Here is a 72,089-nt window from a genome sequence, read left to right on the forward strand (position 1 = left end):
AAACTCGATTAAGCACATTGTCAATACACAAACAAGAACGTTCCCTCAATTACAATTAGCAGTCAGAAGGAGAAGAAACAGAGTGGGGATTTCAGCGCTGTGATATGAAGCAGTTTGAGTAGGATTGACATATGAACCAGGCCGGAGCACATTAGCCCTGGTTTCGATGCTAATCTTCACCTTTTGGCTCAGTGATGGAATGGGCGAAGGGCAGGTTCAGAGTAAGTTCATCCACGGAGAAGATAATTAGACGAGACTAAAACCTGGCATGGTCTGCAAAAAATGTCAGCACCACTTATTCCTGACAGCTTTTGACAGCTCTTTGAACATAAACTATGAGTAGACCTATATAACATGGACCTCTAATGCATACCAGTGTCTGTCAGTGGGGGAGGTGGGAAGAGCTGAGTTTAACACCATGCTCACGTCATCCACTCACCGTACTGCTGAGGGATTGTTAATCACAGCACTGTAAAAGAAGTTTGGCATGAATCCCTTCATGAATCCCTAATCCCTACTAATCCCACGATAACTATGTACACTCATGGGTATGAATGGGTATATCATGGATGCATATGGTGTAGATATGGATGGCTATGGAGAGGGAGAAGTGGGATTTTGGATGGTATGTAAAGAGATGGGTATTCATGATATGGGTATAGATGTTTACAGATATGGATAGGTACTGATTGATATAAGTATGGATGTATATATATATGTATGAGTATGGATGGGTATGGGTGGGTACGAATGAAAATGGGTGAGTACGGATGGATGGATGAGGATGATAATTGTATAGAATGTATAGAATTAATTGATATGGGTATGGGTGTGTATGGTATGGATTGGGTTGGGTATGAATGGATATACATATATGGCTATATATGATTATTGCTGGGTGTGGATGAGAATAGGTGGGTATGGATAGATGTAGATATTAAAATGGGTATGGATGGATGGGGATGATAGATGTATATGAGTATAGATGGGTAAGTATGAGTATGGGTGGATGGTTATGACATATATTGATGTATATGTAAATAGATTATTTACTGTATTAACTGTACTGTATTCATTGATATGGGTATGGGTATGTATGGTATTGATTGGGACAGGTATGAATGTATATATATATATATATATATATATATACACATACATATATGTATATATGTATATGTATACATATATATATAAATATGGGTAAAATGGGTATGGATGCATGGGGATGTTGGATGTATATGAGTATAGATGGGTAAGAATGAGTATAGGTGGATGGCTATGACTACAGATGGGTATGGATGAATACAGATGTATATGTGAATGGACAGATATTAATTGATATGAGTATGGGTGTGTATGGTACGGATTGGGATGGGTATGAATGGATATGGCTATATATATGCGTATTGGTGGGTATGGATGTGTATGGGATGAGGAGTGAGGAGTGGGCACGGATGAATAGGGATGATGGATGGATGGGTATGGGTGTGTATGGTATGGATAGGGATGAGTATGGATAGGGATGAGTATGGATAGGGATGAGGATGAATGGAAATGGCTATATATGAGTATCGATTTGTATGGAGGAGTGGGTACAGATGAATATGGATGCTGGATGGATGAGATACTAAAGCCTATTAGACTCGAATAAAGCGCTCTCATTTCCATAAACCAGTGAACCTTCATAAACAAGGACATTTTCACAGACCAGTAGACCTTGATAAACCAGTATACCTTTAAATGTATCTTCTTTACATGGAGCCTCCACCAAAGCCAAGGACAAAGCTGAGAAGCTTGACGGAAGGACTTGTCAGGGTGACATAAATGTTTTCTTCTAACAAAGACTGTGACAAGAAAGGTGTTGTTTGAGCTGATGACAATATGCAAACGAAAAGGAGAGAGGAACCCTGAGGGAAGTGTTCTGATGTGATGAGAAGAGAGACAGAGAAAGGCTCTGGTGTAAACTGCAGACTCTAACTTTATTTCATGTATCACTTTTTACAAAAGCAATAAACTATATTTAACACATTTTGTTTTGCAGTAGAGTGGAACACACTGTGGGATAACGTGATAGTAAAAGGTTTAACGTAAGAAAAATTACTTTATTGCCTTTTAAACTGTAGTACAGGTGCAGTGCATATACACAGTATTTTTCTCAGTTGGATAAATAGAAAGATATCAGTGAAATGCTACTACTAACAACAACAAAAACAAACAAAAATATAATAATAATAAAAATAATAATAATAATGATGAAATTGGTATTAAGGCACTTAATCAACATTAGGAAAAACAGAAGATGGGACTATGCATTAAAAAAAATAATAATAAATAAAATAAAAAGCCTCATATATATATGGCTAAAAGCTAAAAGCTAACCGGCTACAGTCTCTTCAGTTTGATAACAAAACTACAAAGTGCTCTCACATGGTAAGCAGAGCTGATGTAAGCATAGCTGATGAAATGGACAGTACATGTAAAAACAAGCAGGTGGTGTTAATGTAATGGCTGATCAGTGTATATACACTACACATTATTTATGTTCTTTTGATTTTTATACTCTATTATGGTTGCAGTTAAACAGTCCTGAAAGTTGGGGGTGCCACAGGACGACCCTCAGCAAACCCAAACTCCTGCATCCTTTGAGTGCCCTCACTTTAATCTGGCCATTTCTGCTCCACTGAAGTGTCAGGATTCTCTTCCCTTGAGTGAAGTGTGACCTGACAGAGGCATAGCAACCAGCAGAGCTGACCGTTAGCCTGACAGCACACACACACACACACACACACAAACACACATACAACGAGCTAATATGAACCGTCAGAGCGAGCCCAGCCACGGCCGGCTGGACATCCACAGAGGATGACAGTACAAGGAAACAGGGCTCTAGGAACCATAAGCTACACCTTACGCCCTGACCCAGGTCCTGCAGACTGAAGAACGGACAGCACTACCACTGTTCTAACATTATTTATGGATCTGTTTGTTTTAGAGCCATTGTTGTGTTATTTATTTATTTTTATTATTATTGTTTTAGCTTAAGTAATAGCTTAAGTAAAGTCTGTTAGATGATTTCTTGGAGGAATTAAGGATCGAGTCAACACAACTATACACTTCAGCAGCAGATCATACCCAGAAATGACTGCGATCTGATGTAAAACCTAAGACAAAAGTGGACAAAGCTGCTTACAAGCCAGTGAAACACTCAACCAATCACGGTTCTCTCTGGCATCAGCACTGCCACAGCCCTTCTGATGCAACTTGAGTCTTTTAACAGTAAGTACTGGCAGAGCTGACTAGCAAGTGGATCCACATGGATACCCAGATAACAGACAATTCAGTGATGAATACAGCCCAGTTGAAGCTAAAGATAAAAAAAAAAAGTCATCTGACATTAGAGAGGTGAAAGATGAGACCAAAATTGAGCTTTTTGGCCAGAATTCAAAATGTTGTGTGATCCAAACCCAAAACTACACATTCTTCAATAAACACCATGGAACCAGTGAAGCATGGTGGTGGAAACATCACGTACGATGTGAGCGCGCATGTTTTCGGTAAGAGTATGCTGGCGGAGCATGGTAGTATCCTGGAAATGGATGGTATGCTTCCTCCAGGTGGTGGTGGTTGGAGGGGGACGGGTGGGTGGGTGAATCAACCCCAAGTGGAGGAGCTGAAGAGGTGAAGAGAAAGCTGAGCCATAAAGCAGCTGCTCCTTTGCACCAGGGGGGAGCCAGCTGAGGAGGTTTGGGCATCTGGTCACTTTCCATTGGAGGTGTACTGGGCACAACCAACTGGGAGGAGACCCAGGGGAAGATCCAGAACCAGCTGGAGGGATTATAGTAGAGTGCTTGGGGATGCTCCAGCAGGACCTAGTAGAATGTTTTGGGGACAGGGACACCTGGGCTTCTATGCTTGCCCTATTGCACCACAATCCTGTGGAGCCTCCGGAGTGTTTCTGCATCATGACTACGATGCTTCTCAGGTGCATCATCAGTGACTTGTTTTCTGGGCTGGTGATGTTTTTACATTAGTGCATGGAGTGCGTCCACTTGCTGGGGAGCTGCATATGTGTGTGTGTGTGTGTGTGTGTGTGTTGAGGATGATCTGCTTGCATTATTACTAATGTAAAGCAACCTTGGGTTTGAGAAAGGCTGCAGGAAATTTGCACTAAAAGAGAAAGCTGTGTAACTTTAGACCCAGAACACAAACACAACACAAAAACAGACCCTGCGCGGAACCAAGAGAGAGCATGAACCATACATGAAGGCAAAAAACAGATGCAGGTCAAAGAACAGAGACAAACTGTGAGAAGTAGCAAACAAACCCAAAAAGGAAAGACCCAAGGTTGCGAAAACAACACAAATCAATACACAAAGGGCAAAGAGGAGAATTCCTGCAACACGCCAGTGAATAAGATCAGCAAATGTGGTGAAACTAAAACTGACATCAGGTTGTTGAAAGGGGTTGACATGGGCATCATGTGATCTCCCACAAAATCCTGGGAGATGGGGTTCATGGTTTCATTCTAGGTGGCAGGTGAGACAGGATGAGAAACGTCAGCAGTGGACGAGAATTGTGACAAAGGAGCTGGTATAAAGTACTATAATTAAGCTGTGGGGATGCTTGTCAGAATCGGTGGCACTGTTTGTAAGCTGTGGTCCACAATCGTCGTCCAAACAGAGGTGTGAAGTAATGAAGTACAAATACTTTGTTATCTTACTTAAGTAGAAATGTTGGTTATCTAAACTTCACATGAATAATTATTTATTTTTAAGGCGACTTTTTACTTCTACTTCTTACATTTTAAAAACAGCCTCGTTCTTCCTATTCCATTCCTCTTTGTCATTGTTTAAATAAGCGATAAATCTCTCCATCCGGAAAGTGTGAGTCTGATCGTGATTGGATGAGAAGTATAAACACACACTATTCTGACTCCCTATTGGTTTATAAGAGATCCATCACACCTGCACACGTCCCGTCACTCTCCAGTGAGCTCACAGCAGACGTCTGTAGTCTAGTATGAAGACTGTGTCCGTGGCAGAGACTCAAGAGACCTGCAGTGAAACGTCCCGACTGAGCCCCACATTTACATTCCAATAAAGCTTATTGATCACACGCCTCTGAAGTCTGACTTTCTGCAGCTTTACAAAACTTCTAGACAACGACTCCTCATATTTTCCTCCATGAAGCTCATGTTAATGCTCAGTAGAGCACAGAGACGCTCCTTTAATAGAGCTGATATTACTGAAATACCAATACTGAAAAGAAGAACCCCCCTTAGAGCTTGATGAAGAAGAGGAACACTGAGAGGAACCAATGCTGAAAAGGAGAACCTCCCTAAGAGCAAAATGAAGAACCACTGAGAGGAACCAATGCTGAAATAGAGAACCCCCCTAAGAGCATAATGAAGAGCCACTGAGAGGAACCAATGCTGAAATAGAGAACCCCCCTAAGAGCATGTATCCTTCCAAGTACTAGCCTCATAATTCAGAGCTATTATATCTATATAATAAAATGCAATATGACAAAGACCCATGGTTCCTCGTTTGAGCTTGGGGAACATCCTCTGAGGTCTATAGGAAGATGAGAGAAGATGTACTAGAACACAGGCCAGGCTGAGGAAATATGGAGGAATTAAGTGTGGGTCATGTGTGTATATACAAGGTTGTTCTTTCATGCAAGAAAGATTGGGTTAAGTCCTGCCATGCAGAAGAATTAGATTAAAGCCCAGGCTTAAAATCCAATTAGAGAAGCAAATAGCGGAATAGCCGTCTTAATTAAGCATGTTAATTGTGCGGCTGGATCCAGGATAAGGGTAGGAATGGAAGACGTAACGGGATTATGTTCAAAATATCAGAAGAAAAAGCAACTATAATCCACAGCAGTTACAGGGAAAAAAACAGTAATCAGATTACTGATACTTTGGAAAATAAGGTGATTACGTGCGGGATTACCTTTTAAAAAGCACTTGATATGAAGGTGCTTCACTTGAGCTCATGAGCACAAAGGGCACGGAAGATAAACAGACATCAAGAAGAAACTTTCACTAAATCAAAGCTCAGCAAACCCACTGGGGTTAAACAGCGGTGGCTCTCTGTTTGTGGCCAGCAGCTTTAGGCCTACTCACTTCTATGGTAAGCTCAAAAAAGGACTTTTAATATTAAACGTTTATATATAAATTAAACAAAAACATAAATGAACCTTTTACTTGATTCACATAATAAAATAATAGTTTAATGTTGAGAAACACTACCATGTTGAAAACACTACCAGCAGGTGAACTCTGAGAACATGAATAACCTCTCACAGGAACCTCAAAAGGAGAACCTTTCTTAGAGCATGAAGAACAACCACTAAATGGAACCAAGACTTAACAGGAGAACCTCCCTAACCTCCCATGATAAAGACCCACCAAGACTGAAACTTCCATAAGAGCATGAGCAAGAACCACTGAGAACCACTGGATCCAAGACTGACCTCCCTAGGAGCATTAGGAAGAACCACAGAGAGGATCCAAGACTCAAACGAAGAACCTTCCTAAGAATATGAGGGTGAAGAACTTAAAAGAACCCAAACTAAAGGAGAATCGCCCTAAGATTGTTAGTAGGAACCACTGAAAGGAACCAAGATGCAGAAGGAGAACCACCCTATGGGCATGAGGAACAACCATTGAAAGGAATCGAGACTCAAAAGGAGAACCTCTCTAAAAGCACGAGGTGGAACCACGGAAAGGAACCAAGATGCAGGAAAACCACCTTAAGAGTATGAAGAACAATCACTAAAAGGAACCGATACTCAAAAGGAGAACCTTTCTAAAAGCATGCTGGACCAAGACATAAAAAGAAAGCCTCCCTAAGAGTATGAGGATAAAGCACTGAAAGGAACCAGGACTAAAGGAGAATCTCCCTAAGATAATTAGTAGGAACCACTGAAAGGAACCAAGATGCAGAAGGAGAACCACCCTATGAGCATGAAGAACAACCACTGAAAGGAGCCAAGACTCAAAAGAAGAAACTCTCTAAAAGCATGCTGAACCAAGACCTTGAAGAAGACTCCCCCTATGAGCATTAAGGAGAACCATGGAGAGAAAGTAAGACTGTCCTCCTTAAGAGCATTAGGAAGAGACTCAAAAGGAGAACCTCCCTATAAGCATGATGTGGAACCACTGAAAGGAACCGAGATGCAGAAAAACCACCTTAAGGACATGAAGAACAACCAGTAAAAGGAGCCGAGACTCAAAAGGAGAACCTCTCCAAAAGCATGCTGAACCAAGACACAGAAAGAAAGCCTCCCTAGCAGCATGAGGAAGAACCACTAATAGGAACCACGACTGAAAAGATGAGGATCAATTAAAACCTGAGGAACCGAGACTCAAAATGAGAACCCATGCTCCTCTGGGTTGCACTGAATAGCACAGTTATGAGTGAAGACATTTACTTTTATGATATTTACAGTATCTTTGGGATGCGTTTGGAAGCTGTGTATAATAACCAGTATGAACTAGCTCACATGTCTCACTGCAGTCTTTACAGCATGCCACTGCTATCATTAGTGATTATGAGCATTTCCAGCTCATTGTTCATCTTCAAAGCATATTTCATTATGGGGTGTACCTGTATGTGTAAAAGCCTGTGTAATATGTGGAAGAACATTCAATGAGCAGCGTAATTATACCTGTTCTGCAGAATTGAGGGCTTTAATGGATCGCTTTTTTCCATCTTACATTAACGAAGCTCACAACATACACACACAGCATAAAATCACACACCTGTTTAATGGAGCTATAAGATAGAGCCTATAGTACGAGTGAGACTGGTTAAGGATGGTTGAAGAAGCGACTGCGTTTCAACATGAGGTCGTTCCACAGTTTGCTTGAAGACAGTTATAAAATCTGGGAGCGGAGATAATTACAAAAGGTGGAGAAAATCATTTGTGCGACAGGCAGACAAAAGCACGGTGGCCCAGATGTAACGGACGAGAGCGGCACATTTAATTCCTCATAACTGGTCCAGGTAATAGCAGCGTTGAGGAGCTGTTGTAATGTTCCAGAGGTCATTCTCGTTCTCTTGGTCTTCAGATTCCCAAACCTCCCCCTTCTTCATTATAAACACTTTCCATGTAATAATGACAAGCCCACCCTGATACAGACCTTTAAAGATGCTTAATAAACTTTACGATTGTCATGAATATTGATTGCATTTGCATAATAAATGGTTTACTGACTGTGGAGGAAATGCTTGCTTAGTGGACCATAAGGACACTCAAATCAACTCCTCTGGTCAATACAGCTTCCACAAATTACTCCCACATGAACTAACAGACCAAAGCAAGAGCTTTCCTGTGTGTTTTAAAGCTGAAGCAGATAAGGAGGAAGATAAGGAGATAAGTGAAGTGGTCACTTCCGGATGACAGGTCACACGCTCGTTGTTTGTTAGCGTTAGCTCGTGTTGTTGCTAATAACTGTTATTTGTGAGTTTTGTGTTTACGCCAAGGAACATGGCGACCATGGAAGAACGTGCTCTCTGGACGCTATGCAAGGAGCTCGTCCAGATGGATCGGCAGATCCGTCTTCTCCTGGAGAAGCAGTCGGAGCTCCGCTGGCAGAAGACAAGGTTGGAGGAAGTTATGTCAGGTTTGCACTCACAGTGTTTTAAAATTTTGGCCAGATTTGTCTCATCAGTGTTTTCGAGTGTATCTGTCCCTATATTTATGTCCTGTCCTTGTATAAATGTGTGTGTGTGCAGGAGTGAGTGAATCATAGCGCACAGCTGAGAGTAAATGCATGGTTTGGTAACTGGGTGCTAATGCTTTAGTGAGATGTGTATTTTTTTGAGTGTGATATTTGTCCTCTCTGAGTCATGAAGGGACGTCAATGAACAGATGGACGTGATCACAGCAGATTAATAATATAATGTTAGAACCACAAGCAGGAGCAAGGATGCTAATGCTTTACATGTCTAATAGACAAGCCAGGCTGGTGGGTGCTCAGACTTGACAAGATAACTGGACTTTCCCCTCATCTGTGACGCCACTGACTACAAAAATACACATATCATACAAATTCTAAAAATAATCTGTATGGCCCTGTGAAAGTGTCTACCTGTAATTAACTCTATATAACATTAGAATAAACCCAAATAAACATAAAGTCAGTGGTCAGTGAGAGCGTCTACCTGTAATTAACTCTAATGAATGTGCTGTTGGTCAGTAAAATTATTGACATGCTGGTTAGAAGATCACAGGTTTGAGGGCTGGTCTTCTTTGTGAACTCCAGACACTGTATGGATGTGTTCAGTTCCAGGAGCAGCAGCAGCAGCTCACCTGATCTATTCTGCAGGACTGATTAGATTATATAAACATTGAATGGGAACTGGGAATACTGGCCTTCTTCTAAAAAAAGAGCACTGGGAATGATTAAGCAAGCTAAGGAATAGCCTATGTGTCACCGCTTAAGACATCTTTAAAGCGTATTGTATTATGAAGAGTACCTGTTTGTATAAAAGCCTGTATTATACATGAAAGCACATCACATAATTCCACTTGTTCCACTAATTTCTACAGATTTGGGTGCTTAAATGAACTGTTATTCATACATCAATGAAGCTCAAAATACACACATAAAGAATTATGAGCTCAGGGGAGTTCAGCAAGCTAACCAAAGACCATGCTGAGAAGACCCAAAGAGAACAGCGGCACTATGTGGTAAGATTTAAGAATAATTACAAATAATATTCTTGTTTTTATTTGTTTAGACTAGGCTAGGCTAGGCTAAGCTAAGCTAAACTATGCTGCTACTGCAGGCTGCCTCAGTGGCATAAACCAGCCAAGAAAAGCAGAGTTAGTCTATAGCCCTCTGTAAAAAAAAATATTGATGTAATTCATTCTGAGGTAACATAACAGGGTGGTAAATAGGATTGCAAAGTCACATCTGACCATTTTTCACTCCAAAAATAGTATTTATACATAGCCCCGTGCTTCAGTTCTTCACTCTCATAACTAAAGTAGTGCCACAATTAAGATCAGCTATATAAACCCTATAACAGAACCCTGTGGGACACCACAAAATACGCCAAACTAAACACTTACCAAATAATTCCTAAAGGCTTCTGCATTAGAACTAATATCTGAATAATAAACATGGGGTTCAGTGTGTTACATTCTCAATGCATTGCCCCTTTAAAAGGCAGCAAATCTTGTATTATCCCATAATTTATAGACAGTCTAGCCTTTCTTAGACTGTTCATCTTTCATTCCTGCATATGACTTTCTAGGAAGTCACTCACCAGCCACAGCTGTCCAGACCTGATGAGTGGAGCACGGGTTTGCGGACCGATATGATGGAGCTGGAAGATAAAGCCTTATCTCCAAACTTCTGAGCAGTGGAGAGAAGCTCTTTAGTGTCTGAGGATAAACTGGGCTGGCATCTAACCGATTCCCTGCTTGGAGAAATGTCCGCTAATGCCTCTCTAATGCAGATAAATGACGAGGCTCAGGCTGAGGGCCGACGCCGTGCTTTTCTTTGCAAGCCTCGGCTCCTGGATTATTCCCACCGCTGCCACAGGCGCGGCACGGCATGCTGGAGATGACGGAAAAACAGATTAGGAGTGAGGTCTCATTACGGTATCAATATGCATGGCACGTTCGCTTTAACCAAACAACATGAAGGTTAACTCAATTCATCACTGGATTGGAGAGATCATTAATATGTATATTCTTATCCAGGGCACAATAGGCTTCAGATTGGACAAATCAATTATTTTCTATAGAGCAAAAAACAATGTGTATGCTTCCCAATTCATACTATGCATTTCACCAGAACATGCAAACGCACCTTCACAACTGTCATGGCGTGTAGGGCCAGACAAGAAGGGATGAACACTCGCAGAGATGGAATCAAAGCACTGTCTAGTTTATTAACTAAGACCAAATACAAACAAAGGGATATGAAAAGTGAAGGTCAGCAACAGAGGTCAAATCAGTGAGCAGAATCAAAGCGTGGTAAACAAGATGGCGAACAAAACAAACCTGGGACTGGGAGGAGCACAGAGCTGAACAAGAGAATAACGACGGGGTGAACAAAAGAGGGGACTGAACAGAAAGCCGCAAGCCTCTGGGCCTTGGGCAACAGGGCAATAACGAACTAAGGACAGAGCCATGCTCTGTATATAGACAGGGGTAGCTGGGGAACCAGCTGCTTGACTAGAAAACAAGGCCGACCTATCCGGAGTGTGCAGTGAACTGCCTAGAACTGGGGCGCCTTGGAACCTGAGCAGGAAGCAAACGTACCTCGCTTACCTCTAGAATCAAAACTGCGAATCCTCCAGACTCTGAACGGAACTCTCGCCGTCCTGAACATGCCAACATAGAGCGTCGAGGAGATTCCTGGAGATTCAATTCACCACAAGGAGTTGCTGTCTTGGAGCTCCTTAAATGCTCCCAGTCCCAGGTGCAACCCATGAACAATGAACGCAAATTAACTGGAAAGAACTCAAAGAACCAGGAAGTGAGGCTGAGACTTGTAAAACTGTCAGTCCAGCTCCTGAAGGCCTCACCAATGACCGAGCTTGCTTGGCTCTATCTGTCTGGACACCACAGAGAAAGCAATCCTGATTGGGCAATTTTCTATTGGGCATTTCAACATGTGTGAGGGGTAATGATGACCCCAACAATAACTTCACATTAACTCTGCTCCACTGCAGGGCTGCTGGCTCTGAATTGAAAGCTGCTGAAGTGTTAAATAGAACAGTATCACGCTGTTACGCTACATAATGGCATCACTGCCTAATCTCATCTGAGAGCTCCATAGAAAAAATTAGATCCAAGATGAAGGTAGCTGGCTAATGAACTGTGTGTGCACACCTTCACACACACACACACACTTCGAACGTCCACTCTCCCGCTGGATCCTTTTCCTCATCAGAGGAGGAAGTTTACAATAATAACTCAATTCACTGACCCAGATTCACCAACACTGCTGCACCTAACACAGACAGACAGACAGAAAGGTAGATAGGCAGACAGATAGACAGACAGACAGGCAGAAAGGTAGACAGGTAGAAAAGACAGATAAATAAAAAGACAGGCAGGCAGAAAGACAGATAGACAGACATACAAGTAATGCCCTCAGGGCATCCGGTCTCTGCTGGGACCCAGTGATGTTCAGTGATTTATATAATGGTAAATATAAATCCTTTGGCCACGCCCCCTTTAGTTCATATTGGATCCAGCACAAAACATAGAAATAATGGCACTGTGTTACACGCTCAGTCTGATGCAGTGTGTGTGTGTGTGTGTGTGTGTGTGTAAGTGGCGGTGATGACAGTGCTGGATGTTTTCCTCTAATCAGACTGACTGCATCACCAGGGGAGTCTGACCACGGCTATTTACAAACAACAAAGACATTCACACAGTCTGGCCCTGCACCCCCCCCCCTCCTCTGTCTCTCTCTCTCTCTCTCTCTCGCTCACTCGCTCGCTGTGCCGACTGGCTTTTATTTTTCTTAATTAAAAACACAGGATTGATTTTCTGCCCAGTTTGCTGTCAACGATGAATCAAGCACACACACATGTGTGTGTGTGTGTGTGTGTGTTTGGGACGTTAGATGGGGCAGATGAATGGAACGAGGAGAAGCCGTAATGAGGCAGCTGGGGGGATCCTTCCTCTCTCCTGCTTTCTTCTGCTTCAGCTGTCAGAGCTGCTAGATTATTAGAAGTGAGGCTAAAATAGCGTTCATGCCACAAACGCTGTAAATGCAGTTTGTTGGAGTTTACACACACACACACACACACACACACACACACAGACACACACTCTGTGCCCTTTTGACCTAAGGATTCTACATTTCAATAGGCCGCAGACAGCAGTGTTCAAGATCTCTTTCAGGTCCAAGATCTAAGTGCGCAAGCCAGTGGAAACAGTGGCAGGAAAAACTACATCATACACTAAATGGACAAAAGTATTGGGACACTTGCTCATTCACTGTTTCTTCAGAAATCAAGGCTATTAAAAAGTTGATCCTGCTTTTGTTGGAGTAACTGTCTCTACTGTCCAGAGAAGAAGACTTTCTACTAGATTTTGGAGGAACATTGCTGTGAGGATTTGATTGCATTCAACAACAAGAGCCAGTTAGAGTTGAATGTTGCATGTTGGATGATCAGCACCCCACCTCATCATCCCCAACTCATCCAAAAGTACTGGATGGAGCTCCACCACCATCATTCCAGAGAACACAGTTCTTCCACTGCTCCACAGCTCCTCAATGCTGGGGGGCTTTATACCCCTCTAGCCCACGCCTGACATTAGGCAGCATGGAGCCAATAGGGTCATGATGTTGATCTGCTCCAGAGAGTCCTATTCTATTGGCAGTACTTCTCTACAGGGACTAGACAAGCTGTGTGTGTGTGCATTTGCACATCTGTGTCAATAATGGGTGCAACTTTAAGTATCTGAATGCATTCATTAGAAGGAGTGTCCACAAACTTTTGAAAGAAACCTTGACAAACCGATTCTCCTCTCATCAATACCGGACAGTAAATACATGAAATACAGAAATGGACAAATGGATATACAGTAATGAACAACCAACAGAAGTGACTCTAAGTCTAAATAGACATACACTGGTACTCGAATTAACCACTTTACCACAAATTGAACTACTGAAAAACAGTGATCAATGTTGGATGCATTTCCGGACTCAACGGCTACTGTTAATGATAAGTGATGAGCCACTCCAGGTCATACATTACAGTGATTTAACCAAAGGTAAAGGGCCTCTATGATGGAAAATGTAAGTTTCCTCAGTTACCCTGGGCATTATGTAGCATTTCTACCTTTAGCTTTATAAGCATATTTATGCTCCACTGACTGTAACAGGGAGAATAGCATCTCTATCAAGGCTACACGCGGCTCAGCATGCTGCTTTCTGCACTATGGAACTTCAGAGTCATATTAGTGTAAAATCCTGTAATATTATTCTACCACCTCAGCCCACATGCTTCAGATCAAGCTTCTGGACCACTCAGCTTGTCCAGAAATGCATGTTTACACTGTGTTCTATAGTGGTGGCTTAAAGTGCAAATTACACTTCCTGACTACAGGGGGAGCCACAGAGCATGACATACCACATCTTGCATATTACTGCTTTAATTTGTTTCCCAATCCAGCCCATATATTTGATTACTGCACCACAAATAGAGGTACACACTACAATACTATGATATATCGATTTCTCCCTAATTTTAACAAATAATTGAACAATCGGAGTGTGATTTCTGTTCCACACATATCTGACGACCTTCCAGGTGGTTGAATACTTTAAGGGCACTTGTATTTCAGTGATACTTTACACTTCTAGATTAATTTAGGTCACTGAAATAGAATTCTCCCTAAACATACACACAGACTTTTCTTAAATTTCTCTGGATTATCTGTCAGTAATCTGATGAGGAAAGGTTTGTGTCTGAACTTGGTAACAGTGTTTTGCACTGCTACAAGCTTTTGAAGATTGAAGATGCTTTCAGGTTGTCAACACCAGTCAGCCTGGATCCCAGAATGCTGAGGGGGTGGAATTCCCAATATTATTACAGTCCTGCCAAAATCCATTGTTTTTCTAATACAGTTTTCTTTTTCTTTTTTTTTTTATTTAAACACAGTAAACAAGAGCTCATGTGGTACATATACACATACAGTGTCATGGTTTGTCACGAGACCGAGGTGGACGTACTCGCAGGGTAATATTTTAATATAAGACAAGAAAACAGAAACCAAACAAGCAAAGCTTACCAAAGAAACACCAAAATCCTATAAACAGGCCAAAACTACAAACCGTGAACTGACATGAACACAAATGCAGGACCAGGAACATTTGCGCACATACATGCACAACCACGCACAAGACCAGACAAGTGACGACTGAAACGAAGGGGTACTTATACAGACACTAACCAGAGACTCACGAGAAACACCTGGGACTAACAAGGGGGTGTGGCTACAGAGGAGACACTGGTGGAAACACTAATGGACAGGCGTGGCTAGGGCACAAACAGAGCCATGTGCTTGGGAGAACATGACAAAACCAAACAAAGGCAGACATGACAACAGGGGCAGGCATGACATACAGATACAAAATGTGCAATCACCAATCCTTCATTAATAATAAAGTAAAATAATAATGTATACAAACATCTCTTAGTTCTAGTCTAAGAATCATGCTGTTAGTTAGAAGTGAGAGGATCCATAAAATAATCCCAAATTCCCAAACACCTGATTCAGAAGAAATCGAGAGTATTTACAAAATCATTTATCCTGCTTTTGAGGTGGTAACTCTCTCTACTGTCCAGGGGAGACTGTCCACTAGATTTTGGAGGAGCATTGCTGTGAGGATTTGACTGCATTTGGCAACAAGAGCCTTAATGAGGTCAGGTCGTTGGCGGTTGTGTATTTGAACAGTGTTTTGCACTGCTACAAGCTTTTGAAGATAGAAAGCGTTTGCCAGGATCCCAGTAAGCTGAGAGGGTGGAATTTCCAATATTATTATAATCTTCATCTAAAATGTGTCTTGAATGGAGAATCTATTAGCAGGGCTTTGCAGTACAAGATTAAACGATATGTGTATGTAGTTCTTGGTTAGTTTGTAGCTAGATAAAGCTACAAATATATTCCAATATAAAATTTCAATATAATAAGCAAAGATAAACTAGAAAACAAGACGAGAAAAGTCTAGACTGTAACGAAAAGACACTGGATAACATCAACAATACAGCACATCTTAATACAGGGTGGTCCTGACCATCATTAACCATAATGTACATCCTTACCTCCAAAATGGAAAAATTCCCCTCGGGTTGATGTTTAATATTTAATTTAAAGCTCATATCCTGCATTTGTCTTGCATTTTATTCCCCCCTAAGGTTCCCATTTGCACATTGGCATAGTAATTATTTTTTACATGACCATTATTATTCAGAATGAATCCATCTATGTTCGACTCCTTCCTGGTCAGGGTCGCGATGCGTCTGGAGGCTACCCAGAATATCTGAGCCCAAGGCAGAAATACCCTCATTCTGATTCAAACAAATTCGACCCTTCCTCTCTAGAAAGGCCGCCCAGGTGCTTGTTCAGTCTCTTCACTTCCAGACTTGATTACTGCAACTCTCTTCTGGCTGGTCTTCCTCTGCGCACCATCAGGCCCCTGCAACTCATCCAGAATGCAGCGGCACGGGTCGTCTTCAATGTTCCTAAATTCAGCCATGTCACTCCACTGCTGCGTTCTCTCCACTGGCTTCCTGTAGCTGCTTCCCGCATCAGATTCCATACCCTGACGCTGGCCTACAAAGCCAAGAACGGACCAGCCCCTCCGTACTTGATGGCAATGGTCAAAAGCCGATCCGCACCAAGAGCCCTTCGAGCTTCAAGTATGGCTCAGCCGCGGAAGACAAGCATCCAGGCTTTTTTCTGTCCTTGGACGATTAGAGTACTATGGTCACCTTATTGTCTTGTGTTTAGTAATGTCTAAGCTTAGAATTTTTAGTCTATTCTAACTAGCTAAGGTTTTTCTTGGGTAAATAGCAAAGCACTTTGTAAGTCGCTCTGAAGAAGAGCGTCTGCTAAATGCCATAAATGTAAATGTAAATGCAGCAGTGTTCTGAATCAGTTGGAGAGGTATGATGATCTTTTTGGGAAGTCCAGTTCAGAAGTCATAACAGTAGTCAACCCTGCTGGAGATAAAGGCATGGAGGACCTTGTTTAGGGTTTGTTGGAACCCCAAGTCTTTGATTCCGGATGTGTTAAGGTGATAAAAAAAAGAGCTGCACTGGTGATTGCTTGGATTCAAGATGTAACTTTATGTCTTTTGTCAAACACAATCTCTGTTTTGTCCTTGTTTCATTAAAGCTCATTTTGTCCCCATATAGTAAGTTATAGATGTGTTCTACAGATGAGTCTACTGGGCTGTAATCATCACCTATATATCATCAGCATAACTATAACACTCAAAGTTGCTAATCTGAAGGGTTAGGACCAAACAAAGCATGTGGGCATGAAAACAAAAGGGGTCCGAGGACTGGTCCTTGGGGGACTCCGCGTCATATCCATTCTTACCAGATTCCTAACTGCTGATCGTAACAAAGTAACTCAGTCTTCAGCTAAAGACTGTTCCAGAATATATCAAGAACAAGAGATAGTACATGGTGGGTTCCTCACTGCTGAGGAAATAAGCACTATCCCCTCTGGAGCATTTTCAGAAAGAAGACACCGTGACGCTGCAGGCAAGAACCCCACAGTGGACGCTCTGTACGGGCATCCAAACAGTATCCGTCTCCACAGTAGACCATGAGACCTGACCTGACTATGTGTATCAGCTCCAGGGTCACTTCCATGTTATTTATAGCATGAATGCTAAAAGCTTTTCATTCTGTCTAGTTTGGACTCTACTCTACTTTTTAAGAAGTTCAGAAGCAAACCTACACAGAGACCAAAATCTAACCCAAGACCATCCTAACTGTCAGCCCCTCGGTATCGCGCCCTACCCCGGGGGCGATTCTGAGCTGCTGCCCACAGGCTCACATGAGGACTTTTGTCTTTCCGTTCATGTTTGATTCAATGATTCGGTTCAGTGTCGTGATTCATTTTATGTGTTTGATTCAAGCTCATCATGTCATGTTTAGTTAATGTGTTGCACTCGAGGCTGGGGGTACTACGTGGTTTAGTCACTTCAGTTGCTGCATTGCTTGCTTTCATTTACCCTCTGTGTTGCACCCCATTTCTGTTAATAAAGTACTTGCATAGGATCCATCTCTGCGAGTGTTCCTCCCTCTGTGTCTGGCCTAACCAGCCATGACAATAACAAACACCTTATTAATCACAATAACAACAATAATAACAATAAGAGTGATAATAGCAACAGAATTGTTTTTTTTTAATGGCTATGGTCCCTTAAAATAATGTATTATTGAATCCCCTATCATGTACCCCTGTGCACTTGGTCCCCGGCATGCTCTTTAAACATATCAGTGAACATACATACTAGTCAGTGATTTATAGATTAGTAGAAGCTCTTTAAATTCTATTCTATAACCAACCGGGAACCAGTGTAGTGGTTATAGATCTGGAGTAACATACTTTGTTGAATAATGAATAATGAATAATGAATATTCATTATTCAGATGATTAATGATCTTTTTTGGAAATGCAGTTGATAGACCAGTACAATAGTCAAACCTGCTGGAGGTAAAAGTATAGATGGGTTTCTTGGGGTCTTGTTGGGACACTTTGGTTCAGCCTTTGGTTCTGGCAGTGTTACTGAGATGACAGAAAGCTGCTCTGGTAATAACTTGACATGGCTTGTGAAGGCTTGGCTTGTGCTTTTTGTCTTTCTTTTTGTCAGTTTTGTCAGTTTAGTTACATATATGTTCCTGCACTGACCAACAGAGGTGTCAAGTAATGAAGTAGAAATACTTCGTTATCTTACTTAAGTAGAAATGTTGGTTCTCTAAACTTTACTGGAGTAATTATTTACTATCTTTTACTGACTTTTTACTTCTACTTCTCACATTTTCACCCAATTATCTGAACTTACTGTCTGTAGTCTAGTATGAAGACTGTGTCCGTGGCAGAGACTCAAGAGACCTGCAGTGAAACGTCCTGACTGAGCCCCACATTTACATTCCAATAAAGCTTATTGATCACACGCCTCTGAAGTCTGACTTTCTGCAGCTTTACAAAACTTCTAGACAACGACTCCTCATATTTTCCTCCATGAAGCTCATGTTAATGCTCAGTAGAGCACAGAGACGCTCCTTTAATAGAGCTGATATTACTGAAATGCTTCATTTTCAATGGGCAGATCTGCAGCTGAAACAGGAGCCTAGTGCAGCCCAACATTTTTAACATCAACATTTTAATAGATCATTCTCCTCATTATGACTTTTAGAGAAATGGGTTTTTGGGGACTTTAAACCCTCGTATCTCCACTCACTTCTACCTGAGGAATGAAAGTCAATACTTTTGACACTTTTGCTGACCCAGCGAGTCTATTGGGCTGCAGTCATCATCTGTGTATCATCAGCATTACTGTGTATAACTTAGTGTTCCTGATATGAATAATTAGGCCCAAACAAAGCATATAGAGATAAGAACAAAAGGGGTCCAAGGACTGGTCCTTGGGGGACTCCGCATGTCTCCGCAAGTCTGTTCCAGAATCCATCAAGAACAAGATATCACATCAGTGTTATGTGCTCGCTGGTGAGGAAATATGCACTGTCCCCTCTGAGAAACATTCTGAGAAAAAAGACACCACCACACTGCAAGCAAGAACCCTGCAGTGGACGCTCTGTCCAGGCATCCAAACAGTATCTGTATCCACAGTAGACCATGAGATCTGATCACTATGTTCCAGATCTACTCAGTAACACACTCAGGGATACGCTAACTGTGTGTATCACTCCAGGGTCGCTTCCAGTTGTGTAGCATCAAAGCTAAAAGCTGTGTCATTTTGTTAAGATTTGGAGTTCAGGCTCTACTAGCTGACCTGTGTCCACGGATTTAAGAGCCCCAATCGGGTTTTACTCTTAAAAGTTGTCAGTGATAGTCTGGTGAAGGGATAGTGTAGTGATTTATAGTGCGGTGGCAGCACTTTAAATATTAAAATCTAATCTGTAGCTCACTGGATGCCAGTTTAGCAGTGTTTAGAACTGCTCGGTTCTCTTGGTTCTGGTGAAAACTCTAGCAGCAGTATCCTGAAGGAGCTGGAGATTATTAATGATTATGAACTTTTTGGGAAGTCCAGAATGAGGAGACTGCTGGGACACTAAGGGTGCATCGTAATTACACCACATACTAATCAGTAATACTAACTCATTTTTGAAAATGTAATATACAATATGGACAAAAGTATTGGGACACATGGGCATTAAAAGCTTTTGTTGTAGTTGTTTTGTCGCCACTGTGCAGGCAACAACGTTTGACAAGATTTTGGATTTTGCATTACTTTGCCCTCTAGCCCACGCTTTGCATTAGGCAGCATGGTGCCAAATGTTCATGTTAATCTGCTCCAGAGAGTCCTATTCTATTGGCAGTACTTCTCTACAAGACTAGCCTAGAACTAGACCAACTATATGTGTGTTAGCAAGGGGTGCAACTTAAAGTAACTGAATGCAATCATTAGAAGGGGTGTCCACAAACATTTGGACCTATAGTGTATATAGTAGCGATTAAAGTGTCTTTGAGTACATTTGATTGTGGTTCTGTCCATGGTTCTATTATAAAATATCACCACTGTAAATAACCCTGTATCTCCAAAATGTCAACTTTACAAGAAAAGGAAAAGGCCTCCTTAATTTTCAATGGAAGGGAATGTAAAATGATTTTTGTCCATGTCATTTTGGAGCATTTCTATTGGTCAATTCATCATGCAATTCTGACCCAATATAAAAAAAAAATTAACTGGCAGCTTTAATATATGTAATTGAAAAAAATGGCCAGGACAGCGACAATGTACCTTACAGTATTAGTGTGTAGTACGCAATTGGGACACAGCCGAAGCCTCTTATTCTCTCTATTGTTGAGACATCAGTGATTCACTCTGCCCCTTAACCATGTAGTGTTTTATAGAGCTGTCTATTTTTTTTAATCCAACTGGAAGCAGTGTAGCGATAGTGGACGTCTCTCCTCTCTCCTCATCGTCATTAAAACTCCTGCAGCAGCGTTCTAAATCAGCTGGAGCTGTTTAATGATCTATTTGGGACCACGAGATTTGACCAGTCAGGCAGACAGAGTGAACTTTTCACCCGCTGAGAGTGAGCATCGTCTCTGAAGCAGCTGACATTAACAACAGCTTAATACCACATTGTTCCCCTGGGCGCCCACCTGGTACCGCGTAGTGCTCTTTTGACTGTGTGGTCCAGGGGTGGGGGGTGGGGGTGGTCTTCAGTTATCCAAAACTATTCTAAAAATGGCAAAAGAAAGAAAGACTAAGTTTCATAGTTTAATAATAACAGTAAAAAGCTCTGAGAGATGTAGCTAATCTAACTCTGGTTTAAACCTCAGACGTTTAGTCTGGTCTGATCTTGATGGTTGAAGTGAGGGGTGAAGAAGATCACCATCATGGTCAGATCCAGAGAGCTCTCTGAGGCCTTCAGAAAGAAGGGTGGAGGTGCAGAGGAATCTGTAGATGGAAGGGGTTTAATAGCTCCAACAGCTGACCAACATGACCGGATCAACATGACCCGACTAAGCCCCACATTTACTGTATCAGTTACCGTATTATTTTAAGTTGGATTGATGGTGTAACTTTCTTTGGATGGTCCATTATACATATGTGCAGGGTGTCAGCTTTCTGCATTTAATAGACATCCAGTTGAGACCATAGGCTAAAGACCATCCAAGTAAAGTGATGCCGGACTGATTTACATTTTTACAGTGTATATTTACAAGGGTTTCATATGGCAGCAACAAAAAGGTGAGTTTCCAACAACTTTCCCTTTGCAAAGTGCTGAACCATGTGCACACTGTGACCTGATGCTAATATAACTGCACATTTGAACTGGCTCTGAAAGTGCTGCGACAAAGCAAAAGAAAAAATGAACCTGCTATTATTATTCAAAGCAGTAAGCGTCTGCATTAGAATGAGCCACAGCGGGCCATTCAGGAAATACTGTTTTTGCTGTTAAACTAAATTCTGAGTGCTTATGCAGGACTTAAAGATACATCTTTATGGTTAAAAGCACTGATGCAGTTAGAATAGTCTCTATAAAAGCATGCAAATAACAAATAAGGATGAGACATCTGTTCATTCTGTTTATTCCTGCCTGTCCTTATTATGGCCTTATAGCTCAGACTTAACCGGAGCAGCTCATCTGCTCGTAACATTTATCAATGAATCTTTAATTTACGCCTTATTCAGTAACTGTGGGCTTTAAATGCGGGGCTGTATAAATGTCAGTTTCATTGCAGCGATCTATAAATCTAGTCTGATTAAGACCTACATGTCAGTTACAAGTTTTCCACCAAATAAATCAACTCCACCAGTGTGAATTTTAATCATTTCACATTAAATCATGTCAGAGGAGGTGAGAAGCACATGCTGTAATAAAAATGGCTCCTCTTATGTTCTACTGAGTTGCTGTTCATTAAAACAAGTGGATAAACGGTGTGGAAGGTGCAGATCCTAACCAGGTTCCTGTAAAGCAGCTTTGTGATGATGTCCCCTGGTAAAATTGCTATGCCTAATGCCAGATGTGGGATACAGGGGTATAAAGCCCCCCAGCATTGAGGAGCTGTGGAGCAGTGGAAGGACTGTGTTCTCTGGAATGATGGTGGTGGAGGAGTTGCATCCAGTAACTTTTGGGATGAGTTGGTGGAGATTGGGATGATGAGGTGAGCTGGTGATCACCATAAAACACCCTGACTTTACTAACTTTCTCCAAAATCTAGTAGAAAGTCTTCTTCTCTGGACAGTAGAGACAGTTACTCCAACAAAAGCAGGATCAGCTCTTTTTAATACCCTAGATTTCAGAAAAAAACTGAATAAGCAACTGTCCCAATACTTTTGTCCATACCATGACAGGTCAATAACTAGGCAATGACGTAGCCATGATTAAACAGCAGAGTGCAATAAATGTAGCCTAACAACTCTAGTCCTCAAGAAGTCTACTGATGGTGGTCCATGGAGGGACAGACCACCAACCAGTGACAGGATCTTAACGATAACAATGGCAATGAAGTCTATTCCATCTAAAGCAACTACAGTTGATATGTGAGCATCAGAGTTGGACCTTGGAGTGAAGGAAGCAGGTGGCCTGGTCTGATTAGTCTGAGCTTTTTTCTTTTTTTCATCATGTGGACATTGGGTATGTGTGCTTTGTCTTCGATGCTCTGGGGGATGTTCTGGGTTCTGGGAGGCCTTGGTTCCTTGCGGACATCGATTTGATGCATGCCACCTACCTGAACACCTGAAGATCTCAATCTCACAGAGTATATGTGTGATGTGCTGGAACATCAAGTCCGATCCATGATGGCCCACCTCATAACCTACAGGACTTGGTGCCAACTCCCAAAGGTCACCTTCAGAGATCTTGTGGAGTTCATGCCTTGGTGGGTTGAAGCTGTTTTATGGAACGTGGAGGTCCAGCAGCGTATTAGGCAGGTGGTCATGATGTTTAGGTCTACATTTTTAATGTCGGCAAGTTCTTCTACCAAAATCTAGCTCCTGCAGGTTAGAGTAAAGCAGCTATTTGCTGTTGTGTGTCAGCTGGTGCACAATGAAATGATAGAGGCATGGTTAAAATGTGCTGTGATGGTCAATTTATAGGCCCTCAACTCCACCAAGATTGTAGTTTGTTTGATTGTTTGCTTTTATTAATCATTAAACTAGAAAATAAACTCCAAGAGATTCTTACATCTTTTTCGTTTCATATTTTCATCCACGCATTCAAAATAACCTGCCAGATTTGCAATGGGCCCCAAAGTAAGTTGCACATATGGCCCTCCAATGTTCAGAAATGGCCTTGGAAGGAGCTTTGGAGTGTTTAATACTTCAGTGTTTGCTGAGTAGAAGGGAACACAGCCAATATTCTGTTCGGTTTAGATGATGCTCAGCAGAGTTTAGGATCATAAGGTCTTTCGCCTCCAGCCACTGAATCCAAAAATACATTCTTGCTCTGCTTTTAAAGGCCATTTAGAACATATTTTGAGGCTCAACAGCTTTGAAATGTAGATGATGGCCAAGAACACTGATGAAACGACCTCACTCGACCTCTCTTGGCAGTCTTCAAAAAAATGCCAAGACTTTTCCTCTTGGATCGGGAGTGCAGTGACAGCTTGAGAACCATCAAGGCATCTATTAGATGCTTAAAAATCGATTCGTTAAAAGCCTAAGCAGATGTTTCATTTGAGAGAGAGAGAATTTATTTATTTATTTTTTGGGCTAATTGATTTGAAATGAGTAAATACGGCGTTTGTACACAAACAGTCCTCTCAGACAAAGCAGACATGCTTGCTACTAAATAACATTACGTCTCACAACATTTTAGCTTTAAAAGCTTTGGAAAGTTTGGAACATTTCATGGCCTACATAGTGTACTACATAGGGAGTAGGGAGTCTTTTGAGATAACGTGTTCTCCTCAGATGTTGTTAGAGTTTAGATTCTTTGCCTGATGCGTCAACCTGTCCTTAAATCTTGGAAATGTTTCCTCATTCGTAATTCATTTTTTATCTTACGTTTTTCCTAAATGCAGAATTAATGCGTGCATTAACATTATTTGCTTGTAGCAATCGTAGCATTGCAGCAGCCTTATTGCTGTAGTTTGCGTGTTTGCACTGAGGCTATATGTTTTTTATATAAATATATTAATTTGTTCAGAAAGTATTTTATAATCTTAAACCTTGTTAAATTATATTAGGGTAGAGGAAAGTCATTCAGACATCGTTATTGTAGCCTATTTTACCGATGTTTAGGCCTGTGGATCATTGTTGGCATTGTTGGTGTTTTAATTATTAGTTTTCTTCTTAATAAACAGTTTTAATAACAGGTCTCTGCTTCTTCAGTGCTGCTCTGTATATTAACATCATTCTGAGCAGATCTCGCTCGTTCAGACAACTCAGAATTGTAGTTAAAAGCTCAGATTTAACGCACTACATTTACATTTAAGGCATTTAGCAGACGCTCTTCTCCAGAGCAACTTACAGAAGTGCTTTACTATTTACTATTTACCCAAGAAAAACCTCAGAAAAAAACTCAGCTAGTTTGAAAAGGCTAAAAATTCAAAGATCCTCTAATCTTAGACTCTACTAAACACAAGTCAGTAAGGAGACCACTCTGCTAATCACCCAAGTCCTCTCAGAAGAGGAGGGTCTTCAGTCTGGGTTTGAGGACAGTGAGTGTTGGACTCTGCCGTTCGGACACTCAGGGGAAGTTCGTTCCACTTCGGTGCAGGACAGTAAAAAGTCTGGACGCTCGTCTTCCGTGGATCTTAAAGGATGGCGGGTCGAGCCGAGCTGTACTTGAAGCTGGAAGGGCTCTTGGTGCAGATCAGGGTTTTGACCATCGCCATCAAGTACGGAGGGGCTGGCTGGTCCAATCTGGGCTTTGTAGACCAGAGTCAGGGTTCTGAATCTGATGTGGGCGAGTGTTCATCCCTCTTGGTCTGACAAGAACCTTTTTAAAGAACCTTTAAAAAGCCTAAAAACATTCTTGATGCAAAGCTTCTTTATCAGTTTAAAGTTTTGTAAATAATGTAAACATTCAGATTATATCAAACCTGTACATTTACCTGCTTTAACCAGTGCAGTACTGTAAATAGATGTAAATGTGTGTGCATGTATAAGTTAATGTGTAAATATTCAATATTTCTATTTTGTAAATATATATATGTTTTTTATATGTGTGAGTTGTCACTCGCCTTTACACCTGTGTAATGTGATGTGGCAATAAAAGAGATCTGATTTAATTTAATTTGATTTCACTCCTCTATTACAAATGTTCTTCTATGGCATCGCTCAACGGACCCTTTGTAGCACCTTTATTTTTCAGAGTGGAGCTGCAGAGCGACCACACAGGGGGCATTTCCTCGTAGAAATGAGTGACACATGCCAAGTTTACTTTTCCCAAACTGAAAACTGAATCCCTCGCAGTACTCTGTCTGACCTGAGGAAATCTAGGACATGAGCTCTTTGTAAGCTTTAAAAAAGGAATAACGCCTCCCCCCAGGGCCGGCCGCCCCACAAACATGCCTTTTTCAAAGAGCCCTAAATTCCACAAGGTACGCCATGCTACGGCTTACTACGCCACGTCACCATCACAGCACTTTCACAACAGCTGGATGATCGTTTACATTCCTAACATCTGCACACATCTGTCAGTCTGAACTAACATATCATCAGCAGAGCCATCAAAAACCTGAGCTCTGGCTGAAATGGACTACAGGTTTTGTTTTAGGGCACTGTTCTGCACTCTAGACCAGCCATAACATTAAAACCACTGGCAGGTGAAATGAATAGCACTGATGATACAGTGGCTCCTGTTAGGGGTGGATCTACATGTATTAGGCAGTGAGTGAACAGTCAGTTCTTGAAGGTGATGAAGCAGTTAGAATCAGTGACACTTTAACAAGAAGCAAACTGTGGTGTTCTAGACCAGGGCTGCTCAATCCTGGTCTTGGAGATCTACCACCCTGAAGAGTTCACATCCAACACAGTTGACTCTAATGTTCAGTTGCTCCTGAAGGCCTTCATTACCTGGATCAGGTGTGTTAGATTCATTAACATTTACATTTATGGCATTTAGCTGACACTCTTATCCAGAGCGACTTACAAGGTTACTTGTATTACAGAGGTGGGCCAATGTAGTGTTGAGAGTCTTGCCCAAGGACTCTTTTTGGTGTAGTGCAGCATAGTCACCCAGACTGGGAATCAAACCCCCAGTCTCCAACATGGTGTGGAAGCTCACTGGCAGATAGAGGAGTTATCTGTTGCACCACACCAACCAGATTCAGGATGGAGTTAAACTCTACAGGGCGGTAGATCTCCAGGACCAGGATTAAACAGCCCTGTTCTAGATAATGAGTGGGTCAGAACATCTCCAAAACATCAGGCAGGTGGGATGGTTCTGGTATGGAGTGGTCAGTACCTACCAAAAGTGCTCCAAGGAAGGACAATCAGTGAATTGGAATTAGGTACAGGGTCCAAGCTCAATTGTGCTCATGGACCTGCTTATTTACAGAATTTAACATGGGGGGCACAAAAATGTGGCCCAAAAGTTTTAGCATATTTTTCATATTATATTTTAGGTTTTATCCAATCTGTTAAATTCAGTAAACAAATACAAATAATGTTTAAAGTGTGCAGAAAATGAAAGTGTCCTCAATTGGAACAGAACTAAATTGGACTTTAACTAAAAACCTTAAAAATTGTCTTTTAAACATTTCCTTTGGTCCAATCGTAATGAAATGTTTACACTATAATAGGAGTAAAGGGGTGGATGATCACTTAGACAGTAAAATTGGATAGTGAGTAAATGTTTAAGATACTGGGGTTTAATTTGGAGCTCTGCAACACAGGGAGACTCATACACGCATTAAATCTTCATAATAAAACTGATTAGGGTGCTGGACTATTAGCAATTCATAATATTCCAAACTACTGTGAATAAATGATCCTTTTGCAAATGAAATCTTAAATCATTTAGTACAAGGAGTGAGAAAACGTGCTATCACAAATAACCTCGTTAAATTAAAAATCCTGCATCGCCATAATCTGCCCTGTGGACATGAATTTGCATGGATGGCTTTGGAAATGAACTAGATAACGCTGTCTCTCTAAGGTACTGTAAAATCAGGATATACGCTGCTAATCCTGACTGTCTTATAACATCTCTGAATCTAAGAACATTAGAATCGTTCACCCTCAGAGCATCTCACAATACACTGGAGGACAGATACAATCAAACTTTGAAGGCACAGTATTTTACTTTTTTACCTCGTTGTGTGCTTATTAAGCAAAAACAGCCATTATTCAAGTTATATGACTATTTTCCAACCTTTCAGATCCCTTAGAATCCAACAAGCTGGGGGCTCTAAGTGCTCAAGCGGACTACGGCACTGCCACTATGACCCCTATGAGGATCGCTGGTTCAAATCCTGGATCATGCTGCCTGCCTGCCATCAGCAGCCAGAGCCCCAGAGAGCACAATTGCCCTTGCTCACTCTGGGCAGGTAGATGGCGCTCTCTCTTCACATCACTTAAGTGTGATGCTGATCGGCACAGTTGCTAACCAATGCCTCAGAGCTGGGTACCCAGTCATTTTTTGGTGCCGGCTGGTTGTGCATGGGTCAGTCCTTACACCCCCCAGTGCCGGGAGAATTACATGTGATGGGGGAGAGTACTAGCGAGTGGGTTGAGTAATTGAGTAGTTAAAAATGAACCAGGCTAGTTCTGTTAGTGTGCCTTTAAGACTGATGTATGTAAATAATCTCTGCTCTTATTGGATGCTCTGTAATGTGCCTTAATCACAAATCCTTATAACTTTAGCAAAAGGAGGTGGGGCTACACAAGGCTGAATAAGCAGATATATTAAATATGTGTTGTGTTGTGACATCACAAAATCAGTCTATTTAAAACAGGCTGCTTTTACAGCTCAATTTATTAACTATTATTTAGTTTAAGACTAATATATGTACAGTACATGATATCTGATTGGCTGCTCTGTATTACTATGCCTTATTCATATAGCAGTCAAGGCTGAAACACTCCTTATAACGTCAGTGTGAATAGGCGGGGCTAAACTGATCCAAACATTTTCCATATTAAGACTAAGGACTAAGTGAACTGCTTAAAGAGACTCCCTTAAAATTAAATAGGCTGGCTTTGTTACTGTTCCCTTAATGCTAATATATGGAAATGCGCTATGTTCTGATTGGCTGATCTTTGTTATCTTTATTTTGTTTGATTGTTGGTTTTTGTGACATCACAACGACAATTTACTAAAAAATGGGATGTTTTGAGTTAATCAGTTTACACATTTGTTAAATTTGTTAAAATTAAAACAGGGTGTCTGTGTTACTGTGCCTTTTGGACTGGTATATGGAAATAAGCCATGCTCTGATTGGTTGCTTTTTGATATTATTCAAAAAGCAGTTGAGAAACTCTTTCTAACTTTAGTGTAAATGGGCGGGGCTAAACTGGGCTGATTAAGCAGATAGGCTGTTATTTTTAGATTTAATTTCCATATACGGACTGTTTGGGATGAGTGGTATGCACAACAGTTTTCTAACTTTTCAGGCTGGTTCTGTTACTATGTCTTTAAAACAAACATATGTAAATTAGCTCTCCTCTCATTGGCTGTGTAAAAGGTGTCTTCGTCCTGCCCTTCTGTTTTCCCTTCCTGGCCAGTGTCTCCATTTTGTCCTGCCATGTGCACATCAGTACAGCAGCACATGGCTCTGGTTATGTTGGATCCTTGTCTCCGCCCCTAGCCCCACCTTGTCATTAGTGTTCCCACCTGTGCCTCCTTTGTAGCCCTGCACTCTTGTTAGGCTCAGGTGTTACTTGTTGGTCTGTGTTCATGGCAGTTCATGGTCTGTTTCTTTTTTTAGCTTATCTTATCTTATCTTATTTGGTTCCTGTCTGTTTATTTCTATGGTAGTTTGGTTCCCTGGTCTCTGTTTGGATTTGTGTCTAGTTTTTGTTCACTTTGGATCCAGTTTTGTTCTGTTTTGTTTTCTGTTAAATAAATTACCTGCACTTACGCCCCCCCTCCGCCTCCAAGCACCGCAAACAGCCTGTTCCATATTATTATGCTTTATTGGTGAAGCGATTTGGGCTGAAATGCTCTGTATAACCTAAATACACAAAGCTGAACTGGGCTGAAAAAGCTGATATATGTAAATGGGTTACATTCCAAATTTGTGACAGTTTATTAGAAACAGGATGTTTTGCAGCTTAATTACTATATATGGACTGTATGGATTGGTGGATTGGTGGATTGTTGAAAAATCTGGTTTTGCACACTATGGGCCCCTTAAAGATGTTCAATGAAATTCATACATTCTAAATACATCATACATCATAAAGCAGAAAATAATGAGCTAATGTTTTAAGCTATTAGGTTTCCAGTGTGCGCGTTCGCTGTGAGCAGAACTTGAACAAAGAGAACAGTATTGTTCCTCAGGGACTTGCGGTGAAGACAAAAGGAGTGGCTGGAGTGCCGGGGGAGTTTCAAAATGACATGGCATTTCCTCCTTTATATTTCAACAGCACAGCCATTCAGAAAATACGCTTCACCTTTCATCCCCGTCAATAATCACAAGAGGGGGATTCACAGAGCAAGACGAGCCAGGAGGAAGCGAGCGCACAGATATATCGATCAGGCAGCTGGCAAAAAATGTAGCTTTTGTTGCTTTTGAATGCAGAACATGGTGCAGTTATCCAAAGATATGTTAAAAATGTACAGATTCAGATTTATTGATTTTAGACCAAAGTGCCGACAGGAAGGAGCAGCAAGAACTGCTGCATAAATGTGTAACACTGAGGAGCTGAAGGCAGCTGAAAATAAAGGAGTAGGCTGAAATTCTGTTCTTATCCACAATGCTAGGCATTATCGGCCTCAGAAGCTCCGCCCACAAAATGGCTGTAATCCGTGGTCACGCTTAACACGAATGAAATTCGCCTGGTAAAAGAAAACGGGTGCACTTGACTGAAAAATGATGCTGGAAGGCGACAAAAGGAAACGATTTGTTCCGGTTTGTTCATCTTCAGATAGTTGGACAGACAGACAGATAGTAAGACAGACTGATGCTAACAAAAATAACAAACAACTGCTCACTTGGAGTTCACCAGATACTTCTAGATGAAAACCAGAAACAATTAAGCAAGCATTAGATTAATGGCATTAATAGCACCAAATGGTGTTAGGTGAGCACTAGATAATATTAAGTAAGTACAAGATAGTATTAATTAGCACTAGATACTGTTAAATGAGATATCTTGTGCTCACTTAATCCTATAAGGGCAAGCATATCATATTTTATACATACTTCTGCAACATCAGTGTGATAATCAAATAATTAAATAATTAACTATCTTTAAGATATCTTTAATATATATAAATGACAACAGCAATATATAATGAGTTAATTAAATAAACAACTACTAAATCAGTAATTACATAAATAAGAACATGTGGGTGTTTTTCCCCCCCAGTGGATTATCAGTGCACTGCATGCACCAGAAAAATACATACAGATTTTGAAGTCACTCAATAAAAGTTTAGAGGCAACACAGCTTATAAAGATATTTTAAATATTTTTTGTTTTAAATGTTTGTTTATATTTTGTTTTAAAACACTGTTGTGGGAAACAACTTCTGGATGTACCAAATATTATACGTCATAAGAATAAATTGTTGTTTAATTGTTTTTTTTATTGTATTTGGTTTTGCAATTTGAATGTCAAATAAATACACCAGTTTTTAAGAATTGTCATGCAATTATTTGATAGTTCAGGCCTTAAAAAACAAAGGACACAATGTCCCTTCCTAAGGGGACGTCCAGACAGTATTAGGTAAGCACACTTTGGATGGTTAACTTTGGGCCATTGTGTCACTTTTTTGACTTAATACAATCTGGTGCTTGTTTAAATATATTTACCCCCCTGGATTGGTAATGAAATGGCAAGATTTGTGTTGTGTTGTGCCGATGGCTGGTTCCATTCACCACCACTGTAAAAAAGTAGTTTCTCTACAGTGAAGCACAATTTCACACCAGACCCTCTCTCACACACTTCTACAGAGTTATATAGAGAATTAGTGAGCGATCCACAGCTTAAACAGTACCCCATTAATGGTGATCTGGCAGTATGGTGGTAAAGAACTTGTTGACTTGTTCCTATGCAATATTTAAGACTCATGTAAATCCTTAAACCCATTTCTCCCTGTGAGTTAGCCAGTCCTCCTTCCAGGTGAGGCTGCAGGCCAGACAGAGCGAGCTAATCCCTGGGTTTAGCATATCATTTCACACAGTATGAATGACTTGCAGGATATTAAAAGAAGAGATGGGTGGAGGGGGCTGTAAGCGAGTGCTTGGAGGAAATAAAGAGAGTCATTATCATTTTAATGCAGGCGTAGTGGTCGAGCTGTGAAATTCAGGACAGAATAAAACTCCTATCCTCTTAACCCCACAGTCCCCCACTGTCTACACCCCTCCCTCTCTCTGTCTTTGTGTTACCTGCAATTCCAGATAAACTCCCACAACTTAAGGCAAAAATCGATCCCCAAACGGCCTCCTGAGGTTTCTGAAATCTGTGTAGCCCAGAATCCTGAAAATAAAATGACAAAAGAAAATTCATCCATTTAACTCAAGACTCCTTACTATCTTACTGCAAAATTACATTTGTATAAAATAAATTACATTTGACAAAATGTTCAGATCATAAAATATCAGATCAGACACTGATTTGGGACTGAAAGTTTAAAATATGCACTTTCCCACAGTTTCTCCAAGTCAGAAATAATGTAATATAGATCTGCTGCCCTGAGGGAAGCATATGTATGTGAACTCTTGTGTGTATTGGAGTCAGTTTGGGGTCAGTTTTGGGTCAGTTTGTATAGAAATATGGATTATTGTGGAGCTCAGGGAGGCAGTGTTTAGGTCAAGTTACTGGAGCCAACCACTGATAACAGGCTGTGTCTGAATACTTTGCTGAAACGTCCTCTTTTAGATTCTTCTGATCTGAAACTCATGTGGATCCATGGGTTAGTCAGCTCGCCAGTATATTTCCAGGTGTGAAAATCAGGTGTGAATTTCCACAGTTGTCCTGTTACTCAAGATCATCCAAGACAAAGTCAAATTTTTTCAGCATCCCAGATGCTTTACCACAATTCCCTGTGTCCATAAAACCTCTGGATCTGCAACCTTTCTCCAAACTTTACTAATCAGATGAGTTTTTAGCCTAGACCTGAAGACTGAGGCTGTGTCTGAGCCCTGAACATAATCTGGAAGGTTATTCTGGAGTTGGGGAGCTTTACAAGAAAAATCTCTTTCCCCTGCTGAGGCTTTCTGAACTCTGCATGAGCTTATAAATATACTATAATAATACTATATGTCCAAATATTTGTGGACACCCCTTCTAATAAATGCATTCAGCTACTTTAAATCGCACCCATTGCTGACACAGATGTGCAAATGCACACACACAGCTTGTCTAGTCCCAGTAGAAAAGTACTGCCAATAGACCAATGGACTCCCTGACGCAGATAAACATAATGACCCTATTGGCTCCATGCTGCCTAATGCCAGACGTGGACTAGAGGGGTATAAAGCCCCCCAGCATTGAGCTGTGGAGCAGTGGAATGCTGGATAGTGCTCCCCTTAGTAGTTTTGGGATGAGTTGGGTAGTCAGGTTGAGAAGGGTTAGTGACCATCAAATATCCTTAATGACCTCACTAAAGCTCTTGTGGCTGAATGCAATTAAATCCTCACAACAATGCACCTTCAAAATCTACTAGAAAGCATTTTCCTCTAGACAGTAGAGACAGTTACTCCAACAAAAGCAGGATCAGCTCTTTTTAACATCCTTGATTTCAGAAGACGCAGGTGTCTCAATATTTTTGTCCATGTGGATTTTTCACATGTGGTGCTGGTAACTGTAACTTTATGGAGACGGCTCTTCTAAAGGGGTCAACAGGACATGTTGGGAGCAATGCCTTAAGAAGCTCAGCCTCATCCGCTACACGGAGGCCTTCGGCTCTACAGCGCTGTGTACATTTCAGTGTATGTAGTCAGTTTTCAATGCCAGTCCTTGGCAGCAGTTAAAACCACAGGCCTGCCCGTGGTCTGCTGAGAGCAGATTACACACGGCATGACCTTTGGTGGCTTTGTCCTCACACCAGAGGCTTCTTCAAGCTCTTGTTTACCGCTCTAACACACACACACACACACACAAACTCACTGCCCTGCATGCCATGCGCTGGCTGGCTGAGTGACCCCATTATTTATTTATTTTTTCCACATCATTATTTTCCCTGCAAGTTTAATTACGCTTTCCTAAATGAGCCTAGCATGAAAAAGCCTACTTTCCCCAATTAATTTCACATAAATTAGAACGGTCCTCCCCGATGCACATTTGCTCTTTTACGGGCATTACCCGCCGTATTTCATTGTGGTAAGAGCCGGGTGGAGGTGTGTAATGGTCGCAGGGCAGTGGAATAAAATGGAACGGTGCAGAACGCTGTTGATTAGCGGCGAGTAATGACCGGAGTGCTCCGAACGCTTTACATCTGAGAGAAAAAAGAAAAGCAGAAGAAGAAGAAAAAAAACACTGTAAACAACATAAGTTGATGAAGGCATAATGACTATTAATGCTCAGGGTTAGTCATGGGGAGGAAGTGGATCGGGCGTGTAGCGGCTAAGCTGATGGAACTAGCGGTTAGCGTAGCACTGTGGTGTGCATTGGTTTCACCTCTGATTAAGAGCTTCCATCTATTATCTGTCTAAAGTCATTACTGCTGCTTTTCTATACATTTAAATTGTATTTAGTACTTATTCATGTGTACTGATATGATTAATCATAGAGTTTATTACATCAAATATTACATTTACATGGCAGTGCATTGTGGATTCCACAGATCAAGAGTTTACATACATACAGGGTTCAATTTGAGCAAATAAGACTGGCGTAATTAACCACCAGTAGATGTTTTACTCATTTATTGATATTGTAAAGATTTTTGTGTGTGTATTTACATTTCTAAACAGTACTGTCTTATAACAATTGCAAAATAATGGAGTTATTAACATTTTTATTCCTTTTTTTCTTTATTAATTAATAAATATAAATATAAAAAAATCTGTACTACTTTCTCTTTTTTCCCATTTTAGTACTACCATTTAGCCCGGTAGCTCCCCCTAGCACTACCAATGCTAGCACATGTTCCTCCATTTATTGATATTTTAGATATTGTTGTGTGTGTATTTGCATTTCTGAATAGTACTGTCTTGTAATAATTGCACAATAATGGGGTTATCAACCTTTTTATTTCTTTTTTTTCTTTATTAATTAATAAACATTTTACAAATCTGTACAATTTCCCCTTTTTCTCTTTTAGTACCACCATTTAACCCAGTAGCACATGTTCCTCTATTTATTGATATTTTAGAGATTTTGTGTATGAATATAATTTCTGAATAGTACTGTCTTATAACAATAGCAAAATAATGAGATTATTATTATCTTTTTAAATAATTTTTTTCTTTATAATTTTTTGTTCAGTAGAATTTTCCCCTTTTTTCCCCTTTTAGTACCACAATTTAGCTCAGTAGCTCCCCCTAGCACTACCAATGCTAGCACATGTTCCTCCAATACATGTGAAGCCAGCCATCGCCTATTTCTGAACGCATTCCTCCAGGACGTTTGATCTTCATATGATCAGCACTGAGAGATGGAGATAATCTAACTAAACTCACACACCTGAAGAAATGTCTTTAATCATCATTTATAGAATTGAATTTATAGAAATTAAATTTTCCTTTGGGGAAAAACTTCAACCCACGTTAATTACTCCCTCAATTGTGTAGAATTAGACTTGGCTGCAGAACATCAGCTGCAGATGATCAGAACATGGTTGGAGAGGATTATTCTGGAGTCTGGAGTCTTATTTAAACCTCAGACATTTAATCTGGTCTAATCTTGATGGTTGAAGTGAGGGTTGAAGAAGATCACCATCATGGCCAGATCCAGAGAGCTCTCTGAGGCCTTCAGAAAGAAGGGTGGAGGTGCTGTGGTGGGTGGATCTGCAACCAACTTGACACCTGCCATGCCTTCCCAGGACTCCTGCACTGTCCAGGTTGCAAACCGCCCAGTCCCCCTATTCATTACCCTGTTTTGGACAGCTCTCCCCACCACATGGCCAAGGGGAAGATCCACCTGACAGGACACAGCTGGCAGCAGGCTGACCACTAACCCACTCTCCTTCTCCTGCTTTCTCCTCTGTCACACTGCACAGGTGACTAAGACACCTAGATACCCGCTGCCCACTGGTCCAGCCTGCATCCTTGTGCCCGTGGCCCGTGGCCTATGCCCAACCTCTGATGCCAGCCTACATCAGTCAGCCTGGCACTGCTGCCCCCTCTTCTCTTTGTCTCTTTGGCTGAAAATAAAGTCCTCTATGGGGTAGTTGTTGTTGCGTCAACCCTGTTTTCATGTGGTTCTGGTCCTCTGAGCTCTCTAAGGCCTTCAGAAAGAAGGGTGGAGACTCAGAGGAGTCTGTAGATGGAAGGGGTTTAAACAGATCTCAGAACAGTTAGAGATCAGCCGCTGTTCCACTGTCCACTAAATCATCTACAAGAGGAACAGCTGACCTACATGACCAGATCAGAATCTCATCAGGGTAGCAGGTAGATCTCGACACAGCTGATGTCAAAGCACAGCATCTACCATCTACTTTAAATAGGCCTTGGAATATTCTCATTAGGAAAATAGTGAAAAAAGGAACTTCCCAGATTGGAAATAAGAGGTTTTGCTGTCAAAAATAATAATTATGTTGGTTCTCTGTCCTTGGGCATGAACAATAAACGCAAAAGGGCCGAATGGAAAAGTGTGGTGCAAGTCGCCAGTGCACTGGTTGCCGAACACCGCACAGTAGCTGACCTTATAAAGAAATGGTCTGATGTCAAGTCGGGCGTTAAGAAAAAGACTTCCGCCCATCAGGACAGTGTTGGAAGGACGGGCTCACACCCGGGGGCTGCTGGTGCTCTCCGGCGTAGTGTCGGAAGGTGAGGGAGCCTTCGATGTCACTCCTGATCCCCGTTAAAGTAAGAGAGACTCCAGCGGCACTGGGCAGCTCCTTTAGTGACAGGCGGCTTCACCCCAAGAGCGTGAAGGAGGGGTATCACAGGTCCTTCTTTCCTGCTGCCGTCACACACTACAACCAGCACTGCTCCCAGCGGACCACATACACACACACTTAACCCCTACACACCTACAGGAAATAGAGCTCCTTTAATGTAGCAATACAATGTGCAACCTGAGATATAAAGTCATATTTAATAGTCAGAAGAAAGAAAAAACAAATATTAGGTTTGAGCCTGAATTATATGCTAGCTGTGTTGGCCTTTCACATGCGTGTGTTAGTGATTTTTTCTTTAATCTAATATTTCGGAAATTGTTCTCTTTCCTTTGTTGTTTTTTTTGTTTCACTTTTATGACACATCTTCACTCGCAGTGAGTCTGCATTAAATTAAGGAGCTAAAGGCTATTCCCTGACTCCAGTGTCATGTGTATGGAGTTTGGCTGGCTGTCTAACTGAAGCTACAACACATCAGCAAGGACAGTACAGCTACATTGGATGATGATGCCAATTTACATCCTATTATTTCTAAGAAACAGACAGATTTTGCTTGTTTGCGTTATTGAAAAGTATTACGTTTTTATTATGTATTTTACACAGCAGCATCCACTGACACCCAGTCCACGCCAGCCGAGTCCATATGTGCTCCATAAGTCCCGACTGCCACCCCCAGTGTGTCTGGTGTTTCCGTGCCCTCCACTTGGACCTGTCGGGTCCTGACGCATGCAGTCACAGGAGGAGATTGTGAGGGTATCAGTGATGCACTCACTAGCATCAGCCACTTATTAAAATAATTATTTAAAAAAATAACGCTGCCTCTTACCTTTTTTATATATATTGTAGCTATGATTTAACCATGATATTGGTTGCCTTGCTTGTATGGAAGCTGTATGAGGCTTCTCAATAATTGGTCCTGGCTCTGGGTCCACTGGTGGCTCCATCACCTCCCGCAGTGGCACGGCATTGTGCAGGACCTCACATGCCCTCACGATGCGACACACCTTCGCTCGCTTTTGTGGATGTTTTTGACAGTAAGGATTTCCTCCTTGTTCACCTCCTATTAATATCGCCACCTGTTTCAGCCAAACTACCACTCAGAAGTAATGCAGCATGTTCAACCTGAACGCTAGAAGAAGGGTTTGATTGGTGGAGAACAGTGGATAACACCACTAGCTTCCACATGGCAGCCTAGGGTTCAATTCCCTGGCTGGGCATGCAAGCTCACGAGTCCTCGTTAGATTCTTCTACCTGTGGAACATCATTCACATGTAAGAGCTCTGGAGAGGAGCGTCAGATGAGTGAAAGCTCTACCAGGAGACTCCAATACAGCATCACTGTCCTTCAGCCAATCAGCAGCCGCCACCTGTGTTAAAAAGGCAGCTAATCACACAGTTTTCCGCTGCTTTCCGAAGTGACGCCACGTCTCTCCCTCCTTTCTCCCCATCGCCACCAGTTTGGTCCCAACGGATGCCCCTCAAAGTTCGGCAGGATCGGCGAGAGTCCTGATGGTGCATTTACATTTACAGCATTTAGCTGACGCTCTTATCCAGAGCAACTTACAAGGTTACTGGTATTACAGAGGTGAGCCAATGTAGTGTTAGGAGTCTTGCCCAAGGACTCACCCAGGACAGTCACCCACACCGGGAATCGAACCCCAGCCTCCCACATGGTGTATAGTAGTGTTACCTGTTGCGCCACACCAACCACAAGACCTGGGCTGATGACGCGGCCTACGCCAAAGACGACCAATAGCTCTAACTTTTTAACGATTGTTCCAGCTGATTAATTTTTGAGAATAAATTGAGGATGTACTGCCTCATGTCTTCAGAGAGCTGTAAATATGAATGATGCGTTTAATATTTGCATTTCAGCAGTTATGTGGGTTAAGTGCTGTTCATGCACGTTTCTCTCGTCATATACACGCTCTGATAGCACACACTAAACGCCTTGGCCTGGCTTTGGTGTTGTCTTTTCTTGTGATCTGTGTGTGTGTGTGTGTGTGTGTGGTGCTGAAGTGGAGCAGCACAACAGGGCTGATAAAAGGCCCTCATCTCTCGGCCCTACCTGCCTGCGGGCTTTTCCCTGGCCGCTGCATCCCTCTATCAGGGCCCAGGGGTACTAATTAAAATATGACAGGCCTGCTGTGTTGTTGTAAAAATAAGGTTAACTTAATCAGAGTCTGAAAGGTCACTGTCTTATCTTCCTCAGAATCCAAATGAGCCGATATGAAGAGGCGGGAAGAGGCGGGAAGGGAAGAGCCAAGACAGCTGGACTGTTTTCACAAAGAGAAGAGCTGAAGCAGGGAGAACCGCTCCGGTTCAGGAGGAACCGAGGAGCAGCAGGCTTGATTTGATCGTAGTAAAGGTTAAACTCTTTGTTTAAAGAAGAATTTAAGACTCCAGTCACTTCGTGTACTTGGTTAAATCCAGCTGAGATGAGCCGCAACTTCAACTCCACCTGGATTCTCTAGATCTTAATCAGGGAAGTGTGAGGTACTGTAAAGTACTAGGTAATAATTGATGGTTTGTTGAAGGTTCTAGACAGTCTAACTGAGATACACTGAAACACCTCACAGTTTTACCAGTTCCTCAGGGCGTTATGAGGCAGTGTATATGCGATGGGGGAAAAAAATGTCCCCCAAAAAAAAAGTATGTGGACAAACGCTTATTCATTGTTGTTAAAGGTTATTAAAAGAAGAGCTGATCCTGCTTTTATTGAAATAACTGTCTCTACTGTCCAGAGAAGAAGGCTTTCTACTAAAAAAATAGAGTGTTAAGTAAGCTCAGGATGGTGGATGACAATCACCACCCCACTAGGGTTGCCATCTTTCCAAAATGAACATAAGGGACGCCCACCACGGGCCTGACTACAAACATTTTTAATCTAGGAAATGTATCTAAATTAAAGAATAAATGTTTTCTCTTAACTAATATATTTATTTATTAACTATTACTCCAGTAGTATGATTTGTTCTTTAAATGGCCATATATAATATTGAAATTGGCTAATGCTAATGAATATTAAATATAATGATAATAAAAATAAATAAATAAATAAAATAAAATAAAAAATAAATGATAAAAAATAAGTGACATTCATGAAAATAAGAAAAAACATTATTTTATGGGACCCACCTCATCATCTCCAACTCCCCTAACTCATCCCAAAAGCACTGGATGGAGCTCCACCACCATCATTCCATAGAACACAGCTCCTCCACTGCTCCACAGCTCCTCAATACCGGGGGGCTTTATTATACCCCTCTAGCCCACACCTGGCATTAGGCAGCATGGTGTCAATAGGGTCATGATGTTTATCTCCTCCAGAGAATCTATTGGCAGTACTTCTTCTCTACAGGTACTAATATAGTTGACCTGGTCATGTTGGTCAGCTGTTCTACTTGTAAATAATTTAGTGGATGGTGGAACAGTGGCTGATTTCGAACTGTTCTGAGATCTGTTTAAGATCAACATCTCCACCCTTCTTTCTGAAGGCCTCAGAGAGCTCTTTGGATCTTCTTCACCCCTCACTTCAACCATCAATCAAGATCAGACCAGACTAAACATCTGAGGATTAAATCAGACAGACTCCTCCAGAATAATCCTCTCCAACCATGATCTGATCATCTGCAGCCGATGTTCTGCTCCTGGGGTGCAGGTGTTTCCAGTAAAGTGGCCAGGCGAAGAGGGCACATTGTGATAGCTGTGCTGTAAGACAAACCCGTCTGTGTGTTCCAGAAGAATCTTTTCAGCTACAATAGCAGCTGCCTCTCAGCAGCGATAGAGTGTGGAAACAGCATGCATGTGGCGCATGTCAAGTGGCCATACGGGACGCTGCCGCACATCAGAATGTAAGCCTGATAGAGGATGACAGATTGTTTCTGCCACACTGAGACTCAAAGCTTCTCTTATCAGTTCAGGCGTGGTTTTGTGCAGCGCTGCTGTTCAGACCAGAGAAATGATCAGAGAACCTAAACAGCACCTCACACCACTTTCACTAATCACCTAACGAATCGCCATCATCCATCCCTCCGAACCCGTTTACAGCACACACAGACCTCGCCCTCTTACAGGGACATCACACTGTGTTTCTGCCAGGAATTAAATGGAACGATCCTCACAGTGAAGCTTCTAATCACTTTTAGGCTATTCAGCCCCACAGGAGGAGTTGGAAAAGTTCACCTTATACATTTCAGAAAAAAAAAAGTCTGGACGCTCGTCTTCCGTGGATCTTAAAGGATGGCGGGTCGAGCCGAGCCGTACTTGAAGCTGGAAGGGCTCTTGGTGCAGACCGGCTTTTGACCATCGCCATCAAGTACGGAGGGGCTGGCTGGTCCAGTCTTGGCTTTGTAGGCCAGAGTCAGGGTTCTGAATCTGATGAGGGCACCAGCTACAGGAAGCCAGTGAAGAGAGAACGCAGCAGAGGAGGAGCTGAACATGGCTGAATTTAGGAACGTTGAAGACGACCCGACCCGCTGTGTTCTGGATGAGTTACAGGGGTCTGATGGTGCGCAGAGGGAGACCAGCCAGAAGAGAGCTGCAGTGGTCAAGTCTGGAAGTGAGGAGAGACTGAACGAGCACCTGGGCGACTCTCTAGAGTGGAAGGGTGGAGTTCTCCGGATGTTGTACAGGAGAAATCTGCAGGACCGAGTTACGTTTGCAACATGACCTGAGAACGATAACTGAGCTTCACTGTAGAGAAACTGACCCACTCTGATTTCTTTACAGTGGTGGTGAAAGGTTCCAGGCGCCAGTTGCCGTGACTACAACACAGATACAGCCCATATTTTATATCCTATCCAAACCCACCAGTGAAGCTACACGTCTCTTCCGAGTCTGAGTATATGGAATGATGATGATGGTAAAATTTTGGAGAGTTGTGTCCTACATGGGTCTCTCCACCATGACTGTGCTTATTAAAATCTGATATTCTGATATTTTTATTTTTTTAGATTAAAATCTTTTTTAAAAACCGTGATAAAACTGTTTATCAACTTTTTTTAGGGAGATTCAACTCGTCAGACGTCTGATTCCAGTCACTACCGCTCTGAACAGTTCTGACTGGGTACGTTTCACACCAGCGATTCACATTTACATATGTTTACATATGAGCTGCTTAATTATGCAGAAATGTAAATAAAAATTAAATGCTGGCATTCCCCATTAAATGGTATTGTCATTTGTCATGAAATCCAGGACTAAACAGTATGAAGGCCTAGGGTCTAGGGTCAAACCACAACAGTAAATGCTGCCTTTTTTTAGCAGAGGGATTAATTCAAAACAGCAAACAAACAAACAAACAAATAATAATAATAATTACTTAAGAAAAAGTAAAAACTAATTATAAAATAAACAATTTAATACAATTACTTGAGTAACAAATTTTTCCTAAAGAGTTATTGAGCTATGGCTGGTATCACTGGTGGAACATGCCTGAAGCCCCTCCCCCCTAATCTAACATCTTACAAATTCCATTGTTCTACCTTGTTCACTTGTCAAGTCAGAGCAACCCTCCACCACCCCGTCACCTCTCTTTGAACCCTGTGATCTGTTATTCTTGGCTCCACAGGGCCTATAAGAACTACAGAGAACTACCACATAAGAACTACAGAGACCACTGGCACTCAACGTTCTCCCCCCTCTCGGACAGTCTTCTGCCAAATCATCATAAGCCGATGGCACGGTCCGACCTAGAATAAAAGGCAAGCTAGTATTTGAGTGGTGGGTCAGTCATTCTCAGCGCTGCAGTGACACTGACTGACAGGGTGGTGGTGAGTGTGTTAGTAGTGTGTGTTGTGCTGGTGGAGGTACGAGTAGATCAGACACAGCAGTACTGCTGGAGTGTCTAATCCCCTCAGGGTCACTGCTGGACTGAGAATAGTCCACCAACCAGACATATTCAGCCAACAGCATCTTGTAGGCAACATCCTGTAGGCACTGATGAAGGACTAGAGGATGACCAACACAAATAAAATAAGCTTCTGTCCCTGACTTTACATCTAAAAGCTGGACCAGCTAGGTAGGAGTGGACAGTGAGTGGACAGACAGACCCAGTGTTTAAACACTCCAGCAGCACTGCTGCACCTGATCCACTCGTACCACCACCAGCAAAACACACACTACTAACACACTCGCCACCACCAGGTCAGTCAGTGTCACTGCAGTGCTGAGAATGACTAACCCACCACCCAAACACTACAGTCTGCTCTGTGGGGGTCAGTCCTGTGTGAAACAGGGTGAAAGGAGGCTGATAACAGAGTCTGCAGAGAAGCAGAAGCAGAAGACAGTCTGAATGATAGTACTATAGTATTATTATATTGGTCCAGTGTTTGTTAGCAACGTCTGCTGTTGTAAAATACAAAAGCACACATCAGATATCAGATGTACCTTGGCTGATTGACTGAATCTGGGGTCAGAGGTCAATCATGTCTTATTTTCCATCTCTGCTTCTTTAAAGCTCTGACAGAAGGAAGCGTGTTCACATATGGACGTGAACATATGGCGTAAACAGCGCAAGCTCGCGTACCTCAGGATAAACACCATTTATCTGCATGTGCTTGTCTGATTTCTAGCTTTAGGGAACTCATAAAGCAAAGGCACAATGAATATCTAACATGGCCAGAAGTATCCGGACAGGCCTTATAGTGTTTCTGTTAAACGCTGGGGTCCAACCTGCTGATCTGACACACTGAGGGGCTCGAACCAAACAGAACTCACTCCTTATGAGTCTGAGGTGACTGACTCCCCATCACTCACACACTGAAAGTTCCAGAATAAAGGTTCTAGACTGGAGGTTGAACACGGCAGAGCTGCGGAGGAGAGCTGTAGGTGAGCAGTAAGTCAGTGTGGATGAACGTGTCTGCTGCCCAATTAACGGCTTAATCAATAATGAATGGATGTCATGGGCACCAGCTCTCCTTTTCTTGCTCTCTTCATCCTTATCTACCTCTCTCTGTCTACATACTCATCTCTCAGCCTTTAGATCTCATCTCTTTATCTCTCATCTCTCTCTTTCTCTCTCGTCTTACTCTCATCTCTCTCTCTCATCTCTCGCTCTTTCTCTCTCATCTTCCTCTCATCTCTCAGCCTTTAGCTCTCCTCCCCGTCCCGTCTCTCTCTGTCTCTCTCTCTCTCATCTCTTGCTCTTTCTCTCTCATGTTCCTCTCAACTCTCTCTCATCTCTTTCGCTCTCATCTCCCTCTCATCTCTCCATTTCTCATCTCTATCTCTCTCATCTCCCTCTCATCTCTCCATTTCTCATCTCTATCTCTCTCATCTCCCTCTCATCTCTCCATTTCTCATCTCTATCTCTCTCATCTTCCTCTCGTCTCTCTCTTTCTCATTTTCTACTCTATCTCTCTCATCTTTCACTCTCATCTTCTCATCTCTCTGCCTTTAGCTCTCATCTCCCTTCCATCTCTTTCTCTCGTATCTTCTTCTTCTCTTTCTCTCTGTCTCTCTCTCATTTCTTACTCTATCTTTCTCATCTCTCTATTTCATCTCTCAGCCCTTGGCTCTCATCTACCTCCCGTCTCTCTCTCTCAACTCTCACTCTCGTCTCTCACTCTTTCTCTCTTATCTTCCTCTCGTCTCTCTCTCTCTCTCTCTACTCTGTCTCGTTTGTCTCCTCTGTTTTTCTCTGTTTCTCTTAATCTCCATTTTGTCCTTCTTTTCTCTCTTCTCTTTTTTTCTTCTCTCTCCAACTTCTTTTCTGTCTTGTTTGTCTCCTCTGTGGCTCTCTTTCTTCTCTCTCTCTCTTTCTTTCTCTCTCTCTCTCTCTCTCTCTCTCTCTCTCTCTCTCTCTCTCTGTTTCTCTCTCTCTCTCTCTCTCTCTCTCTCTCTGTTTCTCTCTCTCTCTCTCTCTCTCTCTCTCTCTCTGGTTAAATAGTGTGGTGTAGCCGAGCTGTGATTGAAATCCTCCTCACGTTCCTCTCTTCACTCGCTCAGCCATTCCAGCTGCACCACAGATCAAAGGCTGCAGTTCCACTCGCAGCGCCGCAGAAACAGAGGTGAGATAGATTTCCATGAATATTTCTGTTTAATCTGAGATGGATGGCGTTGCTATGGCCGCTAAAGACAAAGTGGCCCTGAGCGCAGACCTCCATATTGCCTTAAAGTGGTGGACTAGCCATGAATGAACCACAGAACGTGTTTCTGATAGGTGGGGCCAAACAGCACTGAACACCCTAAGGTCACTGAGGGCTGTGGGGTTCTCTGAAGTGATGATGGAGCTGAATGCAAGCAGATCCTCCTCACAGCAATGTTCCAACATCTAGTGTAAAGCTTTCCCAGATGAGTAGAGGTTGTTGCTGCAACAAAGGGGGCATTAAACTCCCAGTCAATACCTTTGATTTCAGAAGGAACACTGGGGGAGCAGGTGTCCACATACTTATGGCTAGATATATTACGTACCATTAACTTGATATACCACAGAGCTGAGTTTCCATGGTAACCACACTCTTACTGTATAGCTCTGGTTTTATTGGCTCTATGTACTTCTGCTACACTCTCATTGGCTAGCTATGCTTCTGCTACACTCTCATTGGCTATCTATGCTTCAGCTAAGCTCTCAGTGGTTATCCACACTTCGGTTACAGTCTCATTGGCCATTTACACTGCAGCAACACTCTTATTGGCTATCTGTGCTTCAGCCACACTCTCATTGGCCATCTGCACCTTCATATTCCAACTGACTGATGGGTAATAAATTTATCCATGAGTTTAAATGGCCAGGAATTAAACCCATGACCTTGTGGGAGCTGATCTCAGGAATGTTTATCACCAATTAAACCCCAGGCAAACTTTGCAACAAACAGAGACTTGAGACGTGCAACATGCTTGGTTCCAAATTCACCATCTGCGGATTTATCACTGTGGTCTGCAGTGATCTGAGTTTAATCCATTAAAGCCCAAACAAAAACATTTCTCTCTCCCGAGACTGGAGACGCAGATGTCCATCGTGTCTCCTATTTCATCCTGAAGTGTGTCGTTTCTGATCTGAAGTGTGTCGTTTCAGGGCCATACACTGACTTACAAAGGTATATAAACACCATTCAACATTTGGAATCAATCTTTTATAAATGACATAAAATATATGTAATTTAATCTTCAATAAATCTACCTTTATTTAAACATGGAATACATTTAGGGTGATTTACAGCGTAGTCAAACATTATACAGAAGGGACTAAAAACTGTAAGTATACATTTATGATGAAAAAGTAATAAAAAAGACTTTTTATTAGAAAGATACACAAAGTAAAACTAGGAAACAGTGAAACAAATACGATAAAAGAGGACTACCATCAATAACATCAGAAAATAATTAAATAATATTAATATAATAATAATAATATATTATTAATAGAGCTTTAAAGAAATCCCCTGGTGAGCAGACAATTAGACAGTGGCAAAGAAAAACCCTCAAAGCAGGAGAAGGAAACTCTGTGAGACCCCCCCCCCCTCTAAATTATTAAAAAGCTGTATAACCACATAATACAGTTGTTATTACATGTACTGACGTAGTTATAGTAGAGTAGTATTGTCCATTAATAGGTATATAGTCCATGTAAACCTCTATGTAGTCGGTAATGAATGCTAGGCAACTAATCTGACATAGGGAGCAGTGGCTGTTGGTTGGGCAGCTGGTCTATGGAGGTTAACAGGAGAGCTTGATGGTCAGTCTTCTATTAGACAGGTGGGGAGCCTAACTGTTATAGGGAGCCAGGAGGTAACACAGACATGGGAGCACACTAAAAAAAACCTGGCATCCATCTGCTCCACTGTCCACAAACCTAAGTGATTGTGTTCAAGCTGCGGGACGACAGCTCCAGCATCTCAGTATACTACAATAGCCTGTGTCCGTGAACCCCTGGACCTACAGCCTTTATCTTAAAGAAAATAAACATTATCTGCATGGCGGGGCTTTCTAAAAAAAAGGTTCTTGCCTCCGCTGAAAAGCCTTCTGAACCTGTACTGTGTACCTGTACCATGTACCTGTACCATGCACCTGTACCATGCACCTGTACCTGTGGTATATCTGGTGTTGTCAGCAGCTGCGAGGTCACAGTATACAACTTCAATGTAATGAAAGTGATTCAGGATGACAGCGGCACTGCTGAAGTGTGTGTCGAGAGTGTGTAGGGAGCAGAGCAGAGTTCAGCCACAGGCTGTTCCAGACTGCTAAACCATCACTCAACATTTCCCCCACCTTCTCCTCTCACCGCTAAGCATGATGGGAACAGCCATATCATATCTGCTGCTCTGTTAATGCCGCAGGGCTCTGGTAGTATACAGCTGAATGATACACACATACAGTAGAGTGTACACTCCGACTGCAGCTCTGCACACCACCAGAGTAATACACACATGCAGTAGAAAATACACAGCTCAATAACCATATGGACAAAAGTATTGGGACACCTGCTCTGTGAGTGTCTCTACTCCTCATTTCTTGCATCACAGATCACAGAACGTCAAAATGGGTTCTTCAGAGTATGGAACAAGAATCAAGGTGGGATCTGGTGTACAGCTTTAGGATTTTAGTGGTTGTCCTGGTATGGCTAGGTGGTGGCCATGGTATCTCAGGTGGTTGCTAGGCTATTGCTAAGTAGTCCCTTTGGTATCCCAGGTGGTTGCTGATGTGTTGCAAGGTGGTGGCTTTGGTATCCCAAGTGGTTGCTGAGATGTTGCTAAGTAGTTGCTAAGATTTCCCACATGGTTCCTGGGGTGTTGCAAGGTGGTGGCTTTGTTATCCCAGGTGGTTGCTGAGGTGTTGCTAAGTAGTTCCTAAGAGATCCCACATGGTTGCTGGGGTGTTGCAATGTGGTTGTTGATGTGTTGCAAGGTGGTGGCTTTGGTATCCCAGGTGGTTGCTGAGGTGTTGCAAGGTGGTGGCTTTGGTATCCCAGATGGTTGCAGAGGTGTTGCTAAGTGGTGACTTTGGTATTCCAGGTGGTTGCTGGGGTGTTGCAAGGTGGTGGCTTTGGTATCCCAGATGGTTGCAGAGGTGTTGCTATGTGGTGCTTTTGGTATCCCAGGTGGTTGCTGGGATGTTGCAAGGTGGTGGCTTTGGTATCCCAGGTGGCTGCTCCTACATAGTCTGCATTAGAAGAACCCGTGCTGGCCTTTACACCTGCATTTATTTTTAGCTCTGTCCATATATAACCCAGATTCTCAACACGTAAGAAATGACCAGGAGTCATGCGGTGCTCTCAGAGCCATCTGTATCAGCAGCATCTTTGACTCTGCAGGAGGTTCGTTACTTACACATCGTTTGTTCTCTCTACAGTAGCTTAGAGGCCACAGGTCATTCCAGCCGGTGGAGAAACTAATCATTATGAGCATTAGAGTGAGCCCTGTGTTCCTCAGCAGGGCCAAAGCCCACAGACCCTTACACTGAGAGGGAAACCTAATAGGAGCAATTATGAAAGGCCCGCTCTCCATAAGGAAAAATAGAGGAGCTGTATTCCTGCTCAGTGAGGAGAACTACTGGCTAAAGCTGTGAAATAAACACGTTATTACACTCCATTTAGACGCCGGCCAGCGCCAGTCAGCGACGCCTCATCATGTAATTATAATTCAGTGCCTGTTTCGGGAAAAGGTTAATAAAAGGAGTCCTCCGATTCTAAATTTTAAATTAACAAGTCCTTATAAATTGTCTGACACACTTCTTATAAATAATTCAAAGCTCCTGTCATCATACCTCCAGGGCAGGTGTATAGAAAACTGCAATTAAGAGCTAGTTTGAGAAGCAAGTAGGCAAAGAATGGTGCAGAGATTGCTTAGCACAGCAACACACGCACACGCATGCAAATATATATATATATATATATATATATATATACACTACCAGTCAAAAGTTTTAAAACACACCCAATGTTTTCAGTAGTCCACTGGGAGTGCTGCTTGGCCCAGGCACGCTTAACAATGACTCTCCACCTGCAGTCAGGCCTTCAGCTCCAGGTCTTCTTCTCTGCACAGCTGAAGAAGTGTTGCTCTTGCTCCAGTGTTAAGCTACTGAGCTACAAGGTGTTGTCATGTGAACAATCTCCCACACAAGCTGCTGTTGCCTCCCAGAAACTGGTCTTCTGATGCTGTTGTGAATTTGAGCTGGTCAGATTTTCTCCTGTACCGGACCTCATCAGTTTCCTCCAGTTTCAGAGTCTTCTGATGGTGTAGAAGACGGTCCTCCCCACACTCTGGTGTCATATCTGGAGTTTCTCTAAAGGAAAGCGGTCCACTGTTAAGAGTTGGAGTGATCTATCTGTGTTTCTGTTATAATACAGAGTTTGTAGATTATTTGCATCACATTTTAAAGCCTGATTTACTTCCATTGATGCAGACCAGCTGGAAGCTGTTAACCAATACACCAATATACATATACATACACACAGAAAGACACAGATGCATGTGAGTGTGGGAAGGAATAATAATAAAAAAAGATATCAGCCTGCTAAATCATTTACAAGTGGACCAACTGCCAACATGGCCAGGTCAGATCGTCCTAGAAAGTGCAGCTCAAGAGCAGAACCTCAAGATGAGTAAAGAAGTCCCCAACAGTCCTAAAGTGTAATCACAGGACATACAGGTAGCTCTCACCACAGCTGATGTCAAAGTACAGCATCTAAGATCTAATCCTTTATTAGTCCCACAGTGGGGACATTCTCAGCATGCAAAGGGATAGCAATATATTCAGCTGCAAAAAGTAGATAAATGACCAGTATATATAGACACACACACATATATATATGTTTCAAAAAACCTCAGAGCAAGACTAAGAGAACACTTCTCCAGAGAACACCTAGACCAAGACCAGGGCACTGGAAAACCATACGCAGCATTTGAGCACAAGAACCCGGATCAGCTGTGATCAGCTCTCTAACATAGAATCCAGAGTTCTTTATTGTATCAGAGGAAATGTGAGAGTGTTTGTCTAAAAACTAAACCTAAAATGTCACACAGCTGAGAGATTTCTGCATGGAGGAGTGGGAAACACTTTCTCCCAGTTAATGTCAGAGACTGTAGATCATGATAGGAAACATCTAAGTGAAGTTATTTCAGTCGGGGGAGGGGGGGGGGTACCAGCTGTTAGGGCATAGGGTGTTCTAACTTGTTCACATGACTATATATATTTTTTTTACATGAGAGAGCAAGGAAAGCTCTGACAGAGCTGAGAGAGCTAAAGGTACTCAGCTAAGGTGTGTGTGTGTGAGCAGAGACTAAGCTCAATGCTAAAGGGACTCTTTGAGCCAGTAGGCTGTGTGTTGTGTTATGGGTTTGGGGTTTGTGTGAAAAAACAAAAACACTTGTGGTGGCTTTATATTGTGGTCGGTGTGTGTTTGTGGGACTTGTGAGGTTTTCCAGTCATGTAACTCAGCTGTTCCCTACACAATATATAATAACATGTGATATAAACTTAAGAAAGAGATAAGACAAAATACATACTCAAAAAACTTAAGAGGTTCCAAGTGGTTGCCCTGGATTTGCCAGGTGCTGATTGTGGTATTCCAGGTGGTCACTGGGGTGTTATAATGTGGTGGCTTTGGTATCACAGGTGGTCGCTATGGTGTTGGAAGGTGGTGGCTTTGGTATGCCAGGTGGTTGCTGGGGTGTTGGAAGGTGGTGGCTTTGGTATCCCAGGTGGTCGCTAGGGTGTTGCTAGGTGATGGCTTTATGTAGTTGCTGGGATGTTGTAATGTGGTGACTTTGGCATCCCAGGTGGTTACCGGGGTGTTGCTAGGTGAAGGCTTTAGTATCCTAGGTGGTTGCTGGGGCGTTGCTAGGTGGTGGCCCCCAGGTGGTTGTACAAGGATTTACAAGATCTAAAAAAGGAGCCAACACACAGCTCACACACTCCCTCAGCCTAATGATACTCTCACTGTGAGTGTGTGTGTGTGTGTGTGTGTGTGAAACCCTCAGTCAGAATATCACACTCACACACTCACACTCTCTCTCACTCTGCAGTGAATCTCTCAGATGCAATAAGGAGATGCAGAAGGAAGGCCGGCCTTAACACATTTCACACACTTTCACATTCTGCACATGCTTTCATCACTCTGACCAGCTGAATGTGACCAGCACAGTAAACAGCAGGTCCCATCTCAGCATGAGTAGGATGGACAGCGGTCAGAGACACTGGACACTATTATTATTATTATTATTAGTAGTAGTAGTAGTAGTAGTAATGGCCGTAGTAACAATCATTGTTCCATTAGTAGTAGTGTTGGCAAGTAGTTGAAGCTTGGGGGGGGGGGGGGGGGTGTTAGCCGACTACATTAAGGGGTCCCATATCCATAATGATGAACTCAACTATGGCTGATGAACTAAACTGTAGGGTCTGCTGTAGTTTTGGGTTCAGTTGAGGCTGGGAAGTCTGGGGATGCACCTATGGACCAAATTATTAATAAGCTTGGTAATTTGTTTTTTTTATAACTACAACTGCCTTAGCCCCAGGTGTTCCCGCATTACCCCTTGTGTTTAACTATTCAAATCAGTTGCGAAGTGCGTGCCGCTTTTAATTATGTGTATTAATTTTTTTTAGTGGTAGACAGAAGCAGATTCCTAATGGCAACTAGAGAACAGACACAAGCTAAGCCAAGTTTGCTAGTTATTTTAACATGTTAGCTTGGTTATTATTATTATTATTATTATAACAGCAGTACTGGCAATAATAGTCATAGCAGCGGGATTAGTAATAGCAATAGTTGAAGTAGTTTTAGTAGTAGTAGTAGTTTAATTAGTAGTACTACAACTAACAGCACATCTACTGTTACTACTACTACTACAACTTCTTAAATGACTACTACTAGAACTACAACTATCACTACTAAAACCACTACTAATTTAGTGGTTTTTAGTAAAGTTAGTAGTTGTAGTTCTAGTAGTAATAGTAGTAGTTTAATTAGTAGTAGTTTAATTAGTAGTAGTTTTAGTAGTTCTAGGAATAGTTTTAGCAGTAGTAGTTTTATTATTAGTAATAGTGGTGGTTGTAGTAGTGATAGTAATACGACTACTAGTAGTTTAATTAGTAGTATGTTTAGTTGTCAGGTTTTAGTAGTTGTAGTTCTAGTGGTAGTAAAATTAAATAAGTAGTAGTAGTAACAGTAGTAGTGATACTTGTAGTTCTAGTAATATAGAATTAGTAGTTTATGTAGTAGTAGTTTTAGTAGCAGTAATATTGGTTTTAGTAGTAATAGCAGTAGTAGTTTAATTAGTAGTAGTTAAAATAATACTGTAGTTTAAGTAGAAGTAGGTTTTGTAGTAGTGAAAGTTGTTTTAGTAATAGTAGTAATGCTATAGTTTTAGTACAATTTGTAGCAGCAGCAGCGGTAGCAGTTTTAGTTGTAGTAAGAGTTTTAATTGTAGTAGTCGTTTTAGTTGTAGTAGTAGTAGTAGTAGTGTAGTAGTCAGTAGTAGTAATACTGTAGTTTAAGTAGTGGTAGTAGTGTAAGCAGTCAGTACTACTACTATTAGTAGTAGTAGTAGAAATACATTTTACTCTTTGTACTATTTAGTACTAGTAAAAGTGGTTTCAGTAATAATAATGCTGTAGATTTAGCAGCAGTAAACTGTTTGTAGCAGTAGTAGTATTTGTAGCTCAGGAGTAGCAGATTTTGTTGTAGTAGTGGTGTAAGTAGTTAGTAATAGTAGTAGTAGTAATGTAACTACACTGTATCCAAATGTTTGTGGACACCTGCTCCTCTAGAGCTTCTTTCGAAATCAAGAGTAACTATGGAGAGTTTTTCTTCCCTTTGCTGCAGAAACTCTACTCTCTACTCTTCTGCAAAGGCTTTACACTGGATTCTAAAAGACTGCTGCAAGGATTTGATTGGATTTTGCCATGGGGACATTAGCGAGGTCAGATTCTGATAATGAAGAAGTGCAGAGTGATTAGGTAATGCTGGACTACTGCACTAAATATTCATTGGACAGCTTTTGAAACCTTTACTAATAATGTTGTGTTTTTATTTCTGTAAAGCTGATTCAGGTTTAGAAATGTTCATGGATCAGCTTCTGCAGATATACAGATTCATTATTTCGGCATATCAGATATTGGCATCAGCCCACAGTTCCCATGACAGAGCATCGCTATTTACAGCATGGTCCTGGAAGCTGGCTAAGAGTGGCCTCTGCTTATATATGCTGACTGATAATCAGACACTGTCCCTGATATACAAACACTTACAGTAATTTGTGGTGTTGTTGTGGTTGCTGGTCAAATAGCTGCGTGACTGTACTGTATAAGAGTAGGGTAGAGGGTCGCTTAAACATCAGTGTTTGCTGCAATGCTCTGGACCTTCGGGACGTCTGTCTGGAATTTTCAGACGTGTTTTTCACTTCACTTCTTCAAGAATGAATAAACATTATAGTGAGTGTGAATTATTAAGGGGTGTGGAGAAGCTGAGAGAGCCAGAGTGGCCTTCTGGGTGCCAGGCACACACACACACACACACACAAACCTTCACAAGAACACCTTCACAAAAGCACAACACACAAACACACACATTCATTCAATTTACAATTAACAACTACAAAAGGCACCTTCACTTCACCCCCTCCCCACGGCCCTTCAGCTCATTGACCAAATGTTTGTGGACACCCCACTTCTGTTAAAGGCTGAAGCAGATGTGCAAATGCACACATACAGCTTGTCTAGTCCCTGTAGAGAAGTACTGCCAATAGAATAGGACTCTCTGGAGCAGATCAGCATCATGACCCTATTGGCTCCATGCTGCCTAATAATGCCAGGCGTGGGCTAGAGGGGTATAAAGCCCCCCAGCATTGAGGAGCTGTGGATCTAGTAGAAAGTCTTCTTCTCTGGACAGTAGAGACAGTCTCAAGAGTCTCAACTCTTTTAATACCCTTGATGTCAGAAAAACAATAACTGAGCAGGTGTCCCAATACTTTTGTCCATATAGTTTCTTCTGCTTCATTCCTACCTCACCTACCCCACCTATTTCCACATCCCTTACCTCCTCCACCTCTATCCCATCACTCTGTCTACCCCTCTAGCTCCTTTATCTCTTAAATGTCCTTTACCTTCACCCTCTTATCTTCTATTTCTCCTTCACCTCCTCCACATCTATCAACTTGTCCTCCTTCACTTCCTTCATCTCCTCAATGTTCTTCACCTCCTCACCTCTACCTCCACCTTTTCAACTTTCTTCACCTCCTACACCCCTTTCATTTCACTGACTCTTCTACCAAAAAACCTAAAACACATCTTCCACCTAATCTACTGTCTCCATCTTCTACACCTCTTCTACACCTCTTCCTCTACATCTCCATTATTTTCAACACCTCATTCTCTTCTTTATATTGCTTTTAGTAATAATTGCATTAGTAGTTTAATTAGTAGTAGTTTTAGTAGTAGTAGTTGTAGTAGTTCTAGGAATAGTTTTAGTAGTAGTAGTTTAATTATTAGTGGTTACATAGTGGTGGTTTTAGTAGTGATAGTAATACTACTAGTAGTAGTTTATTAGTAGTAGTTTTAGTAGTAGTAGTAGTTTAATTAGTAGTACTACAACTAAAACCACGTCTACTGTTACTACTACTAGAACTACAACTATCACTACTAATATAGTGGTTTTAGCAAAGTTAGTAGCTGTAGTTATAGTAATAATAGTAGTAGTTTAATTAGTAGTAGTTTTAGTAGTAGTAGTTGTAGTAGTTCTAGGAATAGTTTTAGTAGTAGTAGTTTAATTATTAGTAATAGTGGTGGTTTTAGTAGTGATAGTAATACGACTACTAGTAGTTTAATTAGTAGTAGTTTTATTAGTGGTGGGTTTAGTAGTGATAGGTGTAATTATAGTAATACTAGTAGTAGTTTAATTAGTAATATGTTTAGTAGTCTGGCTTTGGTGATGATAGTAGTTGTAGTTCCAGTATTAATAGGAGTTTAATTAGTAGTAGTTTTAGCAGTCGGCTTTTAGTAGTGATAGTAGTTGTAGTTCTAGTGGTAGTAAAATTAAATAAGTAGTAGTAGTAACAGTAGTAGTGATAGTTGTAGTTCTAGTAATATAGTATTAGTAGTTTATGTAGTAGTAGTTTTAGTAGCAGTAATATTGGTTTTAGTAGTAATAGCAGTAGTAGTTTAATTAGTAGTAGTTATAATACTGTAGTTTAATTAGTAGTAGGTTGTGTAGTAGTAGTAGTGAAAGTAGTTTTAGTAATAGTAGTAATACTATAGTTTTAGTACTATTTTTAGCAGCAGCGGCAGCAGTTTTAGTTGTAGTAGTAGTAGTGTAGTAGTCAGTGGTAGTAATACTGTAGTTTAAAAAATCAAATCAAATCAAATTTTATTTGTCACATACATAGTCATACACAGTATAACTTGCAGTGAAATGCTTTTATGACAGTCTGCCCACATCAAGCTATACAATAAAAATCTACATTTAAACTTAACTAAACCTTAACTTAATGAAGTAAAGTGCAAAAGTGCAAAAGAAAAATAGAATAAAAATGAAGAAAATAAAAATAGAATAAGTTACATTTAAGTTAAAGAATAAAATATAAAAATATGAAAATATAGAAATAAGCAAAAAAAATATATATACAAAATACAAATATACAAATATATATACAGAGATGAAATAGTGCGTTTCTGTGTGTGTGTGTGTGTGTGTATATATATATATATATATATATATATATATATACATATATACAGTCATGCCCGAAAGTATTCATACCCCTGTCAAAGTTTGACTTAAATTTACTTTTATTTAACCAGAAATTATATTTTTGCCTGGAAATGACACAGGCATCTCCCAGGAGATAACACGATGATGTACAAGAGGCATCATTGTGGGAAAAAATATTTCTCAGCTTTTATACACATTTGAACAAAAAGTGGCATGTCCAAAATTATTCATACCCTTCTCAATAATTAATAGAAAAGCCTTTATTGGCTATTACAGCAATCAAACGCTTCCTGTAATTGCTGACCAGCTTTTTGCATGTCTCCACTGGTATTTTTGCCCATTCATCTTTAGTGATGAGCTCCAACTCTTTGAGGTTCGAGGGTCTCCTTGCCATCACCCTGATCTTTAGCTCCCTCCACAGATTCTCAATTGGATTCAAGTCAGGACTCTGGCTGGGCCACTGCAAAACATTAATGTTTTTGTCTGCTAACCATTTCTTCACCACTTTGGCTGTGTGTTTTGGGTCGTTGTCGTGCTGAAATGTCCACCGGTTCCCAAGGCCAAGTTTCTCTGCAGACTGCCTGATGTTGTTGTTGAGAATCTTGATGTATTGCTCTTTTTTCATGGTGCCATTTACTGCGATCAAGTTCCCTGGTCCATTGGCTGAAAAACACCCCTAAAACATTAGGTTCCCACCACCATGTTTGACAGTGGGGATGGTGTTCTTAGGGTTGAAGGCTTCTCCTTTTTTACGCCAAATGGTGCACACATCATTGTGGCCAAACAATTCAATTTTTGTTTCATCTGACCATAAAACAGAACACCAGAAGTCTTCTTCTTTGTCCAGATGAGCATTTGCAAAGGTCAAGCGGGCTTTTGTGTGCCTTTTCTGGAGAAGTGGTGTCCTCCTTGGCCTGCGTCCGTGGAACCCAGCAGTGTGCAGTGTCCGTTGAACTGTCTGCCTTGAGATGTCGCCACCAGCAGAGTCCAGATTCACCAGGATGGCCTTGGTGGTGATCCTTGGATTTTTCTTCACCTCTCTCACTATTCTCCTGGCCAGCACAGGTGTCACTTTTGGCTTCCGACCACATCTTCTGAGATTTTCCACAGTGCGGAACTTCTTGTATTTTTTAATAATACTTTGCACTGTAGCCACTGGAACTTGAAAACATTTTGATATGGCTTTATAGCCCTTTCCTGACTTCCTTAGTGAGCTCCTTTGTCTTAGCCATGACTGTCCACAAACCAACTGCAGAGAGCTGCTGTTTTTCTCCTGTTGAGTTGATTAAAACAGCTGTTCCCAATGAATCAGGGTAATTAGGATGCTTTAAAACAGCTTGGACTATTTGGAATGGTATAGAACTTTGGATTTTCCCATATACTGTGACAGTTTTCAAAGGGTATGAATAATTTTGGACATGCCACTTTTTGTTCAAATGTGTATAAAAGCTGAGAAATACTTTTTCCCACAATGATGCCTCTTGTACATCATCGTGTTATCTCCTGGGAGATGCCTGTGTTGTTTCAAGGCAAAAATATAACTTCTGGTTAAATAAAAGTAAATTTAAGTCAAACTTTGCCAGGGGTATGAATACTTTCGGGCATGACTGTATATATATATATACACACACACACATACATACATATACATATGTACATATTTATCTGTATGTGAGTGTATGTGTGAGTTAAAAAGAAATATTTAAGTAGTGGTAGTAGTGTAAGCGGTAGTAGTAGTAGTAGTAGTGTAAGCAGTAGTAGTACTAGAAGTACCTTTTACTATTTGTACTACTGTGAGCTCTGTTGATCCATAGCAAGAGAGAGAGAGATAGAGAGAAAGGAGAGAGAGAGAGAGAGGGAGAGAGAGCTACAGATGGATCTACATTTAAAAACAATTAATTCGGCTTCCAATCTGAGCTTTATTTGGTGAGATAAAAACTTGGAGGAAACCCAAACTCAAATCAAGCTGAAATAATTGAGGTTTCATGGAATAAATCCCAACACAAATACAGAGAATTCAGACCAAAAACATCTGAAACGTTTAGACCTTTAAAGGCAGACAGTAGAGCGTAAGCAGTCGATAAACGTGGGCGTTTAAGAAGTGAAAAGCGTTTGAGGGAAAAAGGCGATTGGAGATGCGAGACACAGTTTCAGCTTCTCCCAGCTGACCGCAGTAACACAGTGTGAGGTGCGTTTGATTTAATTGGTGTTGCCTAAAGGTGAGTGTGAATGTTAGTGTGGATCAAAATAAACGTTTGGCATCATTTTCAAAGCAAGACTCTCCGGCTGTAGCAGCTCAGCCTTTTATCACTTATTTATGAAACGCACACAGAAGTAAGAAATAGACATGGGAATATCATACAACCACCTCACCACTCACTGCCCACTTTATTAGAAACACCTACCTTGTGCTTTCACTCACTGGCCACTTTATTAGAAACACCTACCATGTGCTTTCACTTACTGGCCACTTTATTGGAAACCCTAATGGTGTGCTTCCACTTACTGGCCTCCTTATTAGAAACCCCTACATTATATGTCCACTCTCAGGCCACTTTATTAGAAACCCCTACCCACTGGCCACTTTATTAGAAACCCCTACATTATATGTCCACTCTCAGGCCACTTTATTAGAAACCCCTACCCACTGGCCACTTTATTAGAAACTCCTACCAACTGGCCACTTTATTAGAAACCCCAATCATGTGCTTTCACTGACAGGCCACTTTACTAGAAACACCTACCTTGTGCTTTTGCTCACTGGCCACTTTATTAGAAACACTTGCCTTGTGTATTTACTGCCCACTTTTTAGAAAACCTTACCTTGTGCTGCCACTCACTGTCCACTTTACCAGAAACACCTAAACTATATGACTAAATGTTTGTGGACACCCCTTCTTATAAATGCATTTAGTTATTTAGATTGCACCCACTGCTGACACAGTTGTGCAAATGCACATACACAGCTTGTCGAGTCCTTGTAGAAGAAGTACTGCCAATAGAATAGGACTCTCTGGAGCAGATAAACATCATGAACCTATTGGCTTCATGCTGCCTAATGCCAGGCGTGGGCTAGAGGGGTGTAATAAAGCCCCCCAGCATTGAGGAGCTGTGGAGCAGTGGAAGAACTGTGTTCTCTGGAATGATGGTTGTGGAGCTCCATCCAGTACTTTAGGGATGAGTTGGGGTAGTGATCAATCAAACCAAAACTTGTTGCTGAATGCAATCAAATCCTCACAGCAATGCTTCTTCAAAACCTAGTAGAAAGTCTTCTTCCCTGGACAGTAGAGACAGTTACTCCAACAAAAGCAGGATCAGCTCTTTTTAATACCCTTAAATTGGTGTCCCAATACTTCTGTCTATATAGTGTACCTTGTGCTTCCATTCACTGGCTACTTTACTAGAATTACATAAAGGTGATAGAGTTGGCCAGTGAGTGGCCGTGCAAGACAGGTGTTTTTAATAAAGTGGCCAAAGAGTTTTATAATAGTTCAAGAATAAATATCTGCCCTAAATATCCAACTTCAAACTGTAAAAATCAATTAATCTGTAATGTTGTGGAAACCATCAGACACTCTGGTACACAGACACTGCCAGAAAGTGTTAGCCGGTTCCCCGTGCTCCATCACTAAGGCTGAATGCAAATACATCATCATCATAGATTTATAGACTTCCTGTCTCAGAACCCACTCTGTTTTTCCTTCTGGTTTGAAGGTCCATATGAAATATAGATGAGTCACAGTTTCCAGGGAACTGCATGCAGGCTGAGTCTCTCTCTGGACCCATTGTTTTTCTGTCTGGTCTCTTAGTGCTGAGCCTTGTTTATTAGAGCCACTGAGTCAACTAAGAAGAGGGCTGTCATTGTTCTAAAATAGAGACAGAACCTTTGGTACATTCATTTTTAAAAGCCCGCTTTCCTTCTTAACTACGTCTCTACTGGCAGACAGCTGGTTTGAGAGCAGGTGTACTCTTAAAAACTCGCTGCAGAGCTTTGCTCTCGGCTCACTGTGCTGGGGATGTATTTGGATCGTGTGGAGAACCTTGTTGCGAACTCCAAACTGCACCGCATTTATTAGGCATGACCCATGACTCCTGTCTGCATTAACCAGAAAAACAACACCGGGTCTTTGTGATCACTGGAAAGCATATCCGACAGCAGCACCATGGACAGCACCCTTATATACATAATGATGTAAATTAATGAGCAGAGCTTTCCAACGGCACGTTATATGGGAGGGCTGAGGTGTCTGGGGAAAACACAGAACTCATTTGACTGCAGAGTGGGCTGAAGACTCAGACACGCTTAAAAAAAGAGAACTACGTTGAGAGTTTCCATTAAGACGTTGAAACAATAACACACCCCCTCCTCTCTCACACGGCAAGTCTATTTCTGCTCCAGCCAGCTTTTGAATGTTTTCTGTATTCAAAGGAACAGAGCTTCTGAAACTTTCTCAAACAAAGGAGATCCACTTCTTCTCTGAATGCTGTTGTTCCAATAATGTCCATTCTTGTATGAGCGATGTTTCATCAGTGATGCTTAGCGCTGCGCTCGTCTCTTTTTCAGGAAAGCATAATGAATGGAATTCACATCTCAGTGCTGAATTGTGGATGAACTGGAAATGAGCACTTTTGCACAGCAGGAAGTTTCTTGATAATGTAGAATTAAAGACTGTAGATCATCCATTGATGCTGAGTCTGTTAGTCACCTTCTAGACCCTCATTAGTGTCTCTTAGTTCCTAATAAAGTGGCCAGTAGGTAGAAGCACAAGGTAGGAGGTTCCAATGAAGTGGCCAGTATGTGAAAGCACATGGCTGGGGTTTCTAATAAAGTGGCCAGTGGGTAGGGGTTTCAAATAAAGTGGCCTGTCAGTGAAAGCACATGGTTAGGGTTTCTAATAAAGTGGCCAGTAAGTGGAAGCACATGGTAGGAGTTTCTAATAAAGTGGCAAGTGGGTAGGGGTTTCTAATAAAGTGGCCAGTAAGTGGAAGCACAAGGTAGGAGGTTCCAATGAAGTGGCCAGTATGTGAAAGCACATGGCTGGGGTTTCTAATAAAGTGGCCAGTGGGTAGGGGTTTCAAATAAAGTGGCCTGTCAGTGAAAGCACATGGTTAGAGTTTCTAATAAAGTGGCCAGTAAGTGGAAGCACATGGTAGGAGTTTCTAATAAAGTGGCGAGTGGGTAGGGGTTTCAAATAAAGTGGCCTGTCAGTGAAAGCACATGGTTAGGGTTTCTAATAAAGTGGCCAGTAAGTGGAAGCACAAGGTAGGTGTTTCTAATAAAGTGGCCAGTAAGTGGAAGCACATGGTAGGGATTTCTAATAAAGTGGCCAGTAAGTGGAAGCACAAGGTAGGTGTTTCTAATAAAGTGGCCAGTAAGTGGAAGCACAAGATAGGTGTTTTTAATAAAGTGGCCAGTGAATGGACTCACAAGGTAGGGGTTTCTAATAAAGTGGCCAGTAAGTGGAAGCACAAGATAGGTGTTTTTAATAAAGTGGCCAGTGAATGGACTCACAAGGTAGGGGTTTCTAATAAAGTGGCCAGTAAGTGGAAGCACAAGGTAGGTGTTTCTAATAAAGTGGCCAGTGAGTGGAAGCACATGGTAGGGATTTCTAATAAAGTGGCCAGTAAGTGGAAGCACAAGATAGGTGTTTTTAATAAAGTGGCCAGTAAGTGGACTCACAAGGTAGGGGTTTCTAATAAAGTGGCCAGTAAGTGGACTCACAAGGTACGGGTTTCTAATAAAGTGGCCAGTAAGTGGACGCACAAGGTAGGGGTTTCTAATAAAGTGGCCAGTGAATGGACTCACAAGGTAGGGGTTTCTAATAAAGTGGCCAGTAAGTGGACGCACAAGGTAGGGGTTTCTAATAAAGTGGCCAGTGTGTGTTTTTTTGCATGTACAAAACTACTGATTATTCTTATGCTAATTGTTGATAATTTGCTTATAGCTGTTTTTCTTGGCACTCTGATGAAAGCCTTGTCAATTCTAAAGGCTCTGGCCAGTGTTATGAGCAAAGGCAGAGCCAGAAATGATGAGAAGGATTTAATGAAAGCTTTCTGGCAGAAAGAATAGGCATTCAGACTGACTCAGATCTCCCTCTCTCTCTATCTCTCTCTCTCTCTCTATCTCTCCCTCTCCCACTCCCTCTCTCTCTCCCTCTCTGACTGGCTGGGATATCATCACTGACTGTAATTCCAGTTTCCAGCAGCCAGTCTGCCTCCAGTCATCTGTTTATGTTCAGCCGCACTCATACAGGGCCGATTTATCACACACATTAGCGTCCCGTAACTGCGCTACACACGCCCCGCCAACACGAGGAGGTAAATCAGTCTGTCTTTACTGGCATCTTTAGTCGAGACTGATGCTGAACTGACCGAACTGCCCGACTGTTAGACCACGTCATTACAGTCAGTGACACACAGTCTCACAACCTGCAGGATTTAGAGGAAACTGTTACACCTGTATCTGAACACCAATGAGAGAAAGACCCGCACCTACTGACCTCCACCCACCACACCTCAACATTACTGACCTCTACCTCCCCCTACCTCACCATACACCAACCTACTGACCTCCACCTACTACAACTCAACATTACTGACCCCTACCTCACCATACCCCAACCTACTGACCTACCCCTACCTCAACATTCCCCAACCTACTGACCTCCACCTACTTCACCATATCCCAAACTACTGACCTCCACCTACCACATCTCAACATTACTGACCCCTACCTCAACATACCCCAACCTACTGACCTCCACCTACCACACCTCAACATTACTGACCCCTACCTCATCCAATCAGGCACCAGTGACAATCAGAGTGTAAAGCTGCTGATGTTGTCAGTAAGTGTTTATCTGCTCAGTAAATCACTGATTTGGTTCTCCATCTCTGTGTTCATCATTAGAACATCTCCAAAGTTCTCCTCTCTCATGGAGTCTAGTATTATTTAGAGTTCTCCTCAGATCAACACCTGGTTTGGTGGTAAATCAGGGCTTAATGATGGTAAATCAGGTGAGCTGCTGCTGCTGATGATGCTGCTGCTGCTGATGGAGTTGAACACATCCTCCACGCTGTGCTGGCTGGACTGGGAGGCGTCCAGGAGAACCCTGGAGGAACCGAGCTCTGTTCTTCAGACTAGCTCACCGACAAGATCTCACTACTTTCTTTCTTCAGAATGAGAAGCTCTTGTTTCTCCTTTTTACTGGATTTACCTGGTACAGGTAAACTCAGACAGTTAGTTCCTTCTTTCCCTCTCTGCCAGTTTCTCTGCAGGGTCTTTTTTATCACCTGTGAGCCACACTTTTTTTCTTCTTCTGGTGTTGAACTTGTATTGGGCATGTCTCATGGTGCTGCCACCTACTGGCTGGCATAATTACCTACACCACCTCATCATCCCCAGCTCATCCCTCCCGAAAGTGCTGGCTGGAGCTCCTCCACCATCATTCCAGAGAACACAGTTCTTCCACTGCTCCACAGCTCCTCAATGCTGGGGGGCTTTATTATACCCCTCTAGCCCACGCCTGGCATTAGGCAGCATGGAGCCAATAGGATCATGATGTTGATCTGCTCCAGAGAGTCCTATTCTATTGGCAGTACTAGAAAACCTGTTTATGTGTGCATTTGCACATCTGTGTCAGCAATGGATGCAGTTTAAAGTAGATGAATGCATTCATTAGAAGGGGTGTCTACAAACATTTGGACACTGTATCTATGGTATGCATAACACACAGAGATAAAAGCCATTCATCTGCACTGCGAATCCATCCAAGGTCAATATTTCCATCAAACATGATGCAACTCACACTGGAAGTGACTCTATTTGTAGAAGGTTATTTGTATTCTTTCATGAAAGCGAACGGCTCTGATGTTACTCTCTCTCTTCGTCTGAAACTTCTTGAGGCCTCTCATGGTTGATCTCTTGACGCTTGCTCCTCCAACACGACTGGAAAAAATGTAAAAAATAAGAAAAAAGAAAAATAACGAGCATAAGGACAGTAACAGAGGCCGAATCAGGGAATCACATGTACAAGCCACTGAGCTTTACAAAGAGCAGAGCACGAGCACACTGCTGGTTTCGAGCCAGGGAAGTCAGAATCAGTGATTTTAGCGAGCAATCACCCTCCCCAGCAAGCGGGGCAAATGAGAACAATACCCCGGCGTGATTAGGGAGCGCTTCGACTCGGAAAAATGAGAAAAAGGGAGGCTGTGTGATTGCGAGAGAGGTGTCACTTATCCAATCACTCTGCATTTTCTTTCTGCAGGTATTTAGAGGGGTGGAGACCGGAGGGGGGTCCATCAGACACCAGAGTAAGGCTTAGCTTAGCCACAGCAAATGCTAAAAGCGCTAATGAAGATTGAGTCAGAGTTAGCACAGGCAGTCAAAGTGATAGACAACACAACCTCTTCACCCCTATATATATATATATATATATATATATATAGTGGTACTTAAATAATACATTTGTTTTATATAAAGTGTAATATGTATTGTATATTCTAATACTGTCCATTATTAATTATATGACATGATTTTTATATCCATTTTTATATATTTTATATATATTTTATGTGTTTTTAAAATTGATATATTTACATATATTATTCGTTTATATTAATACTACATAATAATATATAATAAACTAAATGTATAATAATTAATTACACAATAAAATAAAGTCAGATACATGTTTTCTGCTCCCTGGTGGATTGTCTATGCACTGCATGCATCCTAAAATTACGTATGTAATTTTGTATCTCAGACAATTGGATTCAAGCCATTTTGTTTGTTCAAAAAATGTTTTGTTTAAACAATAAATTCCTGATCAAATATGCTAGAAAACATTCAGCAGCCCCGCTTTTACGAGCACTAACATTCAGCAGCCCCACTTTTACGAGCACTAACATTCAGCTTCTGTTTACTTTTTCTAACACAAATAAAGTAGCAGCTCGGCAATGCACATTCACATTTCTGCAATTTCACCCATCTGTAATCAGTAAAGATTGATCAGCCCCATTTCTCAGTACTGTAGGAAACATCCTGAGTCATGCTCAGCACTGCGACTCCAACTTTAATCATGTCAATTATCAGCAAGAGAGAGCAGAGGCAGGAGATTAGTGATGATTAACAAGTTAGAGTGGATGGCTCTGATTACGCAGCAGTGTCCTACCACTGCACAGAGACTGAACCCTTCTGCTCATGCTTCAGAGACAGGCTCGATAATTCCACACTTTCACTTTCCAACTAACGGGACATTTACGGTCAGAGCTTAAAGCAGGACAGGAATCTTTCTCTTTGAAGTACGTCTGCCGTGACCTTTTTCTTTTTTTGCTTACTTTTTATGAGCTGCAGGTACTGTACTATTCCCTGCAAAAACTTCTGACCTTTCTTGCAAAGTAAATGTTATGAATATTTAGTAAAAGTTATGAATATTTAGTAAATGTTAAGAATATTTGACAAATGCTACTATTGTTTCTTCTCAATGTAAATGTAGAAAGAAATTAAGTCCAATATATAGTTTTAAATACAGTCTCTTTACTATTAATTATTCAGTAATTACAATGAATTGTTTAGAAACTACTATATTTAAGTATATATTGCAAATCCACAATTTGATATCCACTATGAATAGTTTAATATGAATTATGAATTATTTGGGAGCTCCTATTAATCATTTGAAAATCACAATTAATAATTCAGTCTCTAATATAAAGTATTCAGTATCTAATATGAATGGTTGTTATCCACTATGAATTATTCAGTATCTTCAGTGAATTATGTGATATCCACTTTTAAATAATCAGTATCTACCATGAGTTATTCCGGACCTACAGTTACTAATTTGATATAAAATATTCAGTATCTACTATTTATTTCCACTAGGATTGTTTAGTAACTACTATAAATTACTTGATATTCACTATATATTATTGTATTATCTACTAAAAATAATTTAAGATCCACTATGAATGATTCAGTATCTACTATCAATTATTTAGTATGCACAATGAATTATTCGGTTTCTACTATGATTTGTTAGAAATCCACTATCAATGATTCAGTATCTTCAATGAATTATGTGATATCCACTATGAATTTATCAGTATCTACTGTGAAACATTTAATATCTACTACGAATTATCCAATATACACTTTTAAATATTTAGAATCTACCATGAGTTATTCAGTTCCTACAGTTACTAATTTTATATCCACTCTTAATTATTCAGTTTCTACTATTAATTTTGGAATCCACTAGGATTGTTTTGTAACTTCTATGAATTACTTGACATTATTGTATTATCTAAACATAATTTGAGATCCACTATGAATTATTCAGTATCTACTATCAATTATTTAGTATGCACAATGAATTATTCTGTTTCTACTATGCTTTGTTTGAAATCCACTATGAATTATTCAGTATCTTCAATGAATTATGTGATATCCACTATGAATTTGTCAGTATCTACTGTGCCGAGTTTAATAGTTTAATACTATAAATTATACAATATACACTGTTCTGAACTGTCCGGCCTGGCTCTGTCTGTGGACAGGACAGTGTGTGTATCAGACTGGAGCATGGTGTTTCTAACAGCAGAGGTGGCTGAAATTAGCTTGTAGTTGGATCTAATGGAGTCAGCACTGCGTGCTTTGCCCTGCAGTCTAAATCCCTGACAGGCCGTAGAACGAGCTGAGCTTTCCTTGCCCAGCTTCAGCACTGCAGTGAAGTGAGCAGGGGTTAAACAGTCCAACTCTCTGGGAGCTGTGACTCCATCGCCCAGAATATTTTCAGCGGAGGTGTTTTCTTTCCTTTTTTCTTCAGCCTGGTGCGTTTGACAAGCGTTGTTAGAGGAGAAGGTTGTCAGGGTTTATATCGTTTAACAGAAAGCTTCACAGGTATTCAGTGTGTCAAAATAACATCTGCAGAGCCTCGCCGCCGCAGGCTGAAAACACACACTGCTGTTCCTCTCCCATACGGAGGCTGCCGAGGCACAACAGCTTGTTTTCTTAATTAATACCAGATCCAAACGCTTATTTGTCATTTTAGAGCAGTAAAGAGGAAGCTGAGGCGCAGAGCGTCACTTCACTGCAGAGAAAAGAACTGAGCTTCCAGCCCTCAGACTTTGAAAGGCATTGCTAATGATAATGAAATAGTTCTGTAATTTCATCTGAATGATTTTTGACTTGTTGAAACGAGCTGAGAAACCTTCAATCCATCCAACATCAGTGTTTTTCTGGAGTGTGCAAACAATGCAGACAATAGAAATAAACATGATAACCAAATACAGTCATATCAGGTCTATACACTCAGCGGTTAGAGTTCTGGGCTGTTGATGACAGGGGTGTGGGTTCGATACCCGGGCTCGGCAAGCTGCCACTGTTGGGCCCTTGAGCAAGACCCATCACCCTCTCTGCTCCCTGGGTGCTGGAGTTGGCTGCCCACTGCTCTGGGTGTGTGTGTGTGTGTGTTTGTGTGCTTACTGCCCCTTGTTCACTAGTGTGTGTGTGTGTGTTCACTACCACAAATGCAGAGGACAAATACATGCATATACAGTTTATTGACAAATATATTTTGGGACACCTTCCCATTCACTGTTTCTTCTGAAATCAAGGCTGATCCTGCTTCTGTTGGAGTAATCTCTAAGTCTCTAATGTCCAGAGAAGAAGACTTTCTACTAGATTCTGGAAGAGGAGCATTGCTGTGAGGATTTGATTGCATTCAGCCACAAGAGCGTTAGTGAGGTCAGGATGTTGGATGATGATGATCACCACCCCACCTCATCATCCCCAACTCATCCCAGAAGCACCATCATTCCAGAGAACACAGTTCCACTGCTCCACAACGCAATGCTGTTCATGGTTCATGATGTTGATCTGCTACAAGAGTCCTATTCTAATGGCAGTACTTCTCTACAGAGAAGCATCAGTGTCAGCAATGGGTGCAACTTTAAGTAGCTGAATGCATTCATTAGAAAGGGTGTCCACAAACATTTGGACATATAGTGTGTCATATATACAGTATTTATGATCTATACAGTCACTGGGTGGGTGGGGGTGGGGGGTATGCATTGTGTCCACTCATGCACCTATAACCCAACGCCCAACATTTTCACATAGAAGCATTGTTATCAGACATATCAGATAAGGTAATTAATGTAATGTAATTACTTTTTTAGCACAAGTATTTACCTAATTATACTTACATTACAGCAAAATACTGTTCTAGGACAGGCTGGATCTCAGGCAATTGTGTGAGATGAGCAGGGCATGGGTCAGCTGAGAAGGATAGATGTGTGTGTGTGTGTGTGTGTGTGTGTTTGTATTTCACTGTGGGGATTTTCTCATCTCCCAGGTCACCTTGAGCAGGTGTAATGATGTCCACTCTACAAGCCGGCCTGCAATCAACAGTGCAATAAATCAGCCATTTAGGACCACAGCTAAAACAATATCACTTGCCGCTAAATATCATCATCCTCATCATCCTCATCATCATCTAGTCCACTTCACAGCGTCCGCCTCGATTTTCTCCTTCACTGAAAGCGTCTCACAAACCTTCAAGGGTAAATCAAGGCAAATCAAACAGTCATTACTCACAAGCCACCGAATGCAATCAGCAGTGACTGCGTTAAAAAAAGAACAGAAAGTGCATGTGCAGTGTGTCCTTCCCACTTACTGAGAATCAAGATCAATTTAGGAATTTTTTAAAGAGCCTATATCATGGAAAACTCTGATTAGCTTTGATCTCTGGTCATTTTGTCCACTCAGTACTGGCACTCTCAGTAAAAAGGGTCTATATAGCACTGGTTTGTTGACTAGTTTGTTGCCTATTTTTGGTGCTGAATAGAACCTTAGAATCGTTTATGTTCTATACCGTAATATATGGTAGAAATTGGCCTTCAGATTGGTGAGATATGGTAGATGAAGGCACAAGAGCTTTCACAACAATCTGAAGGCCAAGACCTGGAATCTGTATTGAACAATTTTATAGAACCGTGACAATCCCAAGAGATACCCTCAGAGAAATGGTTCTTTGCCCTCATATATGTATCATTTAGATGCTTCTTGGCCTTCAGGTTGGTGGACACTGACTATTCTACTGTAGATAGACCAGTATAAGAGGTTCCCCACCAATCAGAAGGCCAACAACTATTAAAATGATATATACGAAGACAAGGAACCATTTAAATAGAAGCATCGCCTTATCTGCACTGAGCAGATAAGACTAATGAGATCAATCACATCACTGTTTAATGTTTTTTTGGGTGAAATGGGCTCATTGGGAATGGGAGATTCTGAGATTTGGCCAAAATAGCATGGACTAGAACCAACTAGAGCCAACAGTGCGGATTGCGGATATCCTTTACACACTAATACTTGTGTGTGAGAAGCACTGAAGGTCAGAGACCCCCCGCTCAACTGCCAGACCAAACACAGTGAACAAAACTAGCCTGAAATAGCAATTCCAGACGCTCGTTTGAAGACGTATGCATCAGCACGTTTATCAGACCTGCAGGAAAAATGGCTTCAGGGAGAACCAAGTCCCAAAATAACAAACAGCAGAGCTAACAAAACGCTATCTGACCTACAGCACTAAAACTAGACACAGATAAAGCTGCAAAACACAGCCCTGTTTAAACCCTCTTTAAAACCTGTTTATTTCCAGGTTTCAGTGAATTAAATCCCAGATTTTCAAGGTGCTGTTAGACTTTCAGACACTTGGAAAGATGACCAAGTTGTAAGTGATGTCTAATGTGGAAATAAACAACTAAAGACAATTAGTGCACTTTGATCTCTGACCCCAGACACAGTCAATGTTTGGGGTCTGGGCTCTGAGTGGCTCAGTGGTCTAACATGCAGCCACTATGGCCCGGGGGACACAAGTTAGAATTTCGGTCCATGCCGCTTTGCCATCAGCAGCCGGAGTCTGAGAGAGCACAATCAGGCCGTGCTCTCTCCGGGTGGATGGATGGCGCTCTCTTACCCTTTTTGACTCTTAAGCGATGTTGGCCAGCACATGTATCTGTTAGCAGGTGGGGTGAAGCTGGGGACCTGGCACTTTCCTCAGAGTGTGTCGGCTGCCTGGTGATGAGTTAGAAAAGAGGCGGTGGCTGGCTTCACATGTAGTGGTGGAGGCGGGTGTTAAGTCTTTACTCTTCTAGTGTTGGGAGCATTGCTAAGAACAGGTGGGTTAATTGGCAGAACCAAACTGAGCGAAAAAAGGGGAAAAAGATTGTCACCATGAATCTCATCTCTGTAAACACACCTCAAATATCGGTTGAAAATCTACACAAACAAAAATATAATGAAGTTATGTGATAACTGTAATAAGTTTGGGGAAAAGACCATGCCCCAACTCCTCATTACTCTGCACTTACTAGCCACTCCTCTCCCCTCTCCTTCTTGTGATGAAAATTCCCACCCCTCCACCGCCCCATGCTCCTCCCGATGGTCCAATTATACTCAACCTCTGCCCGGCAAAGGGGGGGGGGTCTGGCTTCGGGTCCCATCAGCTCGAAGCCCCCCATAACTCCAGCCCAAATGCGTGTTCACACATTAATTATAAAGTTGCAGCAACATCATCACCCTGATACCGTCCCGCTCTGTAGTACTGTTCCACTCTCAGACCGGAGCACAATGAGCGGAGTGATACCACACACTGTGCTGAGGCGAAAGTTCTTCCGGTTCCTCCAGCGTTCCTCAGCTCTGTGGAGATGATTCTGTTTGGGTTCTAGACTTAAGTAAGTAAGTTATGGGTGCGAGTATCTGTCACTGCACTATGTGTCCTCTGCATTTCACCCATCTGCATTTGACCCAACTCCAGCACCTGGAGAGCAGAGAGAGGGTGATGGGTCTTGCTCAAGGGCTCAACAGTGGCAGCTTGCCGAGCCTGGGTATCAAACCCACAACCCTGTCATCAACAGCCCAGAACTCTAACCGCTGAGCACCACTGCCCCACCGTCTTTTAAACCACATCCATTTACCAACTAATGAAGATCTGGAGGAGCTCTGAGAGTCACACTGAGAGACAGATGTTTTATGGGGGCGTGTCTACAGAGATAAGCTTGGTGACAGTCCATGTCCAGTGTTTGTTAGCAATAGGCTAATCTGTGTAATCATTGTAAACTAAAGAAGCACACGTCAGATACCAAACCTGTCTTTGCTGATCGATTGAATCTGGGATCAGTGATCAATCATGAGACTCTGATTCTTCAGTGCACTGCTCCTTTAATGCCGGTGAGCCAGTGTCGTTAGCTGAGCGGTACGGTGCGGGCTGGCTGCTGAGTGTGTAACTGGGTTATATTTGAGTGTGTGGGCGTTTAGCATGAATGTTCAAAGCTTTTCTAAGCACACTGCAAGCTTTCTAATATTTCAATAATTCATCCACAGAGCCGGGATCTTGCCAATCCTCCGCGCCCACATTACACACACTTCCACACACACACACACACACACACACAAACTTTACACACACAAAATGTACACTCTTAAAACTAAAGGTGCCTCAAATGATCCTTTGAGCGATGTAACAGAACTATGGAAAAAAAGTTTGTGGACATCCCTTCTAATGAATGCATTCAGTTACGTCAAGTCACGACCATTGCATACAGACCTGTCTAGTCCCTTCAGAAGTACTGCCAATAGAATTGGGCTCTCTGGAGCAGATAAACATCATGACCCTATTGGCTCCATGCTGCCTAATGCCAGGTGTGGGCTAGAGGGGTATAAAGCCCCCAGCATTGAGGAGCTGTGGAGCAGTGGAAGAACTGTGTTCACTTTTGGGATGAGTTGGGAGAGTTGGGGATGATGATGAGGTGGGGTGGTGATCAATTATCCAACATCTTGCCTTCACTAACACTCTTGTCACTGAATGCAATCAGATCCTCACAGAAAACTTCCTCCCGAATTTAGTAGAAAGTCGTCTTCCCTGGTCAGTAGAGACAGTTACTCCAACAAAAGCAGGATCAGCTCTTTTAATAGCCTTGATTTAAGAAGAAACAGTGAATGAGCAGGTGTCCCAATACTTCTGTCAATGTAGTGTACATCTGGGGATCATAGCTTCCGAATCTACCAATCACTTCTCTTTCTAGTGCTCATTCTTTTCTCAGCTTTGACCCATATTTCTGGCTCTGTTTTTGATCTTGGGTTTGTGATTTTGAATAACGTACTGGTTGCCTAATTGTCTGTTTTTGGACCCATATTTTTAGTGACCCATTTTTTTTCATTGTGATTTTTTATATTAAAGCCTTAAGTTAATTTTTACCTGCATATGCCTAATTGTAAATCTTACATTTACAATTACAAAACATTATAGTCTAATTAAATGGACTTATGCTGCACTAAAAATCTCAAAGACTCAATTAGAGTGGGGTTCCAGAAACCTGGAAATAAAAGTAATGGAAGTTTAGAATTTGGGACCGTTCTAAAATAAAAGTTTCTGAAGAGATTAGGCTCTGTTTCTAGACACACTGCAAATAAGGATATCTTAGGATGTAAAATGATTAATGATGTCCTGTTTTTATTCAGCAGATCAGAGTCCAATCCAGTCACTTTTAATGTATCATTGATATTGATATTGTCTATTTTAACCTGGATCCAGATCTAAGTCCTTTGTTTTTACCACTGTGTTCCAACAGAGCACCCTCTGTCATCATCGGGAGGCCATTAATGGACATTCATTCAAACCCGTAGTAGTGTGGAGCATTCTCAGAAGGTGGACTTATGTAACATCTCCTGGCTCCTTTACTCTTAAATTAGGGCTGGTAAATTACTAACCTATGGCAGAAAAGCTGCATTTTACTTTTTTTGATTATGATAGTGTACTGAGTTGATTATAGGAGGGAGTCCATGCCTCAAGCAGCACAGCTTCACTTTACATTAAGGTGTCACTGCCAACATTAGACATTATATTGGTGCAAGTCCAGTGACACCTTCTCGTATAACACCCATGTGCTGGTCTCCGCTCCCTACTGTATGCTAATGAATCCAACATAGGCAGAGGCTGCATTGAATTTGCATGGTCAACTCAGTCAAGGGCTTTTTAAAATGCAAACTATTGTTGGCTGCCAACAGTAAACAGCTTAAGACAAGAAAATCAGTTGTGCTGTG

Source organism: Salminus brasiliensis, chromosome 10, assembly GCF_030463535.1.
Source record: "Salminus brasiliensis chromosome 10, fSalBra1.hap2, whole genome shotgun sequence".
In the NCBI taxonomy this organism is placed as follows: domain Eukaryota; kingdom Metazoa; phylum Chordata; class Actinopteri; order Characiformes; family Bryconidae; genus Salminus; species Salminus brasiliensis.